The 67,956-nt window shown below is 50.2% G+C and overlaps 1 protein-coding gene across 1 annotated transcript; it reads left to right on the top strand.

Moving 5' to 3' along the window:
• Window positions 1–7,379: 7,379 nt before the first annotated feature.
• On the top strand, window positions 7,380–36,600 carry LOC138372909 (uncharacterized). The gene is made up of 4 exons (XM_069338584.1): window positions 7,380–7,430; window positions 27,045–27,197; window positions 29,181–29,361; window positions 34,196–36,600. The coding sequence occupies exons 1-4, from the start codon at window positions 7,380–7,382 to the stop codon at window positions 36,598–36,600; spliced, it is 2,790 nt and encodes a 929-aa protein (XP_069194685.1).
• The last annotated feature ends 31,356 nt before the right edge of the window (window positions 36,601–67,956 follow it).

Below are 67,956 nucleotides of genomic sequence, written 5' to 3'. Positions count from 1 at the left end.
CTACAGTTCGTACATGTCACGTCATGCACAGAACATTCACGAAAAGTGTTTGATGTACAACAGGATCGAACCCGCGTACCCTGGGATCCCAGGACTGTCGGTTCGAGCCGCAACATTTTCTCCTGCCAATCATTGTTCTGGGTTTTGCGAAAGATTCAAACTCTCGAAAATTTTAATACTTTCCAAACGCTTTTATCATTAGGCTGAAAAATTAATGTTAATTTTACCCATATTCCCATATTCTCAATATATGAGAATATACCAACCCATATTCTCAATATCATTGGTGATATTGAGAATATGGGTTTGTATGGTCATAAGGATGGTATTACTGGCCCCGCCCAGGATGCTGCCCCACAACCTGACTAGCTCCTGAGTACCTACTTACTGCTGGGTGAACAGATGCATTAGGTAAAATGAAATGCACCCAACCATTTCTGACCCACCAAGGATTCGATCCCAGAATCCTCGATTGAGCGTCGACAACGAACCCGACTGTACTATCGGGACCCTGATAACACGATAAGGTAAGGATGGTAACTTAGCCCGAGTGGTGCAGGGTAAGGATGGTAACTTAGCCCGAGTGATGCAGGGTAAGGATGGTAACTTAGCCCGAGTGATGCAGGGTAAGGATGGTAACTTAGCCCGAGTGGTGCAGGGTAAGGATGATAACTTAGCCCGAGTGATGCAGGGTAAGGATGGTAACTTAGCCCGAGTGGTGCAGGGTAAGGATGGTAACTTAGCCCGAGTGGTGCAGGGTAAGGATGGTAACTTAGCCCGAGTGATGCAGAGTAAGGATGGTAACTTAGCCCGAGTGATGCAGGGTAAGGACGGTAACTTAGCCCGAGTGATGCAGGGTAAGGATGGTAACTTAGCCCGAGTGATGCAGGGTAAGGACGGTAACTTAGCCCGAGTGGTGCAGGGTAAGGATGGTAACTTAGCCCGAGTGATGCAGGGTAAGGATGGTAACTTAGCCCGAGTGGTGCAGAGTAAGGATGGTAACTTAGCCCGAGTGATGCAGAGTAAGGATGGTAACTTAGCCCGAGTGGTGCAGAGTAAGGATGGTAACTTAGCCCGAGTGATGCAGAGTAAGGATGGTAACTTAGCCCGAGTGGTGCAGAGTAAGGATGGTAACTTAGCCCGAGTGGTGCAGAGTAAGGATGGTAACTTAGCCCGAGTGATGCAGAGTAAGGATGGTAACTTAGCCCGAGTGATGCAGAGTAAGGATGGTAACTTAGCCCGAGTGATGCAGAGTAAGGATGGTAACTTAGCCCGAGTGGTGCAGAGTAAGGATGGTAACTTAGCCCGAGTGATGCAGAGTAAGGATGGTAACTTAGCCCGAGTGATGCAGAGTAAGGATGGTAACTTAGCCCGAGTGATGTAGAGTAAGGATGGTAACTTAGCCCGAGTGGTGCAGGGTAAGGATGGTAACTTAGCCCGAGTGGTGCAGGGTAAGGATGGTAACTTAGTCCGAGTGATGTAGAGTAAGGATGGTAACTTAGTCCGAGTGATGTAGAGTAAGGATGGTAACTTAGCCCGAGTGATGTAGAGTAAGGATGGTAACTTAGCCCGAGTGATGCAGGGTAAGGATGGTAACTTAGCCCGAGTGGTGCAGGGTAAGGATGGTAACTTAGCCCGAGTGGTGCAGGGTAAGGATGGTAACTTAGTCCGAGTGATGTAGAGTAAGGATGGTAACTTAGTCCGAGTGATGTAGAGTAAGGATGGTAACTTAGCCCGAGTGATGTAGAGTAAGGATGGTAACTTTGCCCGAGTGATGCAGGGTAAGGATGGTAACTTAGCCCGAGTGGTGCAGGGTAAGGATGGTAACTTAGCCTGAGTGATGTAGAGTAAGGATGGTAACTTAGCCCGAGGGATGCAGGGTAAGGATGGTAACTTAGCCCGAGTGATGTAGAGTAAGGATGGTAACTTAGCCCGAGTGATGCAGGGTAAGGATGGTAACTTAGCCCGAGTGGTGCAGGGTAAGGATAGTAACTTAGCCCGAGTGATGTAGAGTAAGGATGGTAACTTAGCCCGAGTGATGCAGGGTAAGGATGGTAACTTAGCCCGAGTGGTGCAGGGTAAGGATGGTAACTTAGCCCGAGTGATGTAGAGTAAGGATGGTAACTTAGCCCGAGTGATGCAGGGTAAGGATGGTAACTTAGCCCGAGTGGTGCAGGGTAAGGATGGTAACTTAGCCCGAGTGATGTAGAGTAAGGATGGTAACTTAGCCCGAGTGATGCAGGGTAAGGATGGTAACTTAGCCCGAGTGATGTAGAGTAAGGATGGTAACTTAGCCCGAGTGATGCAGAGTAAGGATGGTAACTTAGCCCGAGTGGTGCAGGGTAAGGATGGTAACTTAGCCCGAGTGATGTAGAGTAAGGATGGTAACTTAGCCCGAGTGATGCAGGATAAGGATGGTAACTTAGCCCGAGTGATGTAGAGTAAGGATGGTAACTTAGCCCGAGTGATGCAGGGTAAGGACGGTAACTTAGCCCGAGTGATGCAGAGTAAGGATGGTAACTTAGCCCGAGTGATGTAGAGTAAGGATGGTAACTTAGTCCGAGTGATGTAGAGTAAGGATAGTAACTTAGCCCGAGTGATGCAGGGTAAGGATAGAGACGAGGATTAATGCAACAGTCACTTACGGGTGTTGGTGGAGGTAAGGTTAGAGTGACGGGTCATTACTGTCGTCACTACAAACTGTAGAATACCTTCGACTGTCCAAGTATCCTGGGCTAGAACTCCTCAAGTATTTACGCATCCACTTACGAAGCCTGTACATCTTTCCTCTAACAAGGCGGCTTATTTTTCATTTATGGAACAGTTTACGAGTTTGGAAATATCACAACCCAAGGTCAGTATTGTTATAAACGACCTTGTAGTGCTTCGGAGCTCGTCAATTGCTTAATAAATGTAAACAAAGCTGCCATGATTCAGGAAAGATGTACAGGTTTCGGAAATGGTTGGGAATAAGCTTGATGAATCCTGGCCGTGGATTACACCTGTATTTACATGAGAAACAAATGTTTTATACTTTGGCTCAAAAAATCTCATCAAACGTTCACATTAACTGTTGTTACTTGTTGCTGTTGTGCTGTGTTGCACGAGTGTTGTGCTGTGTTGCACGAGTGTTGTGCTATGTTCCACGAGTGTTGTGCTGTGTTGCACGAGTGTTGTGCTGTGTTGCACGAGTGCTGTGCTGTGTTGCACGAGTGTTGTGCTGTGTTGCACGGGTGTTGTGCTGTGTTGCACGGGTGTTGTGCTGTGTTGCACGAGTGTTGTGCTGTGTTGCACGGGTGTTGTGCTGTGTTGCACGGGTGTTGTGCTGTGTTACACGAGTGTTGTGCTGTGTTGCACGGGTGTTGTGCTGTGTTGCACGGGTGTTGTGCTGTGTTACACGAGTGTTGTGCTGTGTTGCACGGGTGTTGTGCTGTGTTGCAAGAGTGTTGTGCTGTGTTGTGCTGTGTTGCACGGGTGTTGTGCTGTGTTGCACGGGTGTTGTGCTGTGTTACACGAGTGTTGTGCTGTGTTGCACGGGTGTTGTGCTGTGTTGCACGGGTGTTGTGCTGTGTTGCACGAGTGTTGTGCTGTGTTGCACGGGTGTTGTGCTGTGTTACACGAGTGTTGTGCTGTGTTGCACGGGTGTTGTGCTGTGTTGCACGGGTGTTGTGCTGTGTTGCACGGGTGTTGTGCTGTGTTACACGAGTGTTGTGCTGTGTTGCACGAGTGTTGTGCTCTGTTGCACGAGTGTTGTTGTATTCTGTTGCACGAGTGTTGTGCTGTGTTGCACGAGTGTTGTGCTCTGTTGCACGAGTGTTGTGCTGTGTTGCACGAGTGTTGTTGTATTCTGTTGCACGAGTGTTGTTGTATTCTGTTGCACGAGTGTTGTGCTGTGTTGCACGAGTGTTGTGCTGTGTTGCACGGGTGTTGTGCTGTGTTACACGAGTGTTGTGCTGTGTTGCACGAGTGTTGTGCTGTGTTGCACGAGTGTTGTGCTGTGTTGCACGGGTGTTGTGCTGTGTTACACGAGTGTTGTGCTGTGTTGCACGAGTGTTGTGCTGTGTTGCACGGGTGTTGTGCTGTGTTACACGAGTGTTGTGCTGTGTTGCACGAGTGTTGTGCTCTGTTGCACGAGTGTTGTTGTATTCTGTTGCACGAGTGTTGTGCTGTGTTGCACGAGTGTTGTGCTGTGTTGCACGAGTGTTGTTGTATTCTGTTGCACGAGTGTTGTTGTATTCTGTTGCACGAGTGTTGTGCTGTGTTGCACGAGTGTTGTGCTGTGTTGCACGAGTGTTGTGCTGTGTTGCACGAGTGTTGTGCTGTGTTGCACGAGTGTTGTGCTGTGTTGCACGGGTGTTGTGCTGTGTTCCACGAGTGTTGTGCTGTGTTGCACGAGTGTTGTGTTGTGTTGCACGAGTGTTGTGCTGTGTTGCACGGGTGTTGTGCTGTGTTACACGAGTGTTGTGCTGTGTTGCACGAGTGTTGTTGTATTCTGTTGCACGAGTGTTGTGCTGTGTTGCACGAGTGTTGTGCTGTGTTGCACGAGTGTTGTGCTGTGTTGCACGAGTGTTGTGCTGTGTTGCACGGGTGTTGTGCTGTGTTACACGAGTGTTGTGCTGTGTTGCACGAGTGTTGTGCTGTGTTGCACGAGTGTTGTGCTGTGTTGCACGGGTGTTGTGCTGTGTTACACGAGTGTTGTGCTGTGTTGCACGAGTGTTGTGCTGTGTTGCACGGGTGTTGTGCTGTGTTACACGAGTGTTGTGCTGTGTTGCACGAGTGTTGTGCTCTGTTGCACGAGTGTTGTTGTATTCTGTTGCACGAGTGTTGTGCTGTGTTGCACGAGTGTTGTGCTCTGTTGCACGAGTGTTGTTGTATTCTGTTGCACGAGTGTTGTGCTGTGTTGCACGAGTGTTGTGCTGTGTTGCACGAGTGTTGTGCTGTGTTGCACGAGTGTTGTTGTATTCTGTTGCACGAGTGTTGTTGTATTCTGTTGCACGAGTGTTGTGCTGTGTTGCACGAGTGTTGTGCTGTGTTGCACGAGTGTTGTGCTGTGTTGCACGAGTGTTGTTGTATTCTGTTGCACGAGTGTTGTTGTATTCTGTTGCACGAGTGTTGTGCTGTGTTGCACGAGTGTTGTGCTGTGTTGCAAGAGTGTTGTACTGTGTTGCACGAGTAACTTTACGGGTGTTGTACTGTGTTGCACGAGTGTTGTGCTGAGTTGCGTAAGTGTCTTCACGAGTTATTGTTTGGTCGAGCTTTAGCTTCTGGACCCCGCCTGTCACCGCTAATCAAAGGGTTCAGCGTTAGCTCTCTGATCCGCCTCTCAATCTTCAATCAACTGGTGCAATTGTTTGTAAATACATTGTAAATTGTTGTCGCTGTTGCTACCCTTCCCCCCCCCCTCATAGTCGGCCCTCATCCCCTCACGTTCCTCACTCCTCATAGTCACCCTCCCCCCCTCCTCCTTCACCTTCACTCCTCATGTCCTCACTCCTCATACCCTAACATTTATTCCATAACTTCCACTCTCTCATATTCGTAAAACGAAACTTTATTCGTGTTTTTTACGACATGCTATGTAGGTTTTTATAGCGCGGTGATGTAGTGGTGAAGTTCCAGCCCGTCTCAGTCACCAGTCACTGTCTTCACTGTCTGGGCGCGCCCGCAACCGCTCACACGGGCGTGCTGTGTACCGGGGAGGATAGCAGTGATGGCGAGAGAGAGAGAGAGAGAGAGAGAGAGAGAGAGAGAGAGAGAGAGAGAGAGATAGAGAGATAGAGAGATAGAGAGATAGAGAGATAGAGAGATAGAGAGATAGAGAGATAGAGAGATAGAGAGATAGAGAGAGAGAGAGAGAGAGAGAGAGAGAGAGAGAGAGAGAGAGAGAGAGAGAGATAGAGAGATAGAGAGATAGAGAGATAGAGAGATAGAGAGATAGAGAGAGAGAGAGAGAGAGAGAGAGAGAGAGAGAGAGAGAGAGAGAGAGAGAGAGAGAGAGAGAGAGAGAGAGAGAGATGGATGGGTAAGTAAGTAATTATCAAAAGAAGGCACTAAGCTAGGAAGGCTATGTAGCACCATCAAATGTGCGGAATGATTAGAGGGCGCTAAATATCACTAAGGATGCCCAAATGAGAACAAAAGTGCATAAGGCTAATGATTTCAAAGGTATTTGATTCACCAAGGATTCGATCGAGGAACGAGTGACCGCGGGGGACGGTCGGGAAGCAAGACACACGCACGTCCTGGAAGTCCGGACATTCAACAAGGATATGCACGATCTTAAGAGGGACAATGCAGTTTGAATAATAAGGAGCAGGGCGGCGCTCCATTAAGTGCTCGTGAGTTAAACGTTTATGGCCAATACGAAACCTCACCAGAGCTATTTCCCACCACCGGTTACAGTGGTGGGAGGAAGGCCACGGGGACACACTACTCTTAAGAGTACGCAGTTTGTTACCAGTAACAGACGACCAACAACCCTGCCAACGGACAAGGATGGAGGAATGAATAACTGGGTAAAAGTCGGAATACGGAACACCTTTAAGGGAGATGGGACAAGTGCGGATAGCTTCCTTAGCGGCAGCGTCCAAACGTTTATTTAGGGACATACCAATTTGCTGGGAACCCAGAAAAACTCCACTTTCTTAAATCTACTGGAAATAAGAAACAACCAATGTTGAATTTCAACTACGACAGGATGGCCTGGATTAAAGGACTCCAGAGCCATGAGGGCACTGCCAGAGTCAGATACAACTACAAAAGATAATTGACAGCGAGAAAGCCGTTGAAGAGCATAGAGAATAGCATAAAGTTCTGCCGTGATGATGCTAGTCTCCGGAGGCAGGCGACACATACAGGTGTGGTCAGGGAAAACAACAGAGTAGCCTACACCGTCCGCAGACTTAGACCCATCAGTGAAGACGGGAATGGAGTGGGACTGGGAAGAAAAGTGTTCAAGGAAAATGCGCTTCAGAACTGTAGGAGGGGTAAAACCTTTAGTCATTTGGGTCAAGGTTTTACAAAATTTAGGAAGCGGAGCTCTCCACGGGGGAAAGGATGAAACAACAGGAGAAATAGTTTTAACACTAACCGAAAGAGAATTCTGTAGGCGAGTCAACCGTACATAGCGCAAGGTAGCGAAGACAGTTGCGATCACGGCGGTCCTGGAGAGACAGGTCGCCAGTTTCAACATACAGGCTTACGGTAGGAGTCGAACGAAAGGCACCAGAGCTGAGGCACAACCCAGTATGGTGCAGAGCATCAAGACGGCGAAGAGTAGGAGAAGCAGACGAGTAAGCAGGGCAACCATAATCGAGTTTCGACAGAACAAGAGAGGAATGTAAAGAGAGGAGCGTGCATCTATCAGCTCCCCAAGAAGTATGAGACAAAACCTTAAGGAGGGTAAGCGCCTTAGAGTATTCAACTCGGAGGTATGAGATATGGGGCGACCAAGACAAACGAGTGTCAAAGATTAACCCCAGAAGCTTAGCAGAATCTTTATACACAAAGGGATGACTATAAAGCAACAAAGATGGACACAGAACTACCTGCTTCCGAGTAAAAGTCATGACACAAGTCTTAGTTGAAGAGAGCTTGAAGCCATGATTGTTGGCCGAAGACGACATGGCATCAATCGAAAGTTAAGTCGTCGTTGAAGGAAAGGAGAGTCATCACCCCAAAAACAAAGGGAAAGATCATCAACACAGAGCACTGAGAAGATGCCAGAGGGAAGGGAGGAAAAAAGACTATTGAAGGCAAAAAGGAAAAAGAGTAGTGCTCAGAACACTACTCTAGGGTACACCTTCGTATTACTGAAAAGAGGCAGAGAGAGAGAGAGTGGTACCAAGCCTCACTCTAAAGGAACGACTAGAGAGGAAACTTTGGAGAAAGAGAGGGAGATTACCACGAAGGCCAAAAGAACGGAGTTGGGACAGAATATGATATCTCCAGGTGGTGTCATATACTTTTTCTAGGTCAAAAAGGACAGCAACAACGGAGGTCTTCGCAGTAAAAGCAGTACGAATATAGACCTCCAAGTTCACCAGGACATCAGTCGTGCTGCGGCACTTGCGAAAACCAAATTGAGAAGGGGAGAGGTGATAGTGTTCCAAGAACCACATCAGATGGACATTGAGCATACGTTCAAAGAGTTTGCAGACACAACTCGTGAGGGCAATGGGGCGGAAGTCCTTAGGGAATGTCCCAAGAGACCCCGGTTTCTGAATAGGGAAAACAACCGCATTGAGCCAGTCCTCAGGGACTGACGACGACTCCCAGACCTGGTTATACAGAGTCATTAAATATTGAGCCGTGCATGGAGGGAGATGGGGAAGCATCTCATAATGAATGTCATCTGAGCCCGCTGCCGTAGAACCGTAGAGCGTCAGAGCAGATTGAAGTTTGGAGAGAGAGAAGAGATCATTATAGGGAAGTCAGAGATGAGTGCGGAAATCTAAGGAATGAGATTCAAGAACGGGCTTACGAAGAAGGATTGAGGAAGGTGAGAACCGGAGCTAACAGCCGAAAAGTGGGAACCTAGTTCGGTCGCGACAGTCACTGGATCTGGCACAAGAGTACCACAGAGGTGAAGGACCGGTGAGACATCTGGAACAAACTTACCCGCTATCTTACAGATTTACTTCCAGATCTGTGGCAGAGGAGTATAGGACATAATGGTGGAGACATAAGATTTCCAACTCTCACATTTAGCTGTACGGACGGTCCTACGAGTCACCGCACTCGCCTTCAGAAACAAAAGAAAACAAACAGCCGTCTGTCGGCGTCGGCGTTTCTTCCAGGCTGCAGGCTTACAGCGGACGGCTCGAGCACAGTCTGCAGTCCACTAGGGAACGCACTTCCGCGTGCCCCGGGAGGTAGAGCGAGGAATAGAGCGGAGGGCAGCATCGAAGATGGTGTTAAGAAAGAGGAGGAAGGCTCCAGGGAGAGGCAGAGTGGAGAGGTCAGAGAGAGTTGCACGGAGGGTGACTAGGTTCCAGTCACCCTTGGTGAACTGCCACCTAGGGCAGGAGACGGGAAGGTGGAAAAGAGAAAAAAATGACAAAGATGGGGAAATGGTCACTGTTATGGAGGTCATCAAGAACCCGCCAGGTGAAATCTAAGTAAAGAGACAACATGCAGAGAGAAAGATGAAGACAGGAAAAGGTGCGAATGCGGGAGTCCACATAAGTGGGTTCACCAGAATTCAGAAGAGAGAGGGAAGAAGAGAGGAGAAACAGTTCAGAAGGCGGCCCCGGGTGCTTGTCAGAACTTCACCCCAGAGGGCATGTCGACAGTTGAAATCACCCAACAGGAGCACAAGCTCCGGTAAGGAGTCTAAGTGGTGTTTAAGATCAGGAAGAGAAAGCGGGACATTTGGGGGAGATAAATGGAACAGACTGTATACCATTTGCTCACAAAGATACGGGCTGCAGAACATTGGATAGGTGACGGAGACTCTATTGTCTCACAGGAGAAGAGGAATGGGAGCAAACAACATGAAGATTGCTGGGAGGATGATGGACAGACAGGTGGCGTGGAGGGTCAAGGGGCAGGTTATCTTGAGGTTATCTTGAGATGATTTCGGGGCTTTTTAGTGTCCCCGCGGCCCGGTCCTCGACCAGGCCTCCACCCCCCAGGAAGCAGCCCGTGACAGCTGACTAACACCCAGGTACCTATTTTACTGCTAGGTAACAGGGGCATAGGGTGAAAGAAACTCTGCCCATTGTGTCTCGCCGGCGCCTGGGATCGAACCCAGGACCACAGGATCACGTGGTCCAGCGTGCTGTCCGCTCGGCCGACCGACCGGCAGGGGGGAGGGCTAGGAAAAAGGAAAGGGGGAGGACAGGAAATAAGAAACAGGAGATACGGCATACTGGTAAGGAAGGAGGTAAACAGCAGATAGAGAACCGGGATGATCCCGTGGTTCAGAACGGAAGGGAGCGGGTGAGCTGGTGATGAGCGTATCCGCGTCCAAGGTCTGGAGAAAGTTGAGAGACTGAGAAAGGAGGGAAGGGCGAGGAGAGGTGGAACACAGAACACGAGCTTAAGACACGTTAGCGAAAGGTGTCAACGGCGGACTTGGCGCCTTGTCTCATGAAAGACAAACGAACACAGTGCTTCAAATTGAAGACGGCTTCCTGAAATTTTTAGTGTATACACTTGCGGGAGAAGGTAGGGTGGGCGTCTCCATAATTAAGGCATTGAAGTTTGGGAGAAAAGCACTCAGCCTTAGAGTGATCTGAGTCCCCTACACATAGGGCATAGAGACACCACACTTGTGCATTTGAGGGCACCTTGCCCAAATTTCTAGCACTTAATACAAAGCCTAGCAGAGGAAATGTACTCCTGAATGGAGCATCTGGCACCATTAAGAATTATAGAAGAGTCCTGCCATCAAAAGTGATTTTCACAACTCAAAGCGTATTAACCTGGAGGAGAGAATGGCCTATGTCTTCAAGGATATGTTTAATATCCTCGTGGCAGTCTTACAGGTCCCGAACACCAGTCGCAACAAGGTGCGGGAGGAGAACAGTGACAATATTGGCATTTAACCGGGCATTTTTGGAAATCCTAAAAGGGGGGTCTCTCTAATGCTGGACAATGCGCCTAAGCGGGCAGCTGCATCCTGAGAAGGGACAGCAACGACACGACACGTGTACCAGTACGGGCGGGGTTAACAGTAACAGAGGCATCCATTGAATGAACAAGGTGTTTATGGAGAAAGAAATCGTCAGGAAGAGTAGAACCCATATAGGTGAGGTCAAAGTATTTAGTCCACGTAGCGGGACCAAACAAGGTGTTGAACATATTAGCACTGGAAGGGATCGTGTGAGGGCGTCTGTGGGGGAGTCAGCACCGAGCACCCTGTGTGGTTTAAAAGATGCAGTTGTCACAATGAGAAAAGTAGCTGCTCCAGGTGATGAGGTGGTCACCACAGGGGGCATGGGGCTCAACCCTACCACAAAGAAGGGAGGGGAGCGGAGGGGAAGAGTCAGGAGGGTCAAAGGAGTAGCTGAGACTATGCCCAATGTAGCTGGGGCTACAGAGCCCGGTCTTCCAATACAGTACAACTCAGGGGCTTCGTTGCCCACACCACGAGCCTAAAAAGTCATAAGAGGATCATTCAGCAGCATAGAAACGAGGAAATAATTTCATTCACAAACGAACCCCCATACCTACCATAGAGCCACAATTAGAAGATAGGACACCCAACAAGAGACAGCCTTGGGCCCCCTAGGGGTGCATCGTGAGTATACGACCCACAATCCCCACCTTAAGAACCGTCAGTCCGTTGAGATTGGGTTCAGCAACGAAAGAAGAATTGACAATAAAAGCGTCTCCTTGCTCGCGACGTTGGATACCACAGTTCTACGGGTGAGAGAGTGTGCCTCCCCAAACACCCGGGCGTTAAAATAGAAGAAGTCCGAAAGAATAATCAACACTGGCAAAAGGTCGGCGGGAAATGACAATTAGAAAGGAGAAGAGGGGGGTGGGGGAGGGAGACAAATGAAACACAAGAAAAAGGAAGACTTTTAGCACAATTTGTGAAGGCAGCAGCAGGAGCATAAGGCCACAAAAGGACAGAGGACTGTCCCATGGAGCATCACACCCCGGCAGCCGCCCACTACTCCCCCTCACGACGACAACGGGTTGGGAAGGGAGGGGGAGAAGGGTGGGAAGAGAGAGAAATCATATTGGCTGTTAAAGAGTCTTTAGCGCCGCCGCCCGCCATCATTGGCTGTCAGGTTCTCCGGATCATTTCTCCTGCGCTGATTGGGCAGTTTGGCATTTTTGACAGCGAATTTATTTTTGGCTTTGACAGCAAATTTATTATTTGTGTGGTTTGGCTCTTTACCTTACAAAATGTAGTGTCGAGCGGTGATCTCTCTTTTGTTTTCTGTCTTATTTTAATTGTTCTCTAATTACTTTTACGTATTAATTTCTCATCGTGTTTGGTTCATGTCTCATCTGTTCTCCGCACACCTCTCACTGGAGTAGTGGGCCCTTTGACTGCCTCGAGTCAATATTTAAAATGTTTTAATTAAAAGTCTCTGTAAACATACATTTTCTTTTTCAGTATACAGTCATTCAAAACTCAAACCTATTCTACAAAATTCAGGTTTTACAGTTTAATCATATATTATGTAGCATATTCCCCGCTAATAGTGAGGGATGATTGGAAATTATGAACAATTTAGAGCGAGGGAGGGAAGAGAGAGAGAGAGAGAGAGAGAGAGAGAGAGAGAGAGAGAGAGAGAGAGACAGACAGACAGACAGACAGACAGACAGACAGACAGGCTCGCCCGTGTTCAAGCACCACAAGAACACAATATTCTCGAGGGATCGTGAAGTGAATTTAAGGCATTTCAGTGTGGTTTGTGAAGCCCTTCTTATGATCAAAGGATAGAAGACAGACTAAGTGGATGGATGTATTCCAGCCACTACGGATAAACATTGTAATCCCGTTGTTTGTTGTTGTTGTTTTAAATTTAGCTACTCAGAACGAAGTGTCCATGTAGCACGGGCTATGGTGAGCCCGTAATTGAGTTCGGTTATTCGCGATAACTTTGTTATTGTGATATTTGGGTCAAAATTTTAAATGGAGGAGGGGATTTACTCCATTTTCCCATGTTTCTTTTTCGCTTCTGCTTTAGTGCACTGGTTTTAGTCTTGTTTTATTAACATTATCTTGGTGGCAGATGTAGATGCAGAATGTTCACTAGTGAGTCCCATTCCTCAACGACTTATCTAATCATTGTAGTCGCGGTGGAATGTGCATCTAATGCAGCTGCTGTCGTTGGATTAATGTTGAGTTTGATGCGCAGGGCTTCAGTAGCTTCACATTCCAGTAAGTAGTGCAATAGTGGCGCCTCTGCTTCTGTTTCACAGATGTGACACTCTTTAACTGTTGGGTTCATTACCTCCCAGCAGCACTTGTACCCAAGTCTGAGTCTGTGTATGGCTACTGCAATGTCTCTGGATATCTTTTTGCCAGGCTTTAAAGAGTAGTAACCAGTGGCTTGTTCGTACCATATCGCAGTGGATCTTCCTTCCGCTACTTTGGCTCTGTGGCGACTTTTGATAGTTAAGAATATTTTCTTCTTGATTTGCTCCTTTATCTGTGAAAAATTTGGAGGTATTTGAACCTGTACAACAGGTAGAGCAGTGGCAGTTTTTGCTAGTGAGTCTGCCTTTTCATTACCATCTATGCCAATGTGACTTGGTATCCATTTTAGGGTGATTGACAGCCCTAGATTATGGGCTTCTTTTCCTATATGTTGAATTTCTGTGAGGAGTTGTATATTATCTCTGTACTGCCTGGATAACAATGCCTGGAGCGAGGATTTCGAATCGGTATGAATGATGACATGTAAATTATTCCCAACTGTATAGTTTATTGCCTCCTTCAGGACATATAATTCTGTTTGCAATGTTGAGCACCCACTGTTCATACTCCTTCATGGTTGTTAGTGTAAACTGCTGCCCCAGCAGAACCTCTTTCTTGATCAACTGATCCGTCTGTGAAGATGTGAGTCATTGTAGGTCTTGAGATGGTTTCCATTTGTTGTTCTATTACTTCCTTGAGCCTCTGCGGGTCACATGCTGATTTTTTAACTGGTAATCCTTCAATGATTATCTTTAGGCTCGATTCTTCCCATGGAGGAGGCTGCCGAAAGTGTTGATATGGTCTATCTTCCCCTTTGTTTTTGATGGTCCATTTCAGGTCCACTTTCTCGAGAATCTTGACCAGATTATCCTCCCATGAGTTTGTTCTATATTGAAGGTTTCTCTGTAATGATCTGTGTATGCTATCTTTGATTGACAGTTTGGCGGTAGTTCCAACAAGTTTCACTGTTATGGTGGCTATCCTTTGTTTGATTCTGTTTTCTAAGGCTGGTAAGTTGGTTTCCATTCTAAGGTTCTCTCGACGCGTCCATATAGGTGCTCCCAGCATTGTTGTGAGGGCATCATTTTGAGACACTTCCAGTTTCTGCCATTGGTTATCACTGAGGGCTGTAAGAGCAGGGGCAGCATAGTCAATGAGTGACCTAACTGCTTGAATCTATAACCTAACTCGTGATCCAGTTCGGCCACAGCCATACGCTTTCCAATTTAACTAATTCTAGTGAGGTTGTTGTTGTTTTAGATTCAGCTTCTTGGAACAAAAAGTTCCATGTAGCACTGGCTATGGTGAGCCCCATAGTGGACTTACCTGGCACAGGAGCGGGACTGTAACTCTGGCTGAGGTGTCGAACCAAAATTTTAAACCTATCCTAAAGGTCAGATGAATATTGGAGATACAAAAATTATGATATATTAACATTTTAATTAGTTCATATATATGAATAAGTTTGGGCGGATAAAAATAGAAGCCGCCTCGTATGGGCCAATAGGCCTTCTGCAATTTTCTGTATCATTATTATTTTGTTCTAAATAAATTCAGGAAAAAAGCAGCCGTTGAGTGAGGACCTGGCGACAGGCGGCCGGTGCAGAGCTCAAAGCTGTCGGCTCTGGAGAGAGATCCACCGCGCAGGGAGCGATAACACGGAAAGATATACCGGATTCGCCATTCTCCTTGCATGTTTTTATCAATATTTCACGTCTACGTCTTTTGTGGGAACTTGTAGTGGCCTCATTGTAGAGCACTAATGCCTCTTATTCATTAACTGATTTGTTTATGTAATATAGACATTGTTGCTGTTATATAGTTACTTCCATCCCATACACCTAGCTATATTTACGCCGCCACTCCCCCCCCCTCTCACACCCCCATCACGGGTTGTACCAGCACACCCACCACCCCCATCACGGGTTGTACCAGCACACCCCCCCATCACGGGTTGTACCAGCACACACCCCCCCATCACGGGTTGTACCAGCACACCCACCACCCCCATCACGGGTTGTACCAGCACACCCCCCCCATCACGGGTTGTACTAGCACACCCACCACCCCCATCACGGGTTGTACCAGCACACACACTCTCCCATCACGGGTTGTACCAGCACACACACCCCCCCCATCACGGGTTGTACCAGCACACACCCCCCCATCACGGGTTGTACCAGCACACACACCCCCATCACGGGTTGTACCAGCACACACACCCCCATCACGGGTTGTACCAGCACACACACACCCCCATCACGGGTTGTACCAGCACACTCACACCCCCATCACGGGTTGTACCAGCACACACACCCCCCCCATCATGGGTTGTACCAGCACACCCACACCCCCATCACGGGTTGTACCAGCACACACACCCCCCCATCACGGGTTGTACCAGCACACACACACCCCCCATCACGGGTTGTACCAGCACACACACCACCCCCATCACGGGTTGTACCAGCACACCCAACACCCCCATCACGGGTTGTACCAGCACACCCAACACCCCCATCACGGGTTGTACCAGCACACCCACCACCCCCATCACGGGTTGTACCAGCACACCCACCACCCCCATCATGGGTTGTACCAGCACACCCACCACCCCCATCACGGGTTGTACCAGCACACACACACCCCCATCACGGGTTGTACCAGCACACACCCCCCCCCCATCACGGGTTGTACCAGCACACACACCCCCCCATCACGGGTTGTACCAGCACACACACACCCCCATCACGGGTTGTACCAGCACACACACACCCCCCCATCACGGGTTGTACCAGCACACACACCCCCCCATCACGGGTTGTACCAGCACACCCCCCCCCCCATCACGGGTTGTACCAGCACACACACCCCCATCACGGGTTGTACCAGCACACACACCCCCATCACGGGTTGTACCAGCACACACACCCCCATCACGGGTTGTACCAGCACACACACCCCCATCACGGGTTGTACCAGCACACACACACCCCCATCACGGGTTGTACCAGCACACACACCCCCATCACGGGTTGTACCAGCACACACACACCCCCATCACGGGTTGTACCAGCACACACACCCCCCCATCACGGGTTGTACCAGCACACACACCCCCCCATCACGGGTTGTACCAGCACACACACCCCCCCCCATCACGGGTTGTACCAGCACACACACCCCCCCATCACGGGTTGTACCAGCACACACCCCCCCCATCACGGGTTGTACCAGCACACACCCCCCCATCACGGGTTGTACCAGCACACACCCCCCCATCACGGGTTGTACCAGCACACACCCCCCCATCACGGGTTGTACCAGCACACCCCCCCCCATCACGGGTTGTACCAGCACACACACCCCCCCATCACGGGTTGTACCAGCACACACACCCCCCCATCACGGGTTGTACCAGCACACCCACCACCCCCATCACGGGTTGTACCAGCACACACACCCCCCCATCACGGGTTGTACCAGCACACACACCACCCCCATCACGGGTTGTACCAGCACACACACCCCCCCATCACGGGTTGTACCAGCACACACACCCCCCCATCACGGGTTGTACCAGCACACACACACCCCCATCACGGGTTGTACCAGCACACACACCCCCCCATCACGGGTTGTACCAGCACACACACCCCCCCATCACGGGTTGTACCAGCACACACACCCCCCCATCACGGGTTGTACCAGCACACACACCCCCCCATCACGGGTTGTACCAGCACACACACCCCCCCATCACGGGTTGTACCAGCACACACACCCCCCCATCACGGGTTGTACCAGCACACCCCCCCCCCATCACGGGTTGTACCAGCACACCCCCCCCCCATCACGGGTTGTACCAGCACACACACCCCCCCATCACGGGTTGTACCAGCACACACACCCCCCCATCACGGGTTGTACCAGCACACCCCCCCCCATCACGGGTTGTACCAGCACACCCCCCCCCCATCACGGGTTGTACCAGCACACACACCCCCCCATCACGGGTTGTACCAGCACACCCCCCCCCCATCACGGGTTGTACCAGCACACACACACCCCCCCATCACGGGTTGTACCAGCACACACCCCCCCCATCACGGGTTGTACCAGCACACACACCCCCCCCATCACGGGTTGTACCAGCACACCCACCCCCCCATCACGGGTTGTACCAGCACACACACACCCCCATCACGGGTTGTACCAGCACACACCACCCCCCCATCACGGGTTGTACCAGCACACACACCCCCCCCCCATCACGGGTTGTACCAGCACACACACCCCCCATCACGGGTTGTACCAGCACACACACCCCCCCCATCACGGGTTGTACCAGCACACCCACCCCCCCATCACGGGTTGTACCAGCACACACACACCCCCATCACGGGTTGTACCAGCACACACCACCCCCCCATCACGGGTTGTACCAGCACACCCACCCCCCCATCACGGGTTGTACCAGCACACACACACCCCCATCACGGGTTGTACCAGCACACACCACCCCCCCATCACGGGTTGTACCAGCACACACACCCCCCCATCACGGGTTGTACCAGCACACACACCCCCCCATCACGGGTTGTACCAGCACACACCACCCCCCCATCACGGGTTGTACCAGCACACCCACCCCCGCATCACGGGTTGTACCAGCACACACACACCCCCATCACGGGTTGTACCAGCACACACACCCCCGCATCACGGGTTGTACCAGCACACACACCCCCCATCACGGGTTGTACCAGCACACACACCCCCCCATCACGGGTTGTACCAGCACACCCACCACCCCATCACGGGTTGTACCAGCACACCCACCACCCCATCACGGGTTGTACCAGCACACACACCCCCCCCATCACGGGTTGTACCAGCACACCCACCACCCCATCACGGGTTGTACCAGCACACCCACCACCCCATCACGGGTTGTACCAGCACACACACCCCCCCATCACGGGTTGTACCAGCACACCCACCACCCCATCACGGGTTGTACCAGCACACACCCCCATCACGGGTTGTACCAGCACACCCCCCCATCACGGGTTGTACCAGCACACACACCCCCCCATCACGGGTTGTACCAGCACACACACCCCCATCACGGGTTGTACCAGCAAACACACCCCCCCATCACGGGTTGTACCAGCACACACCCCCCCATCACGGGTTGTACCAGCACACACACCCCCATCACGGGTTGTACCAGCACACACACCCCCCCATCACGGGTTGTACCAGCACACCCCCCCCCCATCACGGGTTGTACCAGCACACACACCCCCATCACGGGTTGTACCAGCACACACACCCCCCCATCACGGGTTGTACCAGCACACACCCCCCCATCACGGGTTGTACCAGCACACACACCCCCATCACGGGTTGTACCAGCACACACACCCCCCCATCACGGGTTGTACCAGCACACACCCCCCCATCACGGGTTGTACCAGCACACCCCACCCCCCCCATCACGGGTTGTACCAGCACACACCCCCCCATCACGGGTTGTACCAGCACACCCCACCCCCCCCCATCACGGGTTGTACCAGCACACACCCACCCCCATCACGGGTTGTACCAGCACACACACCAACCTCGCCTACTCACACACTGCCTCAAGGAAGCTGCACCTAGCGTGGCTGTCATACAGTCCTGGCTGTCATACAGTCCTGGCTGTCATACAGTCCTGGCTGTCATACAGTCCTGGCTGTCATACAGTCCTGGCTGTCATACAGTCCTGGCTGTCATACAGTCCTGGCTGTCATACAGTCCTGGCTGTCATACAGTCCTGGCTGTCATACAGTCCTGGCTGTCATACAGTCCTGGCTGTCATACAGTCCTGGCTGTCATACAGTCCTGGCTGTCATACAGTCCTGGCTGTCATACAGTCCTGGCTGTCATACAGTCCTGGCTGTCATACAGTCCTGGCTGTCATACAGTCCTGGCTGTCATACAGTCCTGGCTGTCATACAGTCCTGGCTGTCATACAGTCCTGGCTGTCATACAGTCCTGGCTGTCATACAGTCCTGGCTGTCATACAGTCCTGGCTGTCATACAGTCCTGGCTGTCATACAGTCCTGGCTGTCATACAGTCCTGGCGAGAATACACAAAATTAAAAACAAACCCGGAACATGTGGCCCGCAGGCGGCCCGAGGGAGGCCTGGCCGTGGCCCGCAGGCGGCCCGAGGGAGGCCTGGCCGTGGCCCGCAGGCGGCCCGAGGGAGGCCTGGCCGTGGCCCGCAGGTGGCCCGAGGGAGGCCTGGCCGTGGCCCGCAGGGAGGCCTGGCCGTGGCCCGCAGGCGGCCCGGCCGTGGCCCGCAGGCGGCCCGGCCGTGGCCCGCAGGCGGCCCGTGCTTCTGGCGGATGTCGTACTACCGGACCTCAAAGCACTTACCCAAGACACAAAACAGAAACAACAATGACAAAATGCAAACAGCAAGTGGCAATAACGGGGCTGAAAGCAAACAACCAACAAGAAAGTGTCGAGGTTTCGGCTGTCGTGAACACTTAACAAGTCGTCACACTTACAACTTACCGAGACTTGTAACCGGGGTCGGCAGGACTCACCAAGCATATCAGCATCTACTTGTCCACCTGTATATCTTTTCTCAGTCTTTGGTGGCTGTGTTTACGCATGTTTATGAGCCCTGGAGTACTGGGAGGAGGTTTATAACAATTATAACATTTAATGGGGAAATTTCGATGCTCGTCAATTCTTTAATAAATGTAAACAAAGCCGAACACGAGTGAGAAAAGATAAGCAGGTTGGTAAGTAGATGTTTAAGATTGTAAGTAAATGTAAGTAGACCGAAACGACTTAACACGGCTCCAAGACGAGCTGGAATGACTTAACACGAGTCCAAGACGAGCTGGAATGACTTAACACGAGTCCAAGACGAGCTGGAATGACTTAACACGAGTCCAAGACGGAAAGACGGGGGAAGAGGATAATAAATCACAATGAATTTGAAGCATTCGAGTGTATGAAGCATACGAGTGTATGAAGCATACGAGTGTATGAAGCATACGAGTGTATGAAGTATGCGAGTGTATGAAGCATACGAGTGTATGAAGCATACGAGTGTATGAAGCATACGAGTGTATGAAGCATACGAGTGTATGAAGCATTCGAGTGTATGAAGCATTCGAGTGTATGAAGCATTCGAGTGTATGAAGCATACGAGTGTATGAAGCATACGAGTGTATGAAGCATACGAGTGTATGAAGCATTCGAGTGTAAGAAGCATTCGAGTGTATGAAGCATTCGAGTGTATGAAGCATTCGAGTGTATGAAGCATTCGAGTGTATGAAGCATACGAGTGTATGAAGCATTCGAGTGTATGAAGCATTCGAGTGTATGAAGCATTCGAGTGTATGAAGCATTCGAGTGTATGAAGCATTCGAGTGTATGAAGCATACGAGTGTATGAAGCATTCGAGTGTATGAAGCATTCGAGTGTATGAAGCATACGAGTGTATGAAGCATACGAGTGTATGAAGCATACGAGTGTATGAAGCATACGAGTGTATGAAGCATTCGAGTGTATGAAGCATTCGAGTGTATGAAGCATACGAGTGTATGAAGCATACGAGTGTATGAAGCATACGAGTGTATGAAGCATACGAGTGTATGAAGCATTCAAGTGTATGAAGCATTCGAGTGTATGAAGCATTCGAGTGTATGAAGCATACGAGTGTATGAAGCATACGAGTGTATGAAGCATTCGAGTGTATGAAGCATTCGAGTGTATGAAGCATTCGAGTGTATGAAGCATTCGAGTGTATGAAGCATACGAGTGTATGAAGCATACGAGTGTATGAAGCATACGAGTGTATGAAGCATTCGAGTGTATGAAGCATTCGAGTGTATGAAGCATTCGAGTGTATGAAGCATTCGAGTGTATGAAGCATTCGAGTGTATGAAGCATTCGAGTGTATGAAGCATACAAGTGTATGAAGCATTCGAGTGTATGTATCATACGAGTGTATGAAGCATTCGAGTGTATGAAGCATTTGAGTGTATGAAGCATTCGAGTGAATGAAGCATTCGAGTGTATGAAGCTTTTGAGTGTATGAAGCATACGAGTGTATGAAGCATTCGAGTGTATGAAGCATACGAGTGTATGAAGCATACGAGTGTATGAAGCATTCGAGTGTACGAACCATTTGAGTGTACGAACCATTTGAGTGTACGAACCATTTGAGTGTACGAACCATTTGAGTGTACGAACCATTTGAGTGTACGAACCATTTGAGTGTACGAAGCATTCGAGTGTATGAAGCATTCGAGTGTACGAAGCATTTGAGTGTACAAAGCAGTTAAGCATGTGAAGCCTTGAAGCTTACAAATCACTTGAGTCATATCGAGCATCTTACAATATGAATCATGTGAACATGCCAAACATTGCAGCTCACGAAGTATTTGAGATGAAGCGTTGCATATGAGGGTGCAACCCGTCCTCGACTCAAGTCCATTACATCCAGCGGTCGACCCCACAGACGCATTCATAAATTTTAATTATTAATATGCTGTTCATTCAAAACGGGAATTTTCTCAAGTATAAATTAATATTATAATATATTAGCATATTGTGTATAAATAGGCATAGGTTAGGTTAGGTGTTTAGGTTCTGTTGACGATTATTTGTATTTGTAGTACGTGGGTGAAGCATTTACAGCGTTGTGGTTCGAACAAAATTCGTCAGTGAAGCACTTGTTCCGGAAGTGTTCGAACGTCAGCAGTTGTGAGTCGTGTGTAAACCGCTTTTCATTCATAAACAACTGGGATTTGGCGGGTGCATGGAATCACTTTTGTATCTTTGTTTGGAGGACGGGCTGGAGGGTGAGAACCACCCACGAGTCCTGGGGGCCAGGTTCACGAAGCAGTTACGCAAGTACTTACGAACGTGTACATCTTTCCTCAATCTTTGATGCCTTATGTTACATTTATTAAACAGTTTACAAGCATGAAAACCTCCGAATCAACTGTTGTTATTGTTATAAACAGCCTCCTGGTGCTTCGGAGCTCATTAACTGTTTAATACTTGTAAACAAAGCCGCCAAAGATTTAAAAATGATGTACAGGTACGTAAGTGCTTGCGTAACTGCTTCGTGAATCTGGCTCAGACTTCTGACGCAAAAATGATACCGATATTTATTTTGATGATCAGCGAAATGATCTGTGAATTCAGTCAGATTATTCATTTAATATATAACGAAAATTATTCCATGAAAGAAATGAACATTTACTCATTAGCGAGAACCAGAATTTTGTTTCTGCCGCTGAATTTTTTGGCGCTCTATCCCCAGCACGCTGTGTCTCCCAGCACGCTGTGTCTCCCAGCATTTTGTGTCTCCCAGCATGTTGTGTCTCCCAGCACGCTGTGTCTCCCAGCATTTTGTGTCTCCCAGCACGCTGTGTCTCCCAGCATGCTGTGTCTCCCAGCACGCTGTGTCTCCCAGCACGCTGTGTCTCCCAGCATGTTGTGTCTCCCAGCACGCTGTGTCTCCCAGCATGTTGTGTCTCCCAGCACGCTGTGTCTCCCAGCATGCTGTGTCTCCCAGCATGCTGTGTCTCCCAGCACGCTGTGTCTCCCAGCACGCTGTGTCTCCCAGCATGTTGGGTCTCCCAGCACGCTGTGTCTCCCAGCACGCTGTGTCTCCCAGCATGTTGGGTCTCCCAGCACGCTGTGTCTCCCAGCATGCTGTGTCTCCCAGCACGCTGTGTCTCCCAGCACGCTGTGTCTCCCAGCATGTTGTGTCTCCCAGCATTTTGTGTCTCCCAGCATGCTGTGTCTCCCAGCATGTTGTGTCTCCCAGCACGCTGTGTCTCCCAGCATGCTGTGTCTCCCAGCACGCTGTGTCTCCCAGCATGTTGTGTCTCCCAGCACGCTGTGTCTCCCAGCATGTTGTGTCTCCCAGCACGCTGTGTCTCCCAGCATGCTGTGTCTCCCAGCATGCTGTGTCTCCCAGCACGCTGTGTCTCCCAGCACGCTGTGTCTCCCAGCATGTTGGGTCTCCCAGCACGCTGTGTCTCCCAGCATGTTGTGTCTCCCAGCACGCTGTGTCTCCCAGCATGTTGTGTCTCCCAGCACGCTGTGTCTCCCAGCATGTTGTGTCTCCCAGCACGCTGTGTCTCCCACCATGCTGTGTCTCCCAGCACACTGTGTCTCCCAGCATGTTGTATCCCCAGCATGTTGTATCCCCAGCATGTTGTATCTCCCAGCATGTTGTATCCCCAGCATGTTGTATCTCCCAGCATGTTGTATCTCCCAGCATGTTGTATCCCCAGCATGTTGTATCCCCAGCATATTGTATCCCCAGCATGTTGTATCCCCAGCATGTTGTATCCCCAGCATGTTGTATCCCCAGCATGTTGTATCCCCAGCATGTTGTATCCCCAGCATGTTGTATCCCCAGCATGTTGTATCCCCAGCATATTGTATCCCCAGCATGTTGTATCCCCAGCATGTTGTATCCCCAGCATGTTGTATCCCCAGCATACTTATACAACAGTAGATAAATTGGTGATATTTACAGGAAACAGTATACCTGTATGCATACGTTACTCACCGATTAGTATATACATGATCTGTGGTGAATATACACTGAAAGTATACTTCAGTCCTGGACAATGTTCAGGACTAAGGTATACTTGCTCGTTTGTCATTATTGTAAGCTATTGTGGCGTCTTAATAACCCTTCAGAGGTTGGTAACTAGGTACGATACCTGCTAACAGCCTCCTCTCACCAATTACCAATATGGAAGACAATGTAAACAAGCACAAAAGTCTAAGGAGGCCAAACTCAACATGGAACAAAAACACCTCAAGACTTCAGACAAACAGACAAAGACTCTCCACAAACTTTGCCCGACAAGGAGCACCTGGTAAACAAAAATATATATATTTTTTATGCATATATTTTGTTTTCGGGAACTTGTTTTGGGTCGTGGAAAGTCTTGAGAATTATAGTATTTTGGGCCTCGGTGGTTAAAAGGTATATTGAACATCACATGGTATGATAGTATGTTGTTGGTTTGTATTGGTCGACGAGGGGATGTTAAGAGGTGATTTCTGCACCCCCTACCCCATCCCCCTTCCATGAGTATGTGCCCCCCCCCCCCTACATGAGTATGTGGCCCCCCCTACATGAGTATGTGGCCCCCCCCCTACATGAGTATGTGGCCCACCCCTACATGAGTATGTGGCCCCCCCTACATGAGTATGTGGCCCACCCCTACATGAGTATGTGGCCCCCCCTACATGAGTATGTGGCCCACCCCTACATGAGTATGTGGCCCACCCCTACATGAGTATGTGGCCCCCACCCCTACATGAGTATGTGGCCCACCCCTACATGAGTATGTGGCCCCCCCTACATGAGTATGTGGCCCCCCCCCTACATGAGTATGTTGCCTCCCCTCCCACTAACCTCCTTCAACTTTACGTGGTCCATCGTGAGAGCTGCTCCTTGACCCTCCTAAGGCCTCTTATAGCCCCCCCCCCCTACCCCTCCTACTCCATGCTGAAGCACCCCCCCCTCCTCACTCCACATGCAAGCACGCTCACCTGTGCACGCACGAGTGCTCTCAAATGCTGTACCCTGGTGCACTCAACGGTACGTGTGCACTCTTCCCACTCTCCCTTCACGGCCACAACTTCCCCAACCTGTCCTCTTGCCAAATTCCTCCTGTGTTTTTTATATTGCCGTTTTCAATGCATCGGCCTCGATTCAGGGAATAGAAAATTGTGAATGGAATTATGTGGGTTATGTGTGAGTTATGTGGGTTATGTGTGAGTTATGTGTGAATTATGTGGGTTATGTGGTTATGTGTGAATTATGTGGGTTATGTGGTTATGTGTGAATTATGTGGGTTATGTGGTTATGTGTGAATTATGTGGGTTACGTGGTTATGTGTGAACGCGGTATTCTTCACTACGCTTGTAAACAGGTAAATGATTTGACAGTGGTACACCTTACACACACAGACACACAGACACACACACACACACACACACACACACACACACACACACACACACACACACACACACACACACACACACACACACACACACACACACACACACACCACACACACATACACACACACACACACACACACACACACACACACACACACACACACACACACACACACACACACACACACACACGCACAGCCACACAGGGTAAGACCAATCCTGGAGTATGCGGCCCCAGCATGGAGCCCGTACCTTGTCAAGCACAAGACGAAGCTGGAAAAAGTCCAAAGGTATGCTACTAGACTAGTCCCAGAACTAAGAGGCATGAGTTATGAGGAAAGGCTGCGGGAATGCACCTTACGACACTGGAAGACAGAAGAGTAAGGGGGGACATGATCACAACCTACAAAATCCTCAGGGGAATCGACCGGGTAAACAAGGATGAACTATTCAACACTGGTGGGACGCGAACAAGGGGACACAGGTGGAAGCTGAGTACCCAAATGAGCCACAGAGACGTTAGAAAGAACTTTTTCAGTGTCAGAGTAGTTAGTAAATGGAATGCATTAGGAAGTGATGTGGTGGAGGCTGACTCCATACACAGTTTCAAATGTAGATATGATAGAGCCCAGTAAGCTCAGGAATCTGTACACCAGTTGATTGACAGTTGAGAGGCGGGACAAAAGAGCCAGAGCTCAACCCCCGCAAGCACAAATAGGTGAGTACAGCCAGGGCGCCATTCTCCCGCCTCACGTTCCGTCAAATCATTCTCAAGACGCAGCTGTCGTCGTTGATCGCGAGTTGCAATATCCGCGACGGTTTACCGAGATATTGCAGCTGGCCGAGTCACCGGATATGTGGGTCTTCACTCACTGATATAATTCCCGTTCTCGGGGGCAGGAACTCTGTACTTTGGATAATTGAGGTCCTCTTTGAGCAATTATTGACCCTCGCAACTGGTCTTTACAGACCAGCAACGTTTGATTCCGAAATTTGCAACTTGTCAACGTTCAGTAAAGAACACACACACATATCATAAGGACAACGTTGCAGCAACGTTATAACCCCGTCGCAGTAACGTTATAGCGTTGTCACAAAGTTGTGACAACCTTGTGACAACATACAAGTAACGTTTCGGCTGTTGAGTTTGGTGTGAAGAGGTCTGAGGACTCCAATAATAAGAGACATCGGGAATCGATGGAGGCAGGCGACGAAGGGCGCAGATCCCGACAGGAGACTAGTAGCAGAAGTGAGGTGTCCTGTAAAGAGGTGACGGAGGGACTGTCTTCCAGTGTAGGGACTGAAGCATACACCACTACTCTGTTACTGTCTACAAGTGGCCAGATTCAGCGGGTGTCGGCCCTGGCACACGGGGCTGGTATTCTGTAATTATTTAATAAGACAAAGTTCATTTGCTAGTTTGGGATTGAGAGAGTGTTTGTTATTTAGGGATGGCCATAGTTCCCAGGCTGCTTGTTGATGTATAGTCCCTATGGTACGAGGGACAGACATAGTCTCTTTGGTACTGAGAGAAACCCTTTGGTGCATGGGGTCGGGGTTATGGGGACAAGAAGCGGGTACATGAGGACAAGAAGCGGGTACGTGAGGACAAGAAGCGGGTACATGAGGACAAGAAGCGGGTACATGAGGACAAAGAGCGGGTACACGAGGACAAGAAGCGGGTACATGAGGACAAGAAGCGGGTACACGAGGACAAGAAGCGGGTACATGAGGACAAGAAGTGGGTACACGAGGACAAGAAGCGGGTACATGAGGACAAAGAGCGGGTACACGAGGACAAGAAGCGGGTACATGAGGACAAGAAGCGGGTACACGAGGACAAGAAGCGGGTACATGAGGACAAAGAGCGGGTACACGAGGACAAGAAGCGGGTACATGAGGACAAGAAGCGGGTACATGAGGACAAGGAGCGGGTACATGAGGACAAGAAGCGGGTACACGAGGACAAGAAGTGGGTACATGAGGAGAGGAAGCGGGTACACGAGGACAAGGAGCGGGTACATGAGGACAAGAAGTGGGTACATGAGGACAGGAAGCGGGTACATGAGGACAAGGAGCGGGTACATGAGGACAAGGAGCGGGTACATGAGGATAAGAAGCGGGTACATGAGGACAAGGAGCGGGTACATGAGGACAAGAAGCGGGAACACGAGGACAAGAAGCGGGTACACGAGGACAAGAAGCGGGTACATGAGGAAAAGAAGCGGGTACATGAGGACAAGAAGCGGGTACATGAGGACATGGAACGGATACATGAGGACAAGGAGCGGGTACATGAGGACAAGTAGCGGGTACACGAGGACAAGAAGCGGGTACACGAGGACAAGGAGCGGGTACACGCTGACAAGGAGCGGGTACATGAGGACAAGAAGCGGGTACACGAGGACAAGAAGTGGGTACATGAGGCCAAGAAGCGGGTACATGAGGACAAGAAGTGGGTACACGAGGACAAGAAGCGGGTACATGAGGACAAGAAGCGGGTAGACGAGGACAAGAAGCGGGTACATGAGGACAAGAAGCGGGTACATGAGGACAAGAAGCGGGTACACGAGGACAAGAAGCAGGTACATGAGGACAAGAAGCGGGTACATGAGGACAAAGAGCGGGTACATGAGGACAAGAAGCGGATACATGAGGACAAGAAGCAGGTACATGAGGACAAGGAGCGGGTACATGAGGACAATGAGCGGGTACATGAGGACAAGAAGCGGGTACATGAGGACAAGAAGCGGGTACATGAGGACAAGTAGCGGGTACACGAGGACAAGAAGCGGGTACACGAGGACAAGAAGCGGGTACACGAGGACAAGAAGCGGGTACATGAGGACAAGAAGCGGGTACTTGAGGACAAGAAGCGGGTACACGAGGACAAGAAGCGGGTACACGAGGACAAGAAGCGGGTACATGAGGACAAGTAGCGGGTACACGAGGACAAGAAGCGGGTACACGAGGACAAGGAGCGGGTACACGCTGACAAGGAGCGGGTACATGAGGACAAGAAGCGGGTACACGAGGACAAGAAGTGGGTACATGAGGACAAGAAGCGGGTACATGAGGACAAGAAGTGGGTACACGAGGACAAGAAGCGGGTACATGAGGACAAGAAGCGGGTAGACGAGGACAAGAAGCGGGTACATGAGGACAAGAAGCGGGTACATGAGGACAAGAAGCGGGTACACGAGGACAAGAAGCAGGTACATGAGGACAAGAAGCGGGTACATGAGGACAAAGAGCGGGTACATGAGGACAAGAAGCGGATACATGAGGACAAGAAGCAGATACATGAGGACAAGGAGCGGGTACATGAGGACAATGAGCGGGTACATGAGGACAAGAAGCGGGTACATGAGGACAAGAAGCGGGTACATGAGGACAAGTAGCGGGTACACGAGGACAAGAAGCGGGTACACGAGGACAAGAAGCGGGTACACGAGGACAAGAAGCGGGTACATGAGGACAAGAAGCGGGTACATGAGGACAAGAAGCGGGTACACGAGGACAAGAAGCGGGTACACGAGGACAAGAAGCGGGTACATGAGGACAAGTAGCGGGTACACGAGGACAAGAAGCGGGTACACGAGGACAAGAAGTGGGTACATGAGGACAAGAAGCGGGTACACGAGGACAAGAAGCGGGTACATGAGGACAAGAAGCGGGTACATGAGGACAAGTAGTGGATACACGAGGACAAGAAGCGGGTACATGAGGACAAGTAGCGGGTACACGAGGACAAGAAGCGGGTACACGAGGACAAAAAGTGGGTACACGAGGACAAGAAGCGGGTACACGAGGACAAGTAGCGGGTACATGAGGACAAGAAGCGGGTACACGAGGACAAGAAGCGGGTACATGAAGACAAGAAGCGGGTACATGAGGACAAGAAGCGGGTACATGAGGACAAGAAGCGGGTACATGAAGACAAGAAGCGGGTACATGAGGACAAGAAGTGAGTACACGAGGACAAGAAGCGGGTACATGAAGACAAGAAGCGGGTACATGAGGACAAGAAGCGGGTACATGAAGACAAGAAGCGGGTACATGAGGACAAGAAGTGAGTACACGAGGACAAGAAGCGGGTACACGAGGACAAGAAGCGGGTACATGAAGACAAGAAGCGGGTACATGAGGACAAGAAGCGGGTACATGAGGACAAGAAGCGGGTACATGAAGACAAGAAGCGGGTACATGAGGACAAGAAGTGAGTACACGAGGACAAGAAGCGGGTACACGAGGACAAGAAGCGGGTACACAAGGACAAGAAGCGGGTACACGAGGACAAGAAGCGGGTACACGAGGACAAGAAGCGGGTACACGAGGACAAAAAGTGGGTACACGAGGACAAGAAGCGGGTACACGAGGACAAGAAGCGGGTACACGAGGACAAAAAGTGGGTACACGAGGACAAGAAGCGGGTACATGAGGAAAAAGAGCTGGGTAAGTGGTTTGGTAAGAAAATTGACACTGACGAATGAATGACAGAACCTATATACTAATAAATGAATGAACCCCATACTAACGAACGAATGAACCCACATACTAACGAACGAATGAACCCCCATACTAACGAACCCCCATACTAACGAATGAATGAACCCCCATACTAACGAACGAATGAACCCCCATACTAACGAATGAATCAACCCCCATACTAACGAACGAATGAACCCCCATACTAACGAACGAATGAACCCCCATACTAACGAACGAATGAACCCCCATACTAACGAACGAATGAACCCCCATACTAACGAACGAATGAACCCCCATACTAACGAACCCCCATACTAACGAATGAATGAACCCCCATACTAACGAACGAATGAACCCCCATACTAACGAACGAATGAACCCCCATACTAACGAACGAATGAACCCCCATACTAACGAACGAATGAACCCCCATACTAACGAACCCCCATACTAACGAATGAATGAACCCCCATACTAACGAACGAATGAACCCCCATACTAACGAACGAATGAACCCCCATACTACCGAACGAATGAACCCCCATACTAACGAACGAATGAACCCCCATACTAACGAACCCCCATACTAACGAACCCCCATACTAACGAATGAATGAACCCCCATACTAACGAACGAATGAACCCCCATACTAACGAACGAATGAACCCCCATACTAACGAACGAATGAACCCCCATACTAACGAACGAATGAACCCCCATACTAACGAACGAATGAACCCCCATACTAACGAACCCCCATACTAACGAATGAATGAACCCCCATACTAACGAACGAATGAACCCCCATACTAACGAACGAATGAACCCCCATACTAACGAACGAATGAACCCCCATACTAACGAACGAATGAACTCCCATACTAACGAACGAATGAACCCCCATACTAACGAACGAATGAACCCCCATACTAACGAACGAATGAACCCCAATACTAACGAACAAATTAACCCCCATACTAACGAACGAATGAACCCCCATACTAACGAACCCCCATACTAACGAACCCCCATACTAACGAATGAATGAACCCCCATACTAACGAACGAATGAACCCCATACTAACGAACGAATGAACCCCCATACTAACGAACGAATGAACCCCCACACTAACGAACGAATGAACCCCCATACTAACGAACGAATAAACCCCCATACTAACGAACGAATGAGCCCCCATAATAACGAACGAATGAATCCCCATACTAACGAACGAATGAACCCCCATACTTACGAACGAATGAACCCCATACTAACGAACGAATGAACCCCCATACTAACGAACCCCCATACTAACGAACCCCCATACTAACGAACGAATGAACCCCATACTAACGAACGAATGAACCCCCATACTAACGAACCCCCATACTAACGAACGAATGAATCCCCATACTAACGAACGAATGAACCCCCATACTTACGAACGAATGAACCCCATACTAACGAACGAATGAACCCCCATACTAACGAACCCCCATACTAACGAACCCCCATACTAACGAACCCCCATACTAACGAACGAATGAACCCCATACTAACGAACGAATGAACCCCAATACTAACGAACGAATGAACCCCAATACTAACGAACGAATGAACCCCATACTAACGAACGAATGAACCCCCATACTAACAAACGAATGAACGCCCACACAAACGAACGAATGAACCCCAATACTAACGAACGAATGAACCCCATACTAACGAACGAATGAACCCCCCATACTAACGAATGAATGAACCCCCATACTAACGAAAGAATGAACCCCCATACTAACGAATGAATGAACCCTCATGCTAACGAATAAATGAACCCCCATACTAACGAATGAATGAACCCCCATACTAACGAATGAATGAACCCTTATACTAACGAATGAATGAACCCCCATACTAACGAATGAATGAACCCCCATACTAACGAATGAATGAACTCCCATACTAACGAATGAATGAACCCCCATACTAACGAAGGAATGAACCCCCATACTAACGAATGAATGAACCATCATGCTAACGAATGAATGAACCCCCATACTAACGAATGAATGAACCCCCATACTAACGAAAGAATTAACCTCCATACTAACGAATGAATGAACCCCCATACTAACGAATGAATGAACCCCCATACTAACGAAAGATTTAACCTCCATCCTAACGAACGAATGAACCCCCATACTAACAAACGAATGAAGCCACAGACCAACATATGAGTCCACTGTCAGTGGCAGCAAATACTCAACACCCAGAGAGAGAGAGAGAGTCCCGACACCCTGACACTTCAAGTTTGGGTCGTCCTGGCACTTCAGAGAGAGAGAGAGAGAGAGAGAGAGAGAGAGAGAGAGAGAGAGAGAGAGAGAGAGAGAGAGAGAGAGAGAGAGAGAGAGAGAGAGAGAGAGAGATAGAGAGAGATAGAGAGAGAGAGAGAGAGAGAGAGAGAGAGAGAGAGAGAGAGAGAGAGAGAGAGAGAGAGAGAGAGAGAGAGAGAGAGAGAGCGAGAGAGCGAGAGAGCGAGAGAGAGAGAGAGAGAGAGAGAGAGAGAGAGAGAGAGAGAGAGAGAGCGAGAGAGCGAGAGAGCGAGAGAGAGAGAGAGAGAGAGAGAGAGAGAGAGAGAGAGAGAGAGAGAGAGAGAGAGAGAGAGAGAGAGAGAGAGAGAGAGAGAGAGAGAGAGAGAGAGAGAGAGAGAGAGAGAGAGAGAGAGAGAGAGAGAGAGAGAGAGAGAGAGAGAGAGAGAGAGAGAGAGAGATATAAAGGGAAGTAATACCAATAACATACAAGAAAGATGGTAACACAACTCCCACAATACCATGCCCACACCACCTCGGCGCCCTCGCCTGGTGAACATTTCAGCAGCTGGAGCTTCACATGTACTCGAAAGGTCAGGATACTCACCTACATGTGCTTGTAGGGTCGACAAGTAATTACTCCAACAGCCTTCACAAATTTGTTTACGTTCAATATAACTCTGTTCCCTCACTTGTCTTATATACACCAACAATTGTCTATTTTAATCCTTTCTGTTCAACTTACGACGTTTACCTTAAAGTTTGGGAAAAATTACTTACCTATATGCAGAGTTCTTGCATTTAATATATTAATTTTTTTAAGGTTTAACCAACTTCCAATTTTTTAAACAGTCAGTTGTGGTCAAGTGGTTATAGTACTGGATATGTTAAGATGCATGTGGTGCCTGGCTGGCCTGGTTCAACCCTACACGGAAACAGTTTGGCCGATTATAATATATATATATATATATATATATATATATATATATATATATATATATATATATATATATATATATATATATATATATATATATATATATATATATATATATATATATATATATATATATATATATATATATATATATATATATATATATATATATATATATATATATATATATATATATATATATATATATATATATACACATCTCCCCTGGTGTTTCTCTTTCCCTCAGTGTATATACACATAACGAAAATACTAATAACGAAACACTAAACAGACAACAGGTGACAATTTTTTTTATAGTGGATACTTAAGCTCTTCAGAGCGAGATTAGATTGTACTGGTGATGGAGGTGTTAGCTTCCAGCTGAGTACTGGTCCCGGCACGTCATCCGGGCCCAGGGAAGGAGACACTCCCTGCACACTATGCACAACATGAGGGGCCCAGGCCAGGGGACCGTCCCTGCACACTATGCACAATAAGGGGGCCCAGGCCAGGGGACCATCCCTGCACACTATGCACAACATGAGGGGCCCAGGCCAGGGGACCATCCCTACACACTATGCACAACATGAGGGGCCCAGGCCAGGGGACCGTCCCTGCACACTATGCACAATAAGGGGGCCCAGGCCAGGGGACCCTCCCTGCACACTATGCACAACATGAGGGGCCCAGGCCAGGGGACCATCCCTGCACACTATGCACAATAAGGGGGCCCAGGCCAGGGGACCATCCCTGCACACTATGCACAATAAGGGGGCCCAGGCCAGGGGATCATCGCTACACACTATGCACAACAAGAGGGCCCAGACCAGGAGACCATCGCTACACACTATGCACAACAAGAGGGGCCAGACCAGGGGACCATCCCTGCACACTACGCACAAGAGCACCCAGACCAGGGGACCATCGCTACACACTATGCACAACATGAGGGGCCAGACCAGGGGACCATCGCTACACACTATGCACAACATGAGGGGCCCAGGCCAGGGGACCATCCCTATACACTATGCACAAGAGCACCCAGACCAGGGGACCATCCCTACACACTATGCACAAGAGCACCCAGACCAGGGGACCATCCCTACACACTATGCACAACATGAGGGAGCCACAACATTCCCTTCACATAACTCAGCATTTCTCCCCCGCCACGAGAACAAAGACAGGGGAAAACACCAATTAAGACAAATTCGAATAATGAACATAATTGTCTCCAAGTCGAGTCTCTGGTCAGTGAAAAGGATAAAAATGTTGGTGGCTGATCTGTGGATACAATCCTCATTAGGATAACTGACCTTGACAGTTATCCTAGATAACTGTTATCCATTAGATAACTGACCTTGACCTGAAGCGTTACTCTGACCCTTACAGTAATCTCTCACCAGACGCCACTGTTATATAAATTATATATAGAAAAATCAGAATTATCAATATAAAAAATTAGAATTATAAATTAGAATTATAATTTAGAATTATAAATATAAAATCTCCATAGATCAATAATTTACATGTCACCATAATCCCACAAGGTGACCTACAGCATGTCACCCCGGTCCTACAGCATGTCACCCCGGTCCTACAGCATGTCACCCCGGTCCTACAGCATGTCACCCCGGTCCTACAGCATGTCACCTCGGTCCTACAGCATGTCACCCCGGTCCTACAGCATGTCACCCCGGTCCTACAGCATGTCACCCCGGTACTACAGCATGTCACCCCGGTCCTACAGCATGTCACCCCGGTCCTACAGCATGTCACCCCGGTCCTACAGCATGTCACCCCGGTACTACAGCATGTCACCGCGGTCCTACAGCATGTCACCCCGGTACTACAGCATGTCACCCCGGTCCTACAGCATGTCACCCCGGTCCTACAGCATGTCACCCCGGTCCTACAGCATGTCACCCCGGTACTACAGCATGTCACCGCGGTCCTACAGCATGTCACCCCGGTACTACAGCATGTCACACCGGTCCTACAGCATGTCACCCCGGTCCTACAGCATGTCACCCCGGTCCTACAGCATGTCACCCCGGTACTACAGCATGTCACCGCGGTCCTACAGCATGTCACCCCGGTACTACAGCATGTCACCCCGGTCCTACAGCATGTCACCCCGGTCCTACAGCATGTCACCCCGGTCCTACAGCATGTCACCCCGGTACTACAGCATGTCACCGCGGTCCTACAGCATGTCACCCCGGTACTACAGCATGTCACACCGGTCCTACAGCATGTCACCCCGGTACTACAGCATGTCACACCGGTCCTACAGCATGTCACCCCGGTCCTACAGCATGTCACCCCGGTCCTACAGCATGTCACCCCGGTACTACAGCATGTCACCCCGGTCCAACAGCATGTCACCCCGGTCCTACAGCATGTCACCCCGGTACTACAGCATGTCACCCCGGTACTACAGCTTGTCACCCCGGTCCTACAGCATGTCACCCCGGTCCTACAGCATGTCACCCCGGTACTACAGCATGTCACCCCGGTACTACAGCTTGTCACCCCGGTCCAACAGCATGTCACCCCGGTCCTACAGCATGTCACCCCGGTACTACAGCATGTCACCCCGGTCCTACAGCTTGTCACCCCGGTCCTACAGCATGTCACCCCGGTCCTACAGCATGTCACCCCGGTCCTACAGCATGTCACCCCGGTCCTACAGCATGTCACCCCGGTCCTACAGCATGTCACCCCGGTACTACAGCTTGTCACCCCGGTCCAACAGCATGTCACCCCGGTCCTACAGCATGTCACCCCGGTACTACAGCATGTCACCCCGGTCCTACAGCTTGTCACCCCGGTCCTACAGCATGTCACCCCGGTCCTACAGCATGTCACCCCGGTCCTACAGCATGTCACCCCGGTCCTACAGCATGTCACCCCGGTCCTACAGCATGTCACCCCGGTACTACAGCATGTCACCCCGGTCCTACAGCTTGTCACCCCGGTCCAACAGCATGTCACCCCGGTCCTACAGCATGTCACCCCGGTACTACAGCATGTCACCCCGGTCCTACAGCTTGTCACCCCGGTCCTACAGCATGTCACCCCGGTCCTACAGCATGTCACCCCGGTCCTACAGCATGTCACCCCGGTCCTACAGCATGTCACCCCGGTCCTACAGCATGTCACCCCGGTACTACAGCATGTCACCCCGGTCCTACAGCTTGTCACCCCGGTCCTACAGCATGTCACCCCGGTCCTACAGCATGTCACACCGGTCCTACAGCATGTCACCCCGGTCCTACAGCATGTCACCCCGGTCCTACAGCATGTCACCCCGGTCCTACAGCATGTCACCCCGGTCCTACAGCATGTCACCCCGGTCCTACAGCATGTCACCCCGGTCCTACAGCTTGTCACCCCGGTCCTACAGCATGTCACCCCGGTCCTACAGCATGTCACACCGGTCCTACAACATGTCACCCCGGTCCTACAGCATGTCACACCGGTCCTGCAACATGTCACCCCGGTCCTACAACATGTCACCCCGGTCCTACAGCATGTCCAGCCAACCTGTCAACCATCCAGCCAACCTGTCAACCATCCAGCCAACCCGTCAACCATCCAGCCAACCTGTCAACCATCCAGCCAACCCGTCAACCATCCAGCAAACCTGTCAACCATCCAGCCAACCTGTGAACCATCCGGCCACACTGTCAACCATCCAGCCAACCCGTCAACCATCCAGCCAACCTGTCAACCATCCAGCCAACCCGTCAACCATCCAGCCAACCTGTCAACCATCCAGCCAACCCGTCAACCATCCAGCCAACCTGTCAACCATCCAGCCAACCCGTCAACCATCCAGCCAACCTGTCAACCATCCAGCCAACCCGTCAACCATCCAGCAAACCTGTCAACCATCCAGCCAACCCGTCAACCATCCAGCCAACCTGTCAACCATCCAGCCAACCTGTGAACCATCCGGCCACACTGTCAACCATCCAGCCAATCTGTCAATCATCCAGCCAACCTGTCAACCATCCAGCCAACCTGTCAACCTTCCAGCCAACTCATCTGGCAGGAGTCAAGTCTGGCAAGAGTCAAGTCTAGCAGGAGTCAAGTCTGGCAGGACTCAAGTCTGGCAGGAGTCACGTCTGGCAGAAGTCACGTCTGGCAGGAGTCAAGTCTGGCAGGAGTCAAGTCTGGCAGGAGTCAAGTCTGGCAGGACTCAAGTCTGGCAGGAGTCAAGTCTAGCAGGAGTCAAGTCTAGCAGGACTCAAGTCTGGCAGGAGTCACGTCTAGCAGGACTCAAGTCTGGCAGGAGTCAAGTCTGGCAGGAGTCAAGTCTAGCAGGAGTCAAGTCTGGCAGGAGTCAAGTCTGGCAGGACTCAAGTCTGGCAGGAGTCAAGTCTAGCAGGAGTCAAGTCTGGCAGGAGTCAAGTCTGGCAGGACTCAAGTCTGGCAGGAGTCAAGTCTAGCAGGAGTCACGTCCAGCAGGAGTCAAGTCTGGCAGGAGTCAAGTCTGGCAGGAGTCAAGTCTGGCAGGAGTCAAGTCTGGCAGGAGTCAAGTCTAGCAGGAGTCAAGTCTAGCAGGAGTCAAGTCTAGCAGGAGTCAAGTCTGGCAGGAGTCAAGTCTAGCAGGAGTCACGTCTGGCAGGAGTCAAGTCTGGCAGGAGTCAAGTCTAGCAGGAGTCAAGTCTGGCAGGAGTCAAGTCTGGCAGGACTCAAGTCTGGCAGGAGTCAAGTCTAGCAGGAGTCACGTCCAGCAGGAGTCAAGTCTGGCAGGAGTCAAGTCTGGCAGGAGTCAAGTCTGGCAGGAGTCAAGTCTGGCAGGAGTCAAGTCTAGCAGGAGTCACGTCTGGCAGGAGTCAAGTCTGGCAGGAGTCAAGTCTAGCAGGAGTTAAGTCTGGCAGGAGTCAAGTCTAGCAGGAGTCAAGTCTAGCAGGAGTCAAGTCTAGCAGGAGTCAAGTCTAGCAGGAGTCAAGTCTAGCAGGAGTCAAGTCTGGCAGGAGTCAAGTCTGGCAGGAGTCAAGTCTAGCAGGAGTCAAGTCTAGCAGGAGTCAAGTCTGACAGGAGTCAAGTCTAGCAGGAGTCAAGTCTGGCAGGAGTCACGTCTAGCAGAAGTCAAGTCTAGCAGGAGTCAAGTCTGGCAGGAGTCAAGTCTAGCAGAGAGTCAAGTCTAGCAGGAGTCAAGTCTGGCAGGAGTCAAGGTCTGCAGGAGTCAAGTCTAGCAGGAGTCAAGTCTGGCAGGAGTCAAGTCTAGCAGGAGTCAGCTAGCAGAGTCAAGTCTGGCAGGAGTCAAGTCTAGGCAGGAGTCCAGAGTCATAGGCAGGAGTCATCTAAGTTCGGGCATGGAGTCAAGTCTTGCAGGAGTCAAGAGTCTAGCAGGAGTCAAGTCTGGCAGGAGTCAAGTCTAGCAGAGAGTCAAGTCTACGCAGGAGTCAAGTCCTAGCAGGAGTCAAGTCTAGCAGGAGTCAAGTCTAGCAAAATCAAGTCTGGCAGGAGTCACGTCTAGCAGGAGTCAAGTCTAGCAGGAGTCAAGTCTAGCAGGAGTCAAGTCTGACAGGAGTTCAAGTCTAGCAGGAGTCAAGTCTGGCAGGAGTCAAGTCTAGCAGGAGTCAGTCTAGCAGGAGTCAAGTCTGGCAGGGAGTCAAGTCTAGCAGGAGTCAAGTCTAGCAGGAGTCAAGTCTAGCAGGAGTCAAGTCTGGCAGGAGTCAAGTCTGGCAGGAGTCAAGTCTAGCAGGAGTCAAGTCTAGCAGGAGTCAAGTCTGACAGGAGTCAAGTCTAGCAGGAGTCAAGTCTGGCAGGAGTCAAGTCTGGCAGGAGTCAAGTCTAGCAGGAGTCAAGTCTAGCAGGAGTCAAGTCTGGCAGGAGTCAAGTCTGGCAGGAGTCAAGTCTGGCAGGAGTCAAGTCTGGCAGGAGTCAAGTCTAGCAGGAGTCAAGTCTAGCAGGAGTCACGTCTAGCAGAAGTCAAGTCTAGCAGGAGTCAAGTCTGGCAAAAGTCAAGTCTAGCAGGAGTCAAGTCTAGCAGGAGTCAAGTCTGGCAGGAGTCAAGTCTAGCAGGAGTCAAGTCTAGTAGGAGTCAAGTCTGGCAGGAGTCAAGTCTGGCAAAAGTCAAGTCTAGCAGGGGTCAAGTCTGGCAGGAGTCAAGTCTAGCAGGAGTCAAGTCTGGCAGGAGTCAAGTCTAGCAGGAGTCAAGTCTAGCAGGACTCAAGTCTAGCAGGAGTCAAGTCTGACAGGAGTCAAGTCTAGCAGGAGTCACGTCTGGCAGAAGTCAAGTCTAGCAGGAGTCAAGTCTAGCAGGAGTCAAGTCTAGCAGGAGTCAAGTCTGGCAGGAGTCAAGTCTAGCAGGAGTCAAGTCTAGCAGGAGTCAAGTCTAGCAGGAGTCAAGTCTAGCTGGAGTCAAGTCTGGCAGGAGTCAAGTCTGGCAAAAGTCAAGTCTAGCAGGAGTCAAGTCTAGCAGGAGTCAAGTCTAGCAGGAGTCAAGTCTAGCAGAAGTCAAGTCTAGCAGGAGTCAAGTCTGGCAGGAGTCAAGTCTGGCAGGAGTCAAGTCTGGCAAAAGTCAAGTCTAGCAGGGGTCAAGTCTGGCAGGAGTCAAGTCTAGCAGGAGTCAAGTCTAGCAGGAGTCAAGTCTAGCAGGAGTCAAGTCTAGCAGGAGTCAAGTCTAGCAGGAGTCAAGACTGGCAGGAGTCAAGTCTGGCAAAAGTCAAGTCTAGCAGGGGTCAAGTCTGGCAGGAGTCAAGTCTAGCAGGAGTCAAGTCTGGCAGGAGTCAAGTCTGGCAGGAGTCAAGTCTGGCAGGAGTCAAGTCTGGCAGGAGTCAAGTCTGGCAGGAGTCAAGTCTGGCAGGAGTCAAGTCTAGCAGGGGTCAAGTCTGGCAGGAGTCAAGTCTAGCAGGAGTCAAGTCTAGCAGGAGTCAAGTCTAGCAGAAGTCAAGTCTAGCAGGAGTCAAGTCTGGCAGGAGTCAAGTCTGGCAAAAGTCAAGTCTAGCAGGGGTCAAGTCTGGCAGGAGTCAAGTCTAGCAGGAGTCAAGTCTGGCAGGAGTCAAGTCTGGCAGGAGTCAAGTCTGGCAGGAGTCAAGTCTAGCAGGAGTCAAGTCTGGCAGGAGTCAAGTCTAGCAGGAGTCACGTCTGGCAGGAGTCAAGTCTGGCAGGAGTCAAGTCTAGCAGGAGTCAAGTCTGGCAGGAGTCAAGTCTGGCAGGACTCAAGTCTGGCAGGAGTCAAGTCTAGCAGGAGTCACGTCCAGCAGGAGTCAAGTCTGGCAGGAGTCAAGTCTGGCAGGAGTCAAGTCTGGCAGGAGTCAAGTCTGGCAGGAGTCAAGTCTAGCAGGAGTCACGTCTGGCAGGAGTCAAGTCTGGCAGGAGTCAAGTCTAGCAGGAGTTAAGTCTGGCAGGAGTCAAGTCTAGCAGGAGTCAAGTCTAGCAGGAGTCAAGTCTAGCAGGAGTCAAGTCTAGCAGGAGTCAAGTCTAGCAGGAGTCAAGTCTGGCAGGAGTCAAGTCTGGCAGGAGTCAAGTCTAGCAGGAGTCAAGTCTAGCAGGAGTCAAGTCTGACAGGAGTCAAGTCTAGCAGGAGTCAAGTCTGGCAGGAGTCACGTCTAGCAGAAGTCAAGTCTAGCAGGAGTCAAGTCTGGCAGGAGTCAAGTCTAGCAGGAGTCAAGTCTAGCAGGAGTCAAGTCTGGCAGGAGTCAAGTCTGGCAGGAGTCAAGTCTAGCAGGAGTCAAGTCTGGCAGGAGTCAAGTCTAGCAGGAGTCACGTCTGGCAGGAGTCAAGTCTGGCAGGAGTCAAGTCTAGCAGGAGTCACGTCTGGCAGGAGTCAAGTCTGGCAGGAGTCAAGTCTAGCAGGAGTCAAGTCTGGCAGGAGTCAAGTCTAGCAGGAGTCAAGTCTAGCAGGAGTCAAGTCTAGCAGGAGTCAAGTCTAGCAGGAGTCAAGTCTAGCAGAAGTCAAGTCTGGCAGGAGTCACGTCTAGCAGGAGTCAAGTCTAGCAGGAGTCAAGTCTAGCAGGAGTCAAGTCTGACAGGAGTCAAGTCTAGCAGGAGTCAAGTCTGGCAGGAGTCAAGTCTAGCAGGAGTCAAGTCTAGCAGGAGTCAAGTCTGGCAGGAGTCAAGTCTAGCAGGAGTCAAGTCTAGCAGGAGTCAAGTCTAGCAGGAGTCAAGTCTGGCAGGAGTCAAGTCTGGCAGGAGTCAAGTCTAGCAGGAGTCAAGTCTAGCAGGAGTCAAGTCTGACAGGAGTCAAGTCTAGCAGGAGTCAAGTCTGGCAGGAGTCAAGTCTGGCAGGAGTCAAGTCTAGCAGGAGTCAAGTCTAGCAGGAGTCAAGTCTGGCAGGAGTCAAGTCTGGCAGGAGTCAAGTCTGGCAGGAGTCAAGTCTGGCAGGAGTCAAGTCTAGCAGGAGTCAAGTCTAGCAGGAGTCACGTCTAGCAGAAGTCAAGTCTAGCAGGAGTCAAGTCTGGCAAAAGTCAAGTCTAGCAGGAGTCAAGTCTAGCAGGAGTCAAGTCTGGCAGGAGTCAAGTCTAGCAGGAGTCAAGTCTAGTAGGAGTCAAGTCTGGCAGGAGTCAAGTCTGGCAAAAGTCAAGTCTAGCAGGGGTCAAGTCTGGCAGGAGTCAAGTCTAGCAGGAGTCAAGTCTGGCAGGAGTCAAGTCTAGCAGGAGTCAAGTCTAGCAGGACTCAAGTCTAGCAGGAGTCAAGTCTGACAGGAGTCAAGTCTAGCAGGAGTCACGTCTGGCAGAAGTCAAGTCTAGCAGGAGTCAAGTCTAGCAGGAGTCAAGTCTAGCAGGAGTCAAGTCTGGCAGGAGTCAAGTCTAGCAGGAGTCAAGTCTAGCAGGAGTCAAGTCTAGCAGGAGTCAAGTCTAGCTGGAGTCAAGTCTGGCAGGAGTCAAGTCTGGCAAAAGTCAAGTCTAGCAGGAGTCAAGTCTAGCAGGAGTCAAGTCTAGCAGGAGTCAAGTCTAGCAGAAGTCAAGTCTAGCAGGAGTCAAGTCTGGCAGGAGTCAAGTCTGGCAGGAGTCAAGTCTGGCAAAAGTCAAGTCTAGCAGGGGTCAAATCTGGCAGGAGTCAAGTCTAGCAGGAGTCAAGTCTAGCAGGAGTCAAGTCTAGCAGGAGTCAAGTCTAGCAGGAGTCAAGTCTAGCAGGAGTCAAGTCTGGCAGGAGTCAAGTCTGGCAAAAGTCAAGTCTAGCAGGGGTCAAGTCTGGCAGGAGTCAAGTCTAGCAGGAGTCAAGTCTGGCAGGAGTCAAGTCTGGCAGGAGTCAAGTCTGGCAGGAGTCAAGTCTGGCAGGAGTCAAGTCTGGCAGGAGTCAAGTCTGGCAGGAGTCAAGTCTAGCAGGGGTCAAGTCTGGCAGGAGTCAAGTCTAGCAGGAGTCAAGTCTAGCAGGAGTCAAGTCTAGCAGAAGTCAAGTCTAGCAGGAGTCAAGTCTGGCAGGAGTCAAGTCTGGCAAAAGTCAAGTCTAGCAGGGGTCAAGTCTGGCAGGAGTCAAGTCTAGCAGGAGTCAAGTCTGGCAGGAGTCAAGTCTGGCAGGAGTCAAGTCTGGCAGGAGTCAAGTCTAGCAGGAGTCAAGTCTGGCAGGAGTCACGTCTGGCAGGAGTCAAGTCTGGCAGGAGTCAAGTCTGGCAGGAGTTAAGTCTAGCAGGAGTCAAGTCTGGCAGGAGTTAAGTCTAGCAGGAGTCAAGTCTGGCAGGAGTCAAATCTGGCAGGAGTCAAGTCTAGCAGGAGTCAAGTCTAGCAGGAGTCAAGTCTAGCAGGAGTCAAGTCTAGCAGGAGTCAAGTCTAGCAGGAGTCAAGTCTAGCAGGAGTCAAGTCTAGCAGGAGTCAAGTCTGGCAGGAGTCAAGTCTAGCAGGAGTCAAGTCTAGCAGGAGTCAAGTCTAGCAGGAGTCAAGTCTAGCAGGAGTCAAGTCTAGCAGGAGTCAAGTCAGGCAGGAGTCAAGTCTAGCAGGAGTCAAGTCTGGCAGGAGTCACGTCTGGCAGGAGTCAAGTCTGGCAGGAGTCAAGTCTGGCAGGAGTTAAGTCTAGCAGGAGTCAAGTCTGGCAGGAGTCAAGTCTAGCAGGAGTCAAGTCTGGCAGGAGTCACGTCTGGCAGGAGTCAAGTCTGGCAGGAGTCAAGTCTGGCAGGAGTCAAATCTGGCAGGAGTCAAGTCTAGCAGGAGTCAAGTCTAGCAGGAGTCAAGTCCAGCAGGAGTCAAGTCTAGCAGGAGTCAAGTCTAGCAGGAGTCAAGTCTAGCAGGAGTCAAGTCTAGCAGGAGTCAAGTCTGGCAGGAGTCAAGTCTAGCAGGAGTCAAGTCTAGCAGGAGTCAAGTCTAGCAGGAGTCAAGTCTGGCAGGAGTCACGTCTGGCAGGAGTCAAGTCTGGCAGGAGTCAAGTCTGGCAGGAGTCAAATCTGGCAGGAGTCAAGTCTAGCAGGAGTCAAGTCTAGCAGGAGTCAAGTCCAGCAGGAGTCAAGTCTAGCAGGAGTCAAGTCTAGCAGGAGTCAAGTCTAGCAGGAGTCAAGTCTAGCAGGAGTCAAGTCTGGCAGGAGTCAAGTCTAGCAGGAGTCAAGTCTAGCAGGAGTCAAGTCTAGCAGGAGTCAAGTCTGGCAGGAGTTAAGTCTAGCAGGAGTAGTACCTTTACCCGCTACAGAGCTAAAGGTAAAACTTTAAACATCTCAAGTAAGTGTTTTAATATCCAATACACTGAAGCTAAAGGCGAACATCTGATGAAAGCCGTCATTAGAAACCGATGCCATTACAACATGGGGGAAGAGGAGGCAGTCTACCAAATGACTCCATCTGCGACACGACCTAAACGTTCCCAACGACATTTGAAGACTTTCCCTCGACACAGCCTCACTAATTCAGGCACTTTAATTAACTCTGTAGCAAATACATCTAAAGACCATTAAGAATTTAAGGAGAGACTCAAACAACCCAAATGGGTTGTTTGTGGTGGTAACGAGGCTCCTGGTGTCACTTCAGTTCTAGAGCGAGCTTCGTGTCAGAATGCTCTAACAATCATTAGTTTCCAATGAATTGGAATGAAGCTTCGGTTTTCTCTTGTGACGGGACATTACGAAGATTTACGAAGCATTCTGTTCTCTATATGATGATAAGGTGTTGAGAGCTGACAGAATGTGTTCACTGCCTGAGTGTGGGTACCGGGGGTGTGTGGGGAGTGTAGTGTGTGGGTACTGGCGGTGTGTGGGTAGTGTAGTGTGTGGGTACTGGGGGTGTGTGGGTAGTGTAGAGTGTGGGTACTGGGGGTGTGTGGGTAGTGTAGAGTGTGGGTACTGGGGGTGTGTGGGTAGTGTAGAGTGTGGGTACTGGGGATGTGTGGGTAGTGTAGTGTGTGGGTACCGGCGGTGTGTGGGTAGTGTAGAGTGTGGGTACCGGGGGTGTGTGGGTAGTGTAGAGTGTGGGTACTGGGGGTGTGTGGGTAGTGTAGTGTGTGGGTACCGGCGGTGTGTGGGTAGTGTAGAGTGTGGGTACCGGGGGTGTGTGGGTAGTGTAGAGTGTGGGTACTGGGGGTGTGTGGGTAGTGTAGAGTGTGGGTACTGGTGGCTGGGTGTGTGGGTACTGGGGGTGTGTGGGTAGTGTAGAGTGTGGGTACTGGGGGTGTGTGGGTAGTGTAGAGTGTGGGTACTGGGGGTGTGTGGGTAGTGTAGAGTGTGGGTACTGGGGGTGTGTGGGTAGTGTAGAGTGTGGGTACTGGGGATGTGTGGGTAGTGTAGTGTGTGGGTACCGGCGGTGTGTGGGTAGTGTAGAGTGTGGGTACCGGGGGTGTGTGGGTAGTGTAGAGTGTGGGTACTGGTGGCTGGGTGTGTGGGTACTGGGGGTGTGTGGGTAGTGTAGAGTGTGGGTACTGGGGGTGTGTGGGTACCGGCGGTGTGTGGGTAGTGTAGAGTGTGGGTACTGGGGATGTGTGGGTAGTGTAGAGTGTGGGTACTGGGGATGTGTGGGTAGTGTAGAGTGTGGGTACTGGGGGTGTGTGGGTAGTGTAGAGTGTGGGTACTGGGGGTGTGTGGGTAGTGTAGAGTGTGGGTACTGGGGGTGTGTGGGTAGTGTAGAGTGTGGGTACTGGGGGTGTGTGGGTAGTGTAGAGTGTGGGTACTGGGGGTGTGTGGGTAGTGTAGAGTGTGGGTACTGGGGATGTGTGGGTAGTGTAGAGTGTGGGTACTGGGGATGTGTGGGTAGTGTAGAGTGTGGGTACTGGGGATGTGTGGGTAGTGTAGAGTGTGCAGGGTACTGGGGGTGTGTGGGTAGTGTAGAGTGTGGGTACCGTGTCCCCATGTCCGAGCGCCAGGCACGGTGTCCCTGGCTACGGTGAAACGTTTCAGGACTTTCCATCAAGGCAAGTCCAGGCTTAAGGCTGACTGCTCCTGCATGTTTAATTTAGTAATGGAACGAAGGGGATCAGAGGCAGGGGTGTGGGTGGTCACTGATTGTGGCCATGTTGTGGTGCTGTGGTGGTCACTGATTGTGGCTATGTTGTGGTGCTGTGGTGGTCAGTGATTGTGGCCATGTTGTGGTGATGTGGTGGTCAGTGATTGTGGCCATGTTGTGGTGCTGTGGTGGTCACTGATTGTGGCCATGTTGTGGTGCTGTGGTGGTCACTGATTGTGGCTATGTTGTGGTGCTGTGGTGGTCAGTGATTGTGGCCATGTTGTGGTGATGTGGTGGTCAGTGATTGTGGCCATGTTGTGGTGCTGTGGTGGTCACTGATTGTGGCCATATTGTGGTGATGTGGTGGTCAGTGATTGTGGTTATGTTGTGGTGCTGTGGTGGTCAGTGATTGTGGCCATGTTGTGGTGGTCAGTGATTGTGGCCATGTTGTGGTGGTCAGTGATTGTGGCCATGTTGTGGTGCTGTGGTGGTCAGTGATTGTGGCCATGTTGTGGTGGTCAGTGATTGTGGCCATGTTGTGGTGCTGTGGTGGTCAGTGATTGTGGCCTTGTTGTGGTGCTGTGGTGGTCAGTGATTGTGGCCATGTTGTGGTGGTCAGTGATTGTGGCCATGTTGTGGTGCTGTGGTGGTCAGTGATTGTGGCCATGTTGTGGTGCTGTGGTGGTCAGTGATTGTGGCCATGTTGTGGTGCTGTGGTGGTCAGTGATTGTGGCCATGTTGTGGTGGTCAGTGATTGTGGCCATGTTGTGGTGCTGTGGTGTTCAGTGATTGTGGCCATGTTGTGGTGGTCAGTGATTGTGGCCATGTTGTGGTTGTCACTGATTGTGGCCATGTTGTGGTGCTGTGGTGGTCACAGATTGTGGCCATGTTGTGGTGCTGTGGTGGTCACTGATTGTGGCCATGTTGTGGTGCTGTGGTGGTCAGTGATTGTGGCCATGTTGTGGTGGTCAGTGATTGTGGCCATGTTGTGGTTGTCACTGATTGTGGTCATGTTGTGGTGCTGTGGTGGTCACAGATTGTGGCCATGTTGTGGTGCTGTAGTGGTCACTGATTGTGGCCATGTTGTGGTGCTGTGGTGGTCAGTGATTGTGGCCATGTTGTGGTGCTGTGGTGGTCACTGATTGTGGTCCATGTTGTGGTGCTGTGGTGGTCAGTGATTGTGGCCATGTTGTGGTGCTGTGGTGGTCAGTGATTGTGGCCATGTTGTGGTGGTCAGTGATTGTGGCCATGTTGTGGTTGTCACTGATTGTGGCCATGTTGTGGTGCTGTGGTGGTCAGTGATTGTGGCCATGTTGTGGTAGTCAGTGATTGTGGCCATGTTGTGGTGGTCACTGATTGTGGCCATGTTGTGGTGCTGTGGTGGTCACTGATTGTGGCCATGTTGTGGTGGTCAGTGATTGTGGCCATGTTGTGGTGGTCACTGATTGTGGCCATGTTGTGGTGCTGTGGTGGTCACTGATTGTGGCCATGTTGTGGTGGTCAGTGATTGTGGCCATGTTGTGGTGGTCACTGATTGTGGCCATGTTGTGGTGCTGTGGTGGTCAGTGATTGTGGCCATGTTGTGGTGCTGTGGTGGTCACTGATTGTGGCCATGTTGTGGTGCTGTGGTGGTCAGTGATTGTGGCCATGTTGTGGTGCTGTGGTGGTCAGTGAATGTGGCCATGTTGTGGTGCTGTGGTGGTCAGTGATTGTGGCCATGTTGTGGTGGTCAGTGATTGTGGCCATGTTGTGGTGGTCAGTGATTGTGGCCATGTTGTGGTGCTGTGGTGGTCAGTGATTGTGGCCATGTTGTGGTGCTGTGGTGGTCAGTGATTGTGGCCATGTTGTGGTGGTCAGTGATTGTGGCCATGTTGTGATGCTGTGGTGGTCAGTGATTGTGGCCATGTTGTGGTGCTGTGGTGGTCAGTGATTGTGGCCATGTTGTGGTGGTCAGTGATTGTGGCCATGTTGTGGTTGTCACTGATTGTGGCCATGTTGTGGTGCTGTGGTGGTCACAGATTGTGGCCATGTTGTGGTGCTGTGGTGGTCACTGATTGTGGCCATGTTGTGGTGCTGTGGTGGTCAGTGATTGTGGCCATGTTGTGGTGGTCAGTGATTGTGGCCATGTTGTGGTTGTCACTGATTGTGGCCATGTTGTGGTGCTGTGGTGGTCACAGATTGTGGCCATGTTGTGGTGCTGTGGTGGTCACTGATTGTGGCCATGTTGTGGTGCTGTGGTGGTCACTGATTGTGGCCATGTTGTGGTGCTGTGGTGGTCAGTGATTGTGGCCATGTTGTGGTGCTGTGGTGGTCACTGATTGTGGCCCATGTTGTGGTGCTGTGGTGGTCAGTGATTGTGGCCATGTTGTGGTGCTGTGGTGGTCAGTGATTGTGGCCATGTTGTGGTGGTCAGTGATTGTGGCCATGTTGTGGTTGTCACTGATTGTGGCCATGTTGTGGTGCTGTGGTGGTCAGTGATTGTGGCCATGTTGTGGTAGTCAGTGATTGTGGCCATGTTGTGGTGGTCACTGATTGTGGCCATGTTGTGGTGCTGTGGTGGTCACTGATTGTGGCCATGTTGTGGTGGTCAGTGATTGTGGCCATGTTGAGGTGGTCACTGATTGTGGCCATGCTGTGGTGCTGTGGTGGTCACTGATTGTGGCCATGTTGTGGTGGTCAGTGATTGTGGCCATGTTGTGGTGGTCACTGATTGTGGCCATGTTTTGGTGCTGTGGTGGTCACTGATTGTGGCCATGTTGTGGTGCTGTGGTGGTCAGTGATTGTGGCCATGTTGTGGTGCTGTGGTGGTCAGTGATTGTGGCCATGTTGTGGTGCTGTGGTGGTCACTGATTGTGGCCATGTTGTGGTGGTCACAGATTGTGGCCATGTTGTGGTGCTGCGGTGGTCACTGATTGTGGCCATGTTGTGGTGCTGTGGTGGTCAGTGATTTTGGCCATGTTGTGGTGCTGTGGTGGTCAGTGATTGTGGCCATGTTGTGATGCTGTGGTGGTCACTGATCGTGGCCATGTTGTGGTGCTGTGGTGGTCACTGATTGTGGCCATGTTGTGGTGCTGTGGTGGTCACTGATTGTGGCCATGTTGTGGTGCTGTGGTGGTCACTGATTGTGGCCATGTTGTGGTGCTGTGGTGGTCACTGATTGTGGCCATGTTGTGGTGCTGTGGTGGCCACTGATTGTGACCATGTTGTGGTGCTGCGGTGGTCAGTGATTGTGGCCATGTTGTGGTGCTGTGGAGGTCACTGATTGTGGCCATGTTGTGGTGCTGTGGTGGTCACTGATTGTGGCCATGTTGTGGTGTTGTGGTGGTCAGTGATTGTGGCCATGTTGTGGTGGTCACTGATTGTGGCCATATTGTGGTGGTCACTGATTGTGGCCATGTTGTGGTGGTCACTGATTGTGGCCATGTTGTGGTGGTCACTGATTGTGGCCATGTTGTGGTGGTCAGTGATTGTGGCCATGTTGTGGTGCTGTGGTGGCCAGTGATTGTGGCCATGTTGTGGTGCTGTGGTGGTCAGTGATTGTGGCCATGTTGTGGTGGTCAGTGATTGTGGCCATGTTGTGGTGCTGTGGTGGTCAGTGATTGTGGCCATGTTGTGGTGCTGTGGTGGTCACTGATTGTGGCCATGTTGTGGTGCTGTGGTGGTCACTGATTGTGGCATGTTGTGATGCTGTGGTGGTCAGTGATTGTGGCCATGTTGTGGTGCTGTGGTGGTCAGTGATTGTGGCCATGTTGTGGTGGTCAGTGATTGTGGCCATGTTGTGGTGCTGTGGTGGTCAGTGATTGTGGCCATGTTGTGGTGCTGTGGTGGTCAGTGATTGTGGCCATGTTGTGGTGCTGTGGTGGTCACTGATTGTGGCATGTTGTGATGCTGTGGTGGTCAGTGATTGTGGCCAGGTTGTGGTGCTGTGGTGGTCAGTGATTGTGGCCATGTTGTGGTGCTGTAGTGGTCAGTGATTGTGACCATGTTGTGGTTAGTGATTGTGGCCATGTTGTAGTGCTGTGGTGGTCAGTGATTGTGGCCATGTTGTGGTGCTGTGGTGGTCAGTTATTGTAGCCGTGTTGTGATGCTGTGGCGTTCAGTGATTGTGGCCATATTGTGATGCTGTGGTGATCAGTGATTGTAGCCAAATTGAGGTGCTGTGGTGGCTGGTGATTGTAGGCATATCATGATGCTGTGATCGAAACGTGTGTGGCACTGTGGGTGGTATGACTGGTCAATATGATTGTAGATGAAGCTTAGAGATCAAACAGGTTGTGGTGGCTGGCTGATGGCCGTCGCCTCGCAACACTGGAACCGCCATGGCCGCAGCTTGCTCGTAATTTGATTAATGGCAGCCCCCATCTCTCAATCATTGCGCCGAATTAGCCCCTGACAAGCTTCGTGTATTGTACCAGAACAAAACTATGTGCACGATAACCAGCTTCGTGAACGATAACCAGTTTCGTGTACGGTATCTAGCTTCGTGTTCGATAACTAGTTTCGTGTACAATAACCAGCTTCGTGTACAATAACCAGCTTCGTGTACAATAACAGCTTCGTGTACAATAACCAGCTTCGTGTACAATAACAGCTTCGTGTACAATAACCAGCTTCGTGTACAATAACCAGCTTCGTGTACAATAACCAGCTTCGTGTACAATAACAGTTTCGTGTACAATAACCAGCTTCGTGTACAATAACCAGCTTCGTGTACAATAACCAGCTTCGTGTACAATAACCAGCTTCGTGTACAATAACCAGCTTCGTGTACAATAACAGTTTCGTGTACAATAACCAGCTTCGTGTACAATAACCAGCTTCGTGTACAATAACAGCTTCGTGTACAATAACCAGCTTCGTGTACAATAACCAGCTTCGTGTACAATAACAAGCTTCGTGAACGATAACCAGCTTCGTGAACGATAACAGCTTCGTGTACAATAACAAGCTTCGTGTACAAAACCCGCTTCGTGTACAATAATCAGCTTCGTGTACAATAACAAGCTTCGAGCACGATAACCAGCTTCGTGAACGATAACAGCTTCGTGTACAATAACCAGCTTCGTATACAATAATCAGCTTCGTGTACAATAACAAGCTTCGTGCACGATAACCAGCTTCGTGTACAATAATCAGCTTCGTGTACAATAATCAGCTTCGTGTACAATAACCAGCTTCGTGTACAATAATCAGCTTCGTGTACAATAATCAGCTTCGTGTACAATAACAAGCTTCGTGTACAATAACCAGCTTCGTGTACAGTAATCAGCTTCGTGTACAATAACCAGCTTCGTGTACAATAATCAGCTTCGTGTACAATAACAAGCTTCGTGCACGATAACCAGCTTCGTGTACAATAATCAGCTTCGTGTACAATAATCAGCTTCGTGTACAATAACCAGCTTCGTGTACAATAACCAGCTTCGTGTACAATAATCAGCTTCGTGTACAATAACAAGCTTCGTGTACAATAACCAGCTTCGTGTACAATAATCAGCTTCGTGCACAATAACCAGCTTCGTGTACAATAACAAGTAATTATCAAAAGAGGGCACCAAGCCGGGAAGGCTATGTAGCACCATTAAATGTACGAGGTGTTCATACGACGCTAAATATCACCAAGGCTGCCACTGTGAGAACAAAAGCGCATCAGGCGAACGATATCAAAGGTATCCGAGAAAAGGAGGGGGGGGGGGGGGGATGAAGAACGACCTGCTTCCGAGTAAAAGTCAAAAGCACAACTTTTAGTTGTAGAGAACTTGAAGGCATGATTGGTGGCCCAAGACGACATGACATTAATCGCAACATGAAGTCGCCGTTGGAAGAAAGGTGAGTGATCACCGCAACAGCAAAGAGTAAGATGGTCAACATAAAGAGCGGAGAAGATGCCAGAGGGAAGGGAGGAAAGAAGACCATTGAGGGCAACCAGGAAAAGAGTAGTGCTCAGAGGACTACTCTGGGCCACACCTCCGTATTGGCGAAAAGAGGCAGAGATTGCGGTACGAAGCCTCACTCTAAAGGAATGACTATAAAGGAGGCTTTGAAGGAAGAGAGGGAGATTACCACGAAGGCCAAAGGAACGAAGTTGGGACAGAATATGGTATCTCCAAGTCGTGTCATAAGCCTCTTCCAGGTCAAAAAGGACAGCAACAACGGAGGTCTTCGCAGCAAAACCAGTACGAATATAGACCTCCAAGTTCACCAGGACATCTGCTGTGCTGCAACACTTGCGAAACTCAAATTGAGAAGGGGAGAGGTGGTGATGGTGTTCCAAGAACCACATCAGACGGACACTGACCATACGTTCAAAGAGTTTGCAGACACAACTCGTGAGGGCAATGAGGCGGAAGTCTTTAGGAGATGTTCCCAAAGATCCTGGTTTCTGAATAGGGAGAACAACCGCCTCGAGCCAGTCCTCAGGGACTGACGACGACTCCCATATACGGTTATACAGATTCAGTAAATACTGAAATGTTTATGGAGGGAGATGACGAAGCATCTCATAATGAATGTCATCTGAGCCCGCTGCCGTAGAACCGTAGAAGGTCAGGGCAAACTGGAGTTCGGAGAGAGAGACGGGATCGTTATAGGGAAGTCGGAGATGTGTGCGAAAATCTAAGGGACAAGATTCAAGAAGGGGCTTACGAGTAAAGAAAAATGGGGGAAGATGAGAACCGGAGCTAACAGTCAAAAAGTTCGACTATTTGGAACGTGCGATCCAGTTCGGTGGCGGTCGACACAGGATCCGCCACAAGATAACCACGCAGGTGAAGGACCGGTGAGACATCTGGAACAAACTTACCCGCTATCTTACAGATTTACTTCCAGATCTGTGGCAGAGGAGTATAGGACATAATGGTGGAGACATAAGATTTCCAACTCTCACATTTAGCTGTACGGATGGTCCTACGAGTCACCGCACTCGCCTTCAGAAACAAAAGAAAACAAACAGCCGTCTGTCGGCGTTTCTTCCAGGCTGCAGGCTTACAGCGGACGGCTCGAGCACAGTCTGCAGTCCACTAGGGAACGCACTTCCGCGTGCCCCGGGAGGTAGAGCCAGGAATAGAGCGGAGGGCAGCATCGAAGATGGTGTTAAGAAAGAGGAGGAAGGCTCGAGGGAGAGGCAGAGTGGAGAGGTTAGAGAGAGTTGCACGGAGGGTGACTAGGTTCCAGTCACCCTTGGTAAACTGCCACCTAGGGCAGGAGACGGGAAGGTGGAAAAGCGAAAAAGGTGACAAGGATGGGGAAATGGTCACTGTTATGGAGGTCATCAAGAACCCGCCAGGTGAAATCTAAATAAATTGAAGACGAGCAGAGGGAAAGATCACGACAGGAGAGGGTGCGAGTGTGTGCGTCAACGTGAGTGGCTTCACCAGAATTCAGAAGAGAGGACAAATGGTTGAAGAAGGCGGCCCCGGGTGTTTGTCAGAACATCGCCCCAGAGGGCATGTTCACTGTTGAAATCACCCAACAGGAGCACTGGCTCTGGCAAGGAGTCCAACAGGTGCTTAAGATCAGGAAGAGAAAGTGGAACATTTGGGGGAAGATAAATGGAACAGACTGTATAACCAGCTTCGTGTTCAATAACAGCTTCGTGTACAATAACAGCTTCGTGTACAATAACCAGCTTCGTGTACAATAACCAGCTTCGTGTACAATAACAGCTTCGTGTACAATAACCAGCTTCGTGTACAATAACAGCTTCGTGTACAATAACCAGCTTCGTGTACAATAACCAGCTTCGTGTACAATAACAGCTTCGTGTACAATAACAGCTTCGTGTACAATAACAGCTTCGTGTACAATAACAGCTTCGTGTACAATAACAGCTTCGTGTACAATAACAGCTTCGTGTACAATAACAGCTTCGTGTACAATAACAGCTTCGTGTACAATAACAGCTTCGTGTACAATAACAGCTTCGTGTACAATAACAGCTTCGTGTACAATAACCAGCTTCGTGTACAATAACCAGCTTCGTGTACAATAACCAGCTTCGTGTACAATAACAGCTTCGTGTACAATAACAGCTTCGTGTACAATAACAGCTTCGTGTACAATAACAGCTTCGTGTACAATAACCAGCTTCGTGTACAATAACCAGCTTCGTGTACAATAACAGCTTCGTGTACAATAACAGCTTCGTGTACAATAACAGCTTCGTGTACCATGAGAGATGCGGCAACAAAATATCTGAACTTCTTCTAATTCCTGACACCTTGGTTAAGGAAAAACAAATCTTGCAAAGAAAAGATAACCGAGCATCAGGAAAGTAAGGCAGTGGAAGGCAAGACAGAGGAAGGCAAGGCAGAGGAATGCAAGACAGAGGAAGGCAAGGCAGAGGAAGGCAAGGCAGAGGAATGCAAGACAGAGGAAGGCAAGGCAGAGGAAGGCAAGGCAGAGGAAGGCAAGGCAGAGGAAGGCTAGGCAGAGGAATGCAAGACAGAGGAAGGCAAGACAGAGGAAGGCAAGGCAGAGGAAGGCAAGACAGAGGAAGGCAAGACAGAGGAAAGCAAGACAGAGGAAGGCAAGACAGAGGAAAGCAAGACAGAGGAAGGCAAGACAGAGGAAGGCAAGACAGAGGAAGGCAAGACAGAGGAAGGCAAGGCAGAGGAATGCAAGACAGAGGAAGGCAAGACAGAGGAATGCAAGACAGAGGAAGGCAAGACAGAGGAAGGCAAGGCAGAGGAAGGCAAGACAGAGGACGGCAAGGCAGAGGAAGGCAAGGCAGAGGAAGGCAAGACAGCGGAAGGCAAGACAGAGGAAGGCAAGGCAGAGGAAGGCAAGACAGAGGAAGGCAAGACAGAGGAAGGCAAGACAGATGAAGGCAAGGCAGTGAAAGGCAAGACAGAGGACGGCAAGGCAGAGGAAGGCAAGGCAGAGGAAGGCAAGACAGAGGAAGGCAAGGCAGAGGAATGCAAGACAGAGGAAGGCAAGACAGAGGAAGGCAAGGCAGAGGAAGGCAAGGCAGAGGAAGGCAAGACAGAGGACGGCAAGGCAGAGGAAGGCAAGGCAGAGGAAGGCAAGACAGCGGAAGGCAAGACAGAGGAAGGCAAGGCAGAGGAAGGCAAGACAGAGGAAGGCAAGACAGAGGAAAGCAAGACAGAGGAAGGCAAGACAGAGGAAGGCAAGACAGAGGAAGGCAAGGCAGAGGAAGGCAAGACAGAGGAAGGCAAGGCAGAGGAAGGCAAGACAGAGGAAGGCAAGACAGATGAAGGCAAGGCAGAGGAAGGCAAGACAGCGGAAGGCAAGACAGAGGAAGGCAAGACAGAGGAAGGCAAGGCAGAGGAAGGCAAGGCAGAGGAAGGCAAGACAGAGGAAGGCAAGACAGAGGAAGGCAAGACAGAGGAAGGCAAGGCAGAGGAAGGCAAGACAGCGGAAGGCAAGACAGAGGAAGGCAAGGCAGAGGAAGGCAAGACAGAGGAAGGCAAGACAGAGGAAGGCAAGGCAGAGGAAGGCAAGACAGAGGAAGGCAAGGCAGAGGAAGGCAAGGCAGAGGAAGGCAAGGCAGAGGAAGGCAAGACAGCGGAAGGCAAGACAGAGGAAGGCAAGACAGAGGAAGGCAAGGCAGAGGAAGGCAAGACAGCGGAAGGCAAGACAGAGGAAGGCAAGACAGAGGAATGCAAGACAGAGGAAGGCAAGACAGAGGAATGCAAGGCAGAGGAAGGCAAGACAGAGGAAGGCAAGGCAGAGGAAGGCTAGGCAGAGGAAGGCAAGACAGAGGAAGGCAAGACAGAGGAAGGAAAGGCAGAGCAAGGCAAGGCAGAAGGCAGAGGAAGGCAAGACAGAGGAAGGCAACGCAGAGGAAGGCAAGGCAGAGGAAGGCTAGGCAGAGGAAGGCAAGACAGAGGAAGGCAAGACAGAGGAAGGCAAGGCAGAGGAAGGCTAGGCAGAGGAAGGCAAGACAGAGGAAGGCAAGACAGAGGAAGGCAAGACAGAGGAAGGCAAGACAGAGGAATGCAAGACTGAGGAAGGCAAGACAGAGGAAGGCAAGACAGAGGAAGGCAAGACAGAGGAAGGCAAGGCAGAGGAAGGCAAGGCAGAGGAAGGCAAGGCAGAGGAAGGCAAGGCAGAGGAAGGTGTTACGGCCCTTTTGGGTCGCAACTGGGTTCTTCTCTGATGTTATTAGAGTTTGGGTATCCAGCCCCAAGTTAGTAGTGGCTTTCAAGGGGTGTGTTCCGTAACGCAAGTTAAATTAAAGGGGAAGGGATACAAATGCACTGCTTTTGTATATATATTGCTACCACCACCAAAATATATCACAGTCACACGCGGGGTTGCTATACCTACTTATTATATACAAATTAGTCTTCCTCTGAAGACACAGGATGCTCCACGTTGCTTAAGATGAGTAGCCCTGGTTCTCTTCTTCGTGGCCCACGATGAATCCTTTGACTCTCTCGGCGAATCTACCCCGGCCACAGGCCAGCCAACTCACAGTCCCACTGGGTGTAGCGTCGTGGAGGCCTTCAACCACAAATCCAGCCTGTAGCTGGCAGGTTCCAATCAGCTCCGCTGTGCAGGCCACTCCACGACCGATACTAGGGTTGCGAGCCCTAGGCAGGAGCCTCGTGTGATTCCGCAGATCACTCTCCTCTCTTCGCACCACAGTGGCTAGTCTCTTCCACCAGCCAGCCCCAAGATAAAACGATTCCTAGTACTGCCACGTCACAGGCAGGCTAACACACTCAACAGTGTTCGTCCGGGGGTGACTCACAGCTTCCTCAGAGCAAACTCGTGGAGAGACTATGGCTGCCTTGGGTAGACTGCCTTATCGTCCGATACAGCAGTCCCAGGTCGACTCTGTAATCAGGCACGTCATTAGTACTGGTTACACTCTAGGGCACCTCACTTACAGGCTTAGACACAAACGTCCACCTATCCACTCCACAGATGGCGTTGTTGTCTAAGCGCCACCTCACCAGAGGTAAGCAGCGGCTATGTCACGAGCTGATCAAGACGGGAATCCAGCCCCTGTGGCCGGTATATCCCGTCCTCACTAGATGGCGTCGTCCATTTGGAGGGGGTTTCGGGAGCTGACCCACAGATGGCGTTGTCGTCACTGCTCCGTGCTAGGACGCTGGACTCGGGTCCGTAACAGAAGGCAAGACAGAGGAAGGCAAGGCAGAGGAAGGCAAGGCAGAGGAAGGCAAGGCAGAGGAAGGCAAGAGAGAGGAAGGCAAGACAGAGGAAGGCAAGACAGAGGAAGGCAAGGCAGAGGAAGGCAAGAGAGAGGAAGGCAAGAAAGAGGAAGGCAAGGCAGAGGAAGGCAAGAGAGAGGAAGGCAAGGCAGAGGAAGGCAAGGCAGAGGAAGGCAAGAGAGAGGAAGGCAAGACAGAGGAAGGCAAGACAGAGGAAGGCAAGACAGAGGAAGACAAGACAGAGGAAGGCAAGGCAGAGGAAGGCAAGACAGAGGAAGGCAAGACAGAGGAAGGCAAGACAGAGGAAGGCAAGACAGAGGAAGGCAAGACAGAGGAAGGCAAGACAGAGGAAAGCAAGACAGAGGAAGGCAAGACAGAGGAAAGCAAGACAGAGGAAGGCAAGACAGAGGAAGGCAAGGCAGAGGAAGGCAAGACAGAGGAAAGCAAGACAGAGGAAGGCAAGACAGAGGAAAGCAAGACAGAGGAAGGCAAGGCAGAGGAAGACAAGACAGAGGAAGACAAGACAGAGGAAGGCAAGACAGAGGAAGGCAAGACAGAGGAAGGCAAGACAGAGGAAGGCAAGACAGAGGAAGGCAAGACAGAGGAAGACAAGACAGAGGAAGGCAAAACAGAGGAAGGCAAGACAGAGGAAGGCAAGACAAAGACAAAGGAAGACTAATAAAGGAAACACAAGAGGTAAGATAACTTGGAAACGGCAGTAAATAAAGACATGGGAGGCTGGGAATAACACAGAAAGAAAATGACCCAAAGTGCTGGTCAAATAAGGATCCTGATAAAAGCCAAGAAACGTCGTAAGAGGGAAGAGGGAAGGAGCCTCATATACGTTGAGAAATATCTAAGAGGAAAGAGACAAAAAGTCTGATAAAAGTAGAGATATAGCGTAGGAGGAGGAGGAGGAAGAGAGACTTCCTGCACACCATCTTCATGTCTACAGTTTAGTCCCTTATTTCTTCTGTACAGAAAGGGTTCCTTAAATACAGAAGGGGTTCCTTGGGTACAGAAACGATTTCTTGACTACATAAAGACCTGCAGTGGTCAACAATGGTGACCCGGAGACCTGCAGTGGTCAACAATGGTGACCCGGAGACCTGCAGTGGTCAACAATGGTGACCCGGAGACCTGCAGTGGTCAACAATGGTGACCCGGAGACCTGCAGTGGTCAACAATGGTGACCCGGAGACGTGCAGGGGTCAACAATAGTGACCCGGAGACCTGCAGGGGTCAATAATAGTGACCCGGAGACCTGCAGGGGTCAATAATAGTACCCCGGAGACCAGCAGGGGTCAACACACACTTCGTTAACCACGTATAGTTACACTTGAGCGCCATCAGCACTTCCTTCAGACCCTCCCATCAGCACTTCCTTCAATGAATAAAAGTAATGAAGGGGAAGAGGGTAATAAAAGGAAGGAGAGGGAAATAATGAAGGGGCGAGAATAGCAGTCGCGGCCATACTGGGAAGATCATTGTTTGAAATGTGCCAGGGAGAACGAGGGTATGGGAGCAACACACAGGGTATGGGGGCAACACACAGGGTATGGGAGCAACACACAGGGTATGGGAGCCACATACAGGGTATGGGGGCAACACACAGGGTATGGGAGCAACACACAGGGTATGGGAGCAACACACAGGGTATGGGGGCAACACACAGGGTATGGGAGCAACACACAGGGTATGGGAGCCACATACAGGGTATGGGGGCAACACACAGGGTATGGGAGCAACACACAGGGTATGGGAGCAACACACAGGGTATGGGGGCAACACACAGGGTATGGGAGAAACACACAGGGTACGGGAGCAACACACAGGGTATGGGAGCAACACACAGGGTATGGGAGCCACACACAGGGTATGGGAGCCACACACAGGGTATGGGAGCCACACACAGGGTATGGGAGCCACACACAGGGTATGGGAGCAACACACAGGGTATGGGGGCAACACACAGGGTATGGGGGCAACACACAGTGTATGGGAGCCACACACAGGGTATGGGAGCAACACACAGGGTATGGGAGCAACACACAGGGTACGGGAGCAACACACAGGGTATGGGAGCCACACACAGGGTACGGGAGCAACACACAGGGTATGGGAGCAACACACAGGGTATGGGAGCCACACACAGGGTATGGGAGCAACACACAGGGTGTGGGAGCAACACACAGGGTATGGGAGCCACACACAGGGTATGGGAGCCACACACAGGGTATGGGAGCAACACACAGGGTGTGGGAGCAACACACAGGGTATGGGAGCAACACACAGGGTATGGGAGCAACACACAGGGTATGGGAGCCACACACAGGGTATGGGAGCAACACACAGGGTGTGGGAGCAACACACAGGGTATGGGAGCAACACACAGGGTATGGGAGCCACACACAGGGTATGGGAGCAACACACAGGGTATGGGAGCCACACACAGGGTATGGGAGCAACACACAGGGTATGGGAGCCACACACAGGGTATGAGAGCAACACACAGGGTATGGGAGCAACACACAGGGTATGGGGGCAACACACAGGGTGTGGGAGCAACACACTGGGTACGGGAGCCACACACAGGGTATGGGAGCAACACACAGGGTACGGGAGCAACACACAGGGTATAGGCACAAAGAGAGGCAAGTCAGTGCACACATTATACAGACAAGGTGACAGAAAGAACTTCTTCACTCTCACAGTTCTCACAAAGTTGAAGGAGATCGACCCACAAGTGGCTGAACCTGACTTATCCAACAATTTATATGTAAACTTAATAAGAACGTGGGAACTGAGTCAATATATTGAACTGAGAATGCTCGCGAGGAGCCCGGCTGCTTGGTGTGCTCACGTACACGCACGCAAATACACGCAAACACACGCACTCAAGACACACACCCTTGCCTTTCCATCCTCTGGTCTTCTTCCTGTCCCAAGCAGGCCCAGGCAAGATCTAGGCCCTCCTTCCCCCACCCCACCTCCCCCTGAACCCCTGGCAACTTCCCTACAGGAGGAGCCTATTATGGTAACAATGCCCATGGAACAACTTCCTACACTTGTAGGGAGGGAGGGAGGGTGAAAATGGGCATAGGAAAGTGAGCTTCAAGGTAATGTACTCAGACATCGATGGTATTACCAATAAAGCTAGTGAACTGGCGGAAAGAGTGCAGGAAGAAAACGCAGATGTAATAGGACTCACAGAAACAAAATTGTCAGGAGTCATAACAGACGCTGTGTTTCCAAAGGACTACTATATAGTAAGGAAAGAGAGGGAAGGGAGAGGAGGTGGAAGAAAGACCCAACTGATAAGGCAGGACTGGAGCTTTGATGAGATGGAAATTCCGGGCTGTGACGGATTCAGCTTATATAGCGGGAACTATGACAATGGGTGGACCTAAGACAATAGTGGCAGTCACTTACAACCCTCTACTAAATGACAGAAGACCTAGACAGGAGTTTGATAGGAACAACATGGCAACCAATAATATACATGAGAGAGCAGCTTCAGTTGCCTGCAGGAATGGCTCCAGACTCTTAATCATGGGCGATGTCAACCATGAAAAGATAGACCGGGAGAATGGGGACCCACATGGTGGTGCAGCTACATGGAGAGCTAAACTCTTGGAAGTGGCAACAAGGAACTTTCTGAGCCAACATGTCAGGGCACCCACAAGAGTGAGAGGCAATGATGAACCAGCTAGACTCGACCGGATATTCACCTTGAATGAGTCAGAAATAAGAGAAGTCAAATTTGAAGCGCCAATAGGAATGAGTGACCACAGTGTGTTGACATTTGAGTATCTGGTGGAGGTAGGGATAACCTATCCCAGGATGGGACCGGAGGGGAAAAACTGAATTGCCGGAGAGGAAAATATGACGAGATGAGAAACTTCCTAAGGAGAATACCATGGGAAACAGAACTCAGAGAGAAGACTGTACAGGATATGATGGATTATGTCACCCAGAAGTGCTAGGAAGCTGCAGATAGATTTATCCCGGTCCAAAAGAAGAAAAGCGAAAAGCAACAGAAGAATCCATGGTTCAACCAGGAATGTAAGGTAGCGAAGCAATTGAGTAAAAGAACATGGAGAAACTACAGGAATAACAGAACACCAGAGAGCAGGGAGAGATACCAGAGGGCCAGAAATGAGTACCTCAGAGTGCGGAGAGAAGCAGAGAAACAGTATGAAAATGACATCGCGAGTAAAGCCAAGACCCAATCAAAACTGCTCCACAGCCATATCAGGAGGAAAACAGCGGTGAAAGATTAAGTGATGAAACTGAGAAAAAAGGGAGAATAGACCCACAGAGAATAGACTCACAGAATAGACTCACAGAATACAGAATAGACCCACAAGGACGTGTGTGAAAAACGCAACAAGAGATTCCAGGAGGTCTTCACAATAGAACAAGGAGAAGCCCCTGCACTAAATGCGGAGGAGGCAAACCAAGCAACCTTGGAGGAATTTGACCTCACCACTGATGAGGTCAAAAGGAAACTGTTGGAGCTGGATGTGACAAAGGCTGTTGGGCCTAACAGAATCTCACCGTAGACACTAAAGGAAGGTGCAGAAGCACTAAGTGTGCCACTCTCTATGGTGTATAACAGGTCACTGGAAACAGGAGACCTACCGGAAAGTTGGAAGACAGCTAACGTAGTCCCAATATACAAGAAAGGTGACAGGCAAGAGACACTGAACTACAGGCCAGTTTCCTTAACTTGTATACCATGCAAGGTGATGGAGAAGATCGTGAGGAAAAGGCTCGTAGAGCATCTGGAGGGAAATAGCTTTGTAACACACCACCAGTATGGGTTCAGAGATGGTAAATCGTGCCTCAGAGGGTTAATACAATTCTATGACCAAGCAACAAAAATTTAGGCAAGAAAGAGAAGGGTGGGCCGACTGCATTTTCTTGGAATGTCAGAAAGCCTTTGACACAGTACCCCATAAAAGGCTGTTACGAAAGTTGGAGCAACAGGCAGGAGTAAAAGGGAAGGTGCTCCAGTGGATAAGGGAGTATCTAAACAACAGGAAACAGCGAGTAACGGTGAGGGGTGAGACATCAGAGTGGCGAGATGTCACCAGCGGAGTCCCACAGGGCTCTGTACTTGGACCCATCCTGTTTCTAATATATGTAAACGATCTTCCAGAGGGTATAGACTCATTCCTCTCAATGTTTGCTGATGATGCAAAAATTATGAGAAGAATCAAGACAGATCATGACAGAGACTACAGGACGACTGGGACAAGCTGGAGGAATGGTCTAGAAAATGGCTACTTAAGTTCAACTCGGGAAAGTGCAAAGTAATGAAATTAGGCGAAGGGAACAGAAGGCTGAACACAAGATATCATCTGGGAGGTGAAATCCTGCATGAGTCGAATAGAGAGAAAGATCTGGGAGTTGATATCACACCGAACCTGTCCCCAGAGGCCCACATCAAAAGGATATCATCAGCGGCATATGCTAGACTGACCAACATAAGAACTGCCTTTAGAAACTTGTGTAATGAATCGTTCAGGACCCAGTATACCACTTATGTCAGACCAATCCTGGAATATGCAACTCCAGCCTGGAGTCCATACCTAGTTAAACACAAGACAAAGTTAGAGAAGATTCTGCGGCATGCCACTAGACTGGCCCCGGAACTGAGAGGTATGAGCTACGAGGAAAGGATAAAGGAGGTGAAACACGTCCCTGGAAAACATAAGAGTAAGGGGAGACATGATAACCACCTAAAAAATTCTCAGAGGAATCGATAGGGTGGACAAAGACAAACTGTTTTAGCGCGGGTGGAACACGAACAAGGGGACACAGGTGGAAATTGAGCGCCCAAATGAGCCACAGAGACGTTAGAAAGAACGTTTTCAGTGTCAGAGTAGTTAACGGATGGAATGCATTAGGCAGTGATGTGGTGGAGGCTGACTCCATACACAGTTTCAAGTGTAGATATGACAGAGCCCAGTAGCCTCAGGAACCTGTACACCAGATGATTGACAGTTGAGAGGCGGGACCAAAGAGCCAGAGCTCAACCCCCGCAAGCACAACTAGGTGAGTACACAGGGTCTCGCGGCCGAGTGGTCAGTGCTCAGGGGTTTTAGTCCTAAGGGCCCGGGTTCGATTCCAGGCTGAGGCAGAAACAAATGGGAAGAGTTTCTTTCACCCTGACGCGACTGTTCACTAACAGTATATAGGAACATGGGAGTTAGACAGCTGATACGGGTTGCGGCCTGGGAACCGACGGTTAGAAAGACGGGGTCCAAGAGCTAACAACTTGATCCTGCAGACACAAATTGTACACACCCACACACACACACACACACACCCACACACACACACACACACACACACACACACACACACACACACACACACACACACACACACACACACACACACACACACACACACACACACACACACACAAGTAGTAGTAGTAGGTGGAGTAGCGGGTGTAGGAGGGGTGGGGGTCAGCCAGGGAGAGGGCCACCAGCATGACCCTGAACTGAGAAAGAGGACAATCATAATCCATGGATTACTTGAAGCCAGGGCACCATCGAGGCAGGAAAGGATGGAGATTGAGGATTTGGAACTACAGGGGATCTTGAGAGACATGAGAGCCCAGATGGCAGGGAATGAGGTGCAAGTCCACCGACGCATTGGACCATACAACTGTAACAGGAAACGACCTGTCCTGGTACAGTTCACTAACGAAGAGGCAGTGGATTACATACTGCATCACAAACACCTACTCAGAGGTAGCGAAAATTACTACAACGTATTTATTGACAAATTCATGACGAAGGAGGAACAGATTGCCCACAGAGCAAGCAAACAACAATACGACTCTTCCCATTTGAGCGCAGCTACACACCCCAGTGCTAATCCACCCCATGCTAACCAGCTCACACGTGCTTCTCAGGTCACCCCTTTCCCAAATCAGCCGCCCCTGCTTATCTCCCCAGCACATCCCTTGACCCCTCTGACCCCACTGGAGTCAAATTCATCCCACATTCCAAGGACCCCCTCATCACCTCAACCCCCAAAACCCGTCCAGCCCTCGTCCCCTCAACCCCCAAAACCCACCCAGCTCTCATCTCCTCAACCCCCAAATCCCATCCAGACCTCATCCCCTCAACCCCAAGAACCCACCCAGACCTCATCCCCTCAACACCCAAAGCCTACCCTGCCCTCACCCCTCCTCATCCCCTCTCCTTCCATGTGACCCCCCACCCTTGCGAGGGAGGTGGGAGGTCCCCCCCACCCCCTCTATCCATCCCCCTCCCAACCTCTCAACCTCTATCTGTCTCCCAACCTTACGCCATCTCCCAACCCCTCTATGCCCTCCCTAATCTTCAGACCCAGTATGCCCTTCCTACTCCAGACCTACCTACCCAGGCCCTACCCCAGACCCTCCTACCTACCTTCCTAGAAGCCCAGCCCCCAGTAGCCCCCCAAGCACCCCTCCTGAACTCTTTCACCCCCCATACACCCCCCGGACCCCCCCAGACACCCCCTGGATCCCCCCGGACATCCCCCGGACCCTCCCCGCCCCCAGTCATCCCCCAGACACCCCCCAGATCCCCCAGATCCCCTCTGCCCCCAGTCACCCCCCAGACATCCCCCAGATCCCCCCAGACCCCCAGAGAAAGGGAGAACTCTGGTACAAGAGTTTCCATGAAGAATCTCAAGGTTTGGTACACCAATGCTGATGGGGTATCTAATAAAGCAGAAGAGATAAAAGAAAGAGTGAGTGAAGCAGATCCTGACATAGTTGCAATTGTGGAAACTAAAATTAATGACATGATCTCAGATGCTATCTTTCCTGAAGGGTACCAGGTGATACGAAAAGAGAGGACACAGAGACAGGGAGGGGGAGTAGCACTCCTAATAAAGCGGAAATGGAAGTTTGAAGACCTGGGAAATCGAGTTACCAATGAGTGCACAAGCTTCATACATGGAACTCTGACAGTAGATGGGAGGAAGATTGTGATCATGGTAATCTACAATCCCCCACCAAACAGTAGAAGACCCAGGCAGGAGTATGATGACAACAACAAAGCATGTATTGATGAACTGCAGAAGGCAGCAACACTAGCCCACAGAATGAGAGCGAAGCTGCTGATCATGGGGGACCTAAATCATGGAGAGATAAATTGGGAATCAAGGAATCCCCATGGAGGGGATGAAACGTGGGGAGCAAAATTAGTAGATGTTATAGACAGGAATTTCCTGACACAACATGTGAAGGAAGACACAAGGGAAAGAGGAGGAGATGCACCGAGCCTATTAGACCTGATTTTCACCCAGAACGTAGAAGATATCGAGAATTTAGAGCATGAAATACCTCTAGGGGCCAGTGACCATTGTGTCCTAGTCTTTGACTACATGATGGAATTCAAAATTATGACCATGGGACAAGAGATCTGGGAAAGGAGAGCTGACTACAGGAAAGGGGACTATATGAGGATAAGGGACTATCTGGGTGAAGTGCAGTGGGAGGAAGAAATTAGAGGAAAAACAGTCCAAGATATGATGGACCTAGTCATACAGAAATGCCAGGAGGCCGAAGAGAGATTTATACCAACGGTAAAGGGAAAAAATAAGAAGGAATATAATAACCCATGGTTTAATAGACAGTGTCAGGAAGCAAAAATGGCCAGCAGGCGGGAGTGGAGGAAGTACAGAAGACAAAGAACAGAGGACAACAGAAGCAGATACAACAGAGCTAGGAACGATTACATTAACATAAGACGAACATCGGAAAGGGACTATGAGAACGATATTGCAATCAAAGCGAAAAAACAACCTAAGTTACTACACAGTCATATAAGAAGAAAAATGTCGGTGAACGACCAAGTGACAAGACTAAGGAAGACAGAGGGGGCATATACTGAAAGTGACAAGGAAATCTGCGAGGCACTGAATGCCAGTTTCCATGGAGTGTTCACTACCGAGCCTGAGCAGCTCCCATTGTTGGAAGGGGTTACCCTAGATGAAAGACTATCAGATATAGAGGTGACAGCAGAGGAGGTAATGAAACAGTTGACAACTCTAGATGCAACTAAAGCAGTTGGACCAGACAAAGTATCACCGTGGATACTAAAAGAAGCAGCACAGGCCCTCAGCGTGCCTCTGGCAATGATCTTTAATGAGTCACTTATGTCAGGAGAATTGCCCAGTTGCTGGAAGAAGGCAAATGTCGTGCCGATCTTCAAGAAAGGAGATAGGGAGGAGGCACTTAACTACAGACCTGTATCACTGACAAGCATCCCCTGTAAAATACTGGAAAGAATAATTAGGCTACGACTGGTTGCACACCTGGAGAACATTAGGTTTGTGAACAAACATCAACATGGGTTCTGGACAGGGAAATCGTGCCTAACAAACCTTCTGGAATTCTATGATAAAATAACGAGGATAAGACAGGACAGAGATGGTTGGGCAGACTGCATATTTCTGGACTGCCAAAAAGCCTTTGATACAGTACCGCACATGAGACTGCTGTTCAAGCTCGAGAGGCAGGCGGGGGTGGGGGGAAAGGTCCTAGAATGGATAAGGAACTACCTAACAGGAAGGAGCCAAAGAGTTACGGTAAGGGGCGAGAAGTCGGACTGGCGAACAGTAACAAGTGGAGTACCACAAGGATCGGTGCTGGGACCAATTCTATTTCTTGTGTATGTTAACGACATGTTTACAGGCGTAGAGTCCTACATGTCGATGTTTGCGGATGATGCAAAGTTGATGAGAAGAGTTGTGACAGATGAGGATTGCAGGATCCTCCAAGAGGACCTGAACAGATTGCAGAGATGGTCAGAGAAATGGCTACTAGAATTCAACACGAGCAAATGTAAAGTTATGGAAATGGGACTAGGAGATAGGAGACCAAAGGGACAGTACACAATGAAGGGGAACAGCCTACCTGTAACGACGCGTGAAAGAGACCTGGGGGTGGACGTAACACCTAATCTATCTCCTGAGGCACATATTAATAGGATAACGACAGCAGCGTACTCTACACTGGCAAAAGTTAGAACATCATTCAGAAACCTAAGTAAGGAGGCATTTAGGGCGCTTTACACTGCCTACGTAAGGCCAGTCTTAGAGTATGCCGCCTCATCATGGAGTCCCCATCTGAAGAAGCATATAATGAAACTGGAAAAGGTTCAGAGGTTTGCAACGAGACTCGTCCCAGAGCTACGAGGGATGGGGTATGAAGAGCGCCTGAGGGAACTGTGCCTTACGACACTAGAAAGAAGAAGGGAGAGGGGGGACATGATAGGAACGTATAAGATACTCAGAGGAATTGACAGAGTGGACATAGACGAAATGTTCACACGGAATAGTAACAGAACGAGAGGACATGGATGGAAGCTTGAAACTCAGATGAGTCACAGAGATGTAAGGAAGTTTTCTTTTAGCGTGAGAGTAGTGGGGAAATGGAATGCACTTCAGGAACAGGTTGTGGAAGCAAATACTATTCATAATTTTAAAACCAGGTATGATAGGGAAATGGGACAGGAGTCATTGCTGTAAACAACCGATGCTCGAAAGGCGGGATCCAAGAGTCAATGCTCGATCCTGCAAGCACATATAGGTGAGTACATATAGGTGAGTACACACACACACACACTCACACACACACCCACACACACACACACACACACACACACACACACACACACACACACACACACACACACACACACACACACACATACACACACACAATCACACACACACACACACACACACACAGGGAGTTTAGGGAGAGATACCAGAGGGCCAGAAATGAGTACATCAGAGTGAGGAGGGAAGCAGAGAGACAGTTTGAAAATGACATCGCGAGTAAAGCCAAGACCCAACCAAAGCTGCTCCACAGCCACATCAGGAGGAAAACAGCAGTGAAGGAACAAGTGATGAAGCTGCGGAAAGGGGAGAACAGATACACAGAGAATGACAAGGAGGTGTGTGAAGAACTCAACAAGAGATTCCAGGTCTTCACAATAGAACAAGGAGAAGCCCCTGCACTAAATGAGGAGGCGGCAAACCAAGCAACCTTGGAGGAATTTGACCTCACCAGTGATGAGGTCAAAAGGTGTCTGCTGGAGCTGGATGTGACAAAGGCTGTTGGGCCTGATAGAATCTCACCATTGATACTAAAGGAAGGTGCAGAAGCACTAAGTGTCCCACTCTCTATGGTGTATAACAGGTCACTGGAAACAGGAGACTTACCAGAAAGTTGGAAGACAGCTAACGTGGTCCCAATATACAAAAAGGGTGACAGGCAAGAGGCACTGAATTACAGGCCAGTTTCCTTAACTTGAATACCATGCAAGGTGCTGGAGAAGATCGTGAGGAAAAGGCTCGTAGAGCATCTGGAGGGAAATAACTTTGTAACGCACCACCAACATGGGTTCAGAGATGGTAAATCGTGCCTCACAGGTTTAATAGAATTTTATGACCAGGCAACGAAAATTAGGCAGGAAAGAGAATGGTGGGCCGTCTGCATTTTCCTGGATTGCCAAAAAGCCTTTGACACAGTACCCCATAAAAGGCTGTTAAAAAAGTTGGAGCAACAGGCAGGAGTAAAAGGGAAGGTGTTCCAGTGGAAAAGGGAGTATGTTGACCAGACCACACACTAGAAGTTGAAAGGGACGACGACGTTTCGGTCCGTCCTGGACCATTCTCAAGTCGATTGTGGAGTACTTAAGCGACAGGAAACAGCAAGTAACGGTGAGGGGGAGACATCAGAGTGGCGAGATGTCACCAGCGGAGTCCCACAGGGCTCAGTACTTGGACCGATCCTGTTTCTATTATATGTGAACGATCTTCCAGAGG

The sequence above is a fragment of the Procambarus clarkii genome, chromosome 40 (assembly GCF_040958095.1).
Source record: "Procambarus clarkii isolate CNS0578487 chromosome 40, FALCON_Pclarkii_2.0, whole genome shotgun sequence".
Taxonomy (NCBI): Eukaryota; Metazoa; Arthropoda; class Malacostraca; order Decapoda; family Cambaridae; genus Procambarus; species Procambarus clarkii.
The sequence above is the reverse complement of the archived record's forward strand: the minus strand, read 5'-3'. Positions and strand labels throughout refer to the sequence as shown.

Bases quoted from the DNA above. Each gene is read 5' to 3' on its own strand.
- LOC138372909 (XM_069338584.1), top strand. From the start codon at position 7,380: ATGAGACAAAACCTTAAGGAGGGTAAGCGCCTTAGAGTATTCAACTCG. The intron at 27,198-29,180 runs GTACATGAGGAC...CGGGTACACAAG, and splicing joins TACATGAGGACAAGGAGCGG to GACAAGAAGCGGGTACACGA. The intron at 29,362-34,195 runs GTAAGTGGTTTG...TAATCCCACAAG, and splicing joins ACATGAGGAAAAAGAGCTGG to GTGACCTACAGCATGTCACC.